This window comes from Rhinolophus hipposideros, assembly GCF_964194185.1.
Source record: "Rhinolophus hipposideros genome assembly, chromosome: X".
Classification (NCBI taxonomy): Eukaryota; Metazoa; Chordata; class Mammalia; order Chiroptera; family Rhinolophidae; genus Rhinolophus; species Rhinolophus hipposideros.
This window is the reverse complement of record NC_138046.1, coordinates 78,498,716-78,570,804: the sequence shown is the minus strand read 5'-3', so window position 1 is coordinate 78,570,804 and position 72,089 is coordinate 78,498,716. Positions and strand designations below refer to the sequence as shown.

General features: G+C 40.6%; 1 protein-coding gene across 1 annotated transcript; it reads left to right on the top strand.

The window, feature by feature from the left end:
* The first annotated feature begins 18,200 nt into the window (after window positions 1-18,200).
* Window positions 18,201-53,471, top strand: LOC308494719 (toll-like receptor 13). The gene is made up of 2 exons (XM_081042639.1): window positions 18,201-18,313; window positions 47,117-53,471. The coding sequence occupies exon 2, from the start codon at window positions 47,214-47,216 to the stop codon at window positions 50,079-50,081; it is 2,868 nt and encodes a 955-aa protein (XP_080898765.1). The 5' UTR covers window positions 18,201-18,313; window positions 47,117-47,213; the 3' UTR covers window positions 50,082-53,471.
* Window positions 53,472-72,089: the final 18,618 nt, after the last annotated feature.

Genomic DNA, 72,089 nt, shown 5'->3' with positions numbered 1-72,089 from the left:
GTGTCAAGAACAGTTTGCTTTTACTTGGGACGGGCGGCAGTGGACTTTTCAAGTCCTTCTGCAAGGATACTTGCACAGCCCCACTATCTGCCACGGGCTCGTGGCCCAGGATTTGGCACAGTGGGATCACCCGTCCTCTGTGGCCTTGTTTCATTATGTCGATGATATTCTATTAACATCAGATTCTCTGTCTGATTTAGAGCAAGCAGTTCCCTCTCTTCTCCGTCACCTGAAGTCACGCGGCTAGGCCGTGAATTAGGAAAAGGTCCAAGGCCCTGGCTTATCCGTCAAGTTTTTGGGTGTTGTGTGGTCGGGTAAGACAAAGGTTATACCCAAAGCAATTATTGATAAGATACAAGCCTTTCCCCGGCCGACCAAGGTCTCCCAACTGCAGACATATTTGGGTCTGCTAGGATATTGGCGGGCGTTTATACCCCACATGGCACAAATGGCAAGGCCCTTGTACAACATGATTAAAAAGGGGGCCTTATGGGATTGGACAGAGGCTATAGAGCAAGCCTTTGTTGCCACGAAACAGGCAGTGCAGAAGGCACAGGCTCTAAAAGTAGTGGACCCTGGCCGCCCATTTGAACCTGATGTTCACGTAACCCAAGAAGGGTACAGATGGGGCCTCTGGCAATGGCAGGAGCATCTCTGGTTGCCAGTGGGATTTTGGTCCCAATAATGGAAAGGAGCAGAGGTCCGCTACTCTCTGATAGAGAAACAGCTGGCCGCTGTGTACGCAGCCCTAGTGGCCACAGAAGCCATTACAGGGATGGCACGGGTGTTGGTTCGAACAACCTATCCTGTCCAGGGGTGGGTGCGTACGTGGATCCAGGGACCCAAAACGGGGGTGGCACAGACCGCCACCCTCGCCAAGTGGGGTGCCTACTTGAAGCAACGTAGCACCCTTAGCTCAAGCCCTTTGAGCACAGAGCTACAACAGGTCCTGGGGCCTGTGGAGCTTGTAGCCCAGGCTGAGCCAAGCGCTCTGCCTAGAGGGAAGGACTTGGAGCCCTTGCCCTACAAAGAAGGACAGTCCCCAGTACCTGAGGATGCCTGGTTTACTGATGGTTCTAGCCGAGGGGCTGCAGCTGTTTGGACGGCTATTGGTGTGCAACCCAAAACAGACACCATTTGGTTTGATACTGGGATGGGCCAGAGTAGCCAATGGGCTGAATTACGGGCTGTGTGGATGGTAATCAGCCATGAGCCTGGGCCCTTAGTTATTTGTACTGACAGCTGGGCGGTATTCTGGGGCCTAACATTGTGGCTCCCTACATGGAAACACCAAAACTGTTTGGTAAGACACTGTCCACTGTGGGGTCAAGCCATGTGGCAGGACCTCTGGGACCTAGGGCAGAGAAAGGCGGTAACCCTAATGCATGTCACAGGTCACTCCCCTTTAGTGTCCCCAGGTAATGATGAAGCAGATGCCCTAGCACGGGTCCGATGGTTAGAACAGGCTCCTGCCACTGATGTGGCCCATTGGCTGCACAGGAAATTGCAGCACGCTGGAAGCCAAACCACGTGGCAGGTGAGCAGACGCTGGGGTCTGCCTTTGAAATGGCAGGAGATAGCAGATGCCTGCTATGACTGTGCCGTCTGTGCCCAGGACAGTCCCCAAAGGCGGAGGCTCCCCTGGGAGACACAGCAGATAACGCGAGGGAGGGTGCACCTCACTCGCTGGCAAGTGGATTACATTGGATCCCTGCCTAAGGCCCGCAATGCGATATACGCATTTATAGCAGTGGACACTGCTACGGGGTTGATGTTTGCTTGGCCGTGTCCGGCTGCGGATCAGCAGCATACAGTCATCACTCTTACACGGCTGTGCGCCCTCTATGGACACCCCCAAGTCATTGAAAGTGACAGGGGTACCCATTTTACGGGGCAAGAGGTGCAGCGCTGGGCTGCCAGGATGGACGTGCAATGGTTGTTTCATGCTCCGTATAACCCACAAGCAACTGGTATGATTGAATGCTATAATGGCCTTTTAAAGCAATATCTCCGGGTGTCAAAAACCCTCCCACGATGCGTGACTGGGCCTCGCGTCTATGGGATGTCCTGAGAGTCCTGAATGAGAGACCACGGAAGGGAGGACCGGCACCAGTAGAAGCTCTGCTACATCAAACGGCCACTCCCATTCAATTACAAGTTACCCCCAGTGAGACTCTGTTAAAGCCAGGCTACGGCAGAAATGGAAACATTTTGCTGCCAGCACCCACATGCTTGAAAGCAGGGGAACGGCAGCAATGGACTTGGCCCTGGCGGGTCAAAAGCCCCCACTGTTGATGGTTGGGCCTAATAGCCCCATGGGGGGCCCGTTTGACTCATGATTTGCAAGTGACGCCAGGGATGGTGGCTGAGTGGCCGCCGCAAGTGACTGTAGTATACGGAGGTCGCGATACCGGGATCATTTTGCAGGGAACCTATGTGCTCTCACTATGGCCTATTATGGGGTCCCCTGTACTGTTGAAACTATTCAAGGGATCCCAAGCACTGCCATAGAAGTCTGGTACCACAAACCGGGAAAGGTGCCAGTGGCAGAGACCCTCCTTTCCCAGGACAAAAAGCTAGCGTGTATCCTCCCAGATGGAAGGGATTTGCCATTATTGGTTCCTAAGACTACCATTTCTTTTCGTCCATAAGTGTCAATAGTCTAATATGGCACAGGGACCCTCACGGAAGATGCTTGTTGTGTAGATTATGAGGTGAGAACCTGTAGGGGTGGAGTGTGGGGACAGAGCCCCAGAAAGCAGTTTCCAGGCTCTTGGCCTCATGTGGAGAGGTGCTGGCTCAGATAGTGGATGGCCGTCAGCTGTGGCTGGTTGGCCATCAGCTGTAGCCATTAAGCCATTGGTCACTGATATAACTGCCGCGGCTACAGAGGGGAACCGAGGAGAGTGAAGGAGGAGACTGAAGGAGAATGAGGAGAGTAAAGGAGAGTTGGTCGGTTGGCAGTAAAGCGGACATCAGGTCGCACGTCGTGTAAACCCAGCCTCCAGTGAGACCATAGTGGTATGACTTCCCTACCTATGGCTCCTTGGGTGTTCCTTTTTGGCCTCACCATGTCCTGCGTTCTTATGTGGGGAGCGGGAGCAGAGACCCCACAGGCCGCCCCGCTGGACACCCCGCACGACACTGAGTCCTCCGTGGGAGATGAGGGTGAGGTCAAGGTCATCCCTCACCCCCAGGACAGCCCTGGCGAATGACTATGGACTATGGGGAATTGCCTTCCATCCCTAATTTAATGGGCTACTTGACTGTTTGGGAACATACCATGTAGTGGAACTGGCAGATGTTTGCTTTTGTGTCTTGACTGGCCGCCATTGAGAATATGTAAGCACCTTGACTGTGAGCAGCTGTTGTTCCAGCACAGTACCCCGAGAGGCCCAGAACGAGAGTGGCAGTGCCCTGGCTGAGTCCAGGAAGTCTGGCTGTGTCCAGAGAGAGTGGCAGTGCCCTGAGAGGCCCTGGCTGTGCCCGGGGAGACAGGTGGTACCCTAACAAGTCCAGGAAGTCGGGCTGTGCCCAGAAGTACTGGTGGTGCCCTGAGAAACCCTGTCTGTGACCGGAGAGATTGGTGGTACTCTAAGAAGCCCAGGAAGTCTGGCTGTGCCCAGAAGTACTGGGGTGGTGCCCTGAGAAACCCTGGCTGTGCCTAGAGAGCCTGGCTGTGTCCAGGATATTGCATTCACCTCCAGGCTCGTCGCACAGGGCCCCTCGCGGAAGACACTTGTTGAGTAGATTGTGAGGCTAAAACCTGTAGGGGTGGAGTGTGGGGACAAAGCCCCAAAAAGCAGTTTCCAGGCTCTCGGCCTCACATAGAAAGGTGCTGGCTTGGATAGTAAATGGCCATCAACTGTAATCAGATGGCCATCGGCTGTGGCTAGTTGGCCGTCAGCTGTAACCCGTAAGCCATTGGCCACTAATATAACTGCCGTGGCTACGAAGCAAAAAAAAAAGATGGGGGCTAGCAAGAGCGGATTGCAGAGAGGCGGATGCCGCCGGTGACAATATAGTGGTATGACTCCCCTACTAATGGCTCCGTGGGTGTTCCTTTATGGCCTTACCATGTTCTGCATTCTTATGTGGGGAGCAGGAGCTGAGACCCCGCAGGCTGCACTGCACTACAGGCCCACAGGGCTAAGTGGGCAGCATGTAACACTGCTGAACCCAACACTCACATCAGAGACCTTGGAGAAAAGACAGAGGGAAGAAGGCTGAAAACGGTGGTTTAAGTCCTCACTGCCGAGCAGGGAACAGAAGCCTTAGGCACTGAGTCTGGCCGCCCCCTCCCTACCCTACCAGACCTTGCCTCACCCCCACCTGCCTGATTCTAGAAGCGGAGCAGTGGCAGTGTCAGATCAAAAGAACAGAATATTTGCTCTTCTGGGAACTGTGGAACAAAGACACGGATTCCCAGCCCAGCTGGTTCCAGGCAGGGGTGAGGGAGCTGTGGAGGCAGGACCGGCTATGGTGGTGATCACTGTCATTGCTCTGGGCGACCTCTAACAATTCACCCTGCCCTGGCCCCACCTATCTGGACGGATCCCCGCAGGAGTAATCAGAACTGGTGAAACACATGGGCTCTGAATCTGGTGCAGGAAGAGCTTTGGAACTCCAAAAGCTTTCTGCATACCCACACGGACACTGCACCCTGTGACACAGGTGATCTATTAACAGAGGAGAAGCCTGTATCCCTGGGAATCCCCCCATTGTGTGAGAAGCTGGAATAGTGCAGAGAAAACATAGCACTACCGTGTGAGAGAGAGAGAGAGAAAAAAAAAGGCTACAGTTGGAGAGAAAATAAAACTTTCTACCAACAAGTACTGGCAAACTAAGGAAAGACCTCTTCCTATCAACCTGTTGCAGAAGCCACTCCTGTAGATGTCTAGGAAGACAAATAATAAATCAGTAATGGCCATGAATGACCAAAGCAATAAGACAGCTCAGAAAGAAAGTGAAAAGTCTCCAGAAAAAGAACTTAAAGATATGGAAATATGTGACTTAAATGACAGAGAATTCAAGATTGCAGTTCTGAAAAAACTCAACGAGATGCAAGAAAACACAAAACGGCAGTTTAATGAACTCAGTAGCACAATCAAAGAACAACATGAGCATTTTAAGAAAGACATTGAAATTTATAAAAAGAACCAAATAGAATTTCTGGAGATTAAGAACTCAATAGAAGAAATTAAGAATGAAATAACCAGCTTAAGTAGTAGAGTTGACCAGATGGAGGAAAGAATCAGTAACATTGAAGATAGAAACCTGGAAATGACACGGATGGAAGAAGAAAAAGACTTGAGACATAAAAGAAATGAAACAATTCTACAAGAACTTTCTGACTCCATCAGAAAGAGCAATATAAGAATAATGGGTATACCAGAAGGAACAGAGAATATATTCAAACAAATTGTCGATGAGAAATTCCCAAACTTGTGGAAAGAACTGGATCCTCGAATCCAAGAAGCAAATAGAACACCTAATTACCTCAATCCCAACAGGCCTTCTCCAAGGCACATTTTATTGAAGCTGTCTAAAATCAATGACAAAGAAAGAATCCTCCAGGTAGCCAGGGAAAAGAAGATGGTAACCTACAAAGTAGAGCCCATTAGATTATCATCAGACTTTTCAGCAGAAACTCTACAAGCCAGGAGGTAGTGGAACGAAATATTCAAACTATTGAAAGAGAAATTATGAGCCAAGAATAATGTATCCAACAAAGATATCCTTTAGATATGAAGGAGGAATAAAGACTTTTCCAGACATACAGAAGCTGAGGGAATTTTCTAATTCACAACCTGCACTACAAGAAATACTAAAGGAGGCTATTAGACCACCATCAACATGGACAATTTGTGGCAAGCAAAACATAAAAAGGAGGAGATTAAAGGCCTGAACCGGAATATGGGAATGGAGAAAGTAAGCATGCTGAAGAAAATGGAATACTCTAAACATCAAACTTTCTTCTACATGAACTTAAGGGTAACCACTCAAAAAAAATTCTGAACTGAAATATATACTGTAATAAAGAAGAAACAGAGGGAAACATCATAGAATACCACCACACAGAAATAATAGACAACAACAAAAAAGGCAAAGAAACAACGTACACACAGCCTTACCAGAAAACTAAAGATAGAATGACAGGAAATCCTCACATATCAGTAATCACCCTAAATGTAAATGGACTGAACTCACCAATAAAAAGGCACAGAGTAGCAGATTGGATCAAAAAACTAAACCCAACCATATGCTGTCTCCAAGCGACACATCTTAGCTACAAGGACAAGCATAGACTCAAAGAGAAAGGGTGGAAATTGACACTCCAAGCAAATGGTACCCAGAGAAAATCAGGTGTAGCCAAAATTATATCAGATGAAATAGACTTCATGGTGAAAAAGATAACAAGAGACAAAGATGGACATTTCATAATGGTAAAAAGGACTATACAACAAAAAGACATAGCAATCATCGATATTTATGCCCCCAATCAGGGAGCACCGAAATATACCAAGCAACTACTAACAGAACTAAAAGGAGAGATTGACCAAAACACAATTATACTGGGGGAGTTAAATACATCATTGACAGCTATGGATGGATCATCCAAACAGAAAATAAATAAGGAAATAGCAGCCCTAAATGACACATTAGATGAAATGGACATAATTGACATATATAGAGCACTTCATCCTAAAACATCAGATTATACATTCTTTTCGAGTATACATGGAACATTCTCAAGAATAGACCATATATTGGGACATAAAATCAGCCTAGGCTATTTAAGAATATTGAAATCATACCAAGAATGTTCTCTGATCACAAGGCTTTGAAATTGGATATCAACTGCAAAAAGAAAGCAGGAAAAAAAGACAAATACTTGGAGATTATACAACATACTTTTAAAGAAGACTGGTTCAAAGAAGAAATTAGTGGAGAGGTCAAAAGATACAAAGAAACAAATGACAATGAAAATACATCCTACCAAAATTTTTGGGATGCCGTGAAAGTAGTTTTAAGAGGGAAATTTATGTCATTATAGGCCTATCTCAAGAAACAAGAAAAATCCCAAATAAATAACCTCATGCTATACTTTAAAGGACTAGAAAACGAAGAACAAGTGAAACCCAAGGTCAGCAGAAAAAAGGAAAGAAGAAATATCAGAGCAGAGCTGAATGAAATAGAGAACAAAAAGATAATGGAAAAAATTAATGTGACAAAGAGCTGGTTCTTTGAAAAGATTAACAGAATTGACAAACCCTTGGCTAGACTCACTAAGATAAAAAGAGAGAAGACACTAATTAACAAAATCAGAAATGAAACAGGGGAAGTTATCACGGACACCACAGAAATACAAAGGATCATCCAGGAATACTATGAAGGACTATATGCCACCAAATTCAATAACCTAGAAGAAATGGACAAGTTCTTAGAAACATATAGCCTTCCAAGGCTGAACCATGAAGAACTAGAAAATCTAAACAGACCGATCACCAGTAACGAAATTGAATCAGTTATCCAAAACCTTCCCAAAAGTGAAAGTCTGGGACCAGAGGGCTTCACTAGTGAATTCTACCCAACCTTCAAACAGGATCTAATACCAATTATTCTCAAACTCTTCCAGAAAATTGAAGAAGAGTCAGTACTCCCTAACTCATTTTATGAGGCCAACATTACCCTGACACCAAAACCTGGTAAGGACAACACAAAAAGAGAAAACTACATACCAATATCTCTGATGATTACAGATGTAAAAATCCTAAACAAAATTCTTGTAAATCGAAGACAACAATGCATTAAAAAGATTATTAATCAGGACCAAGTGGGGTTCATCCGCGGGACACAAGGATAGTTCAACATCCTCAAATCCATCAATGTGATACATCACATAAACAAAATAAAGGACAAAAATCATATGATTATATCAATTGATGCAGAAAAAGCATTTGACAAGATACAAAATCCATTTATGATTAAAACACTTAATAAAATAGGTATAGAAGGAAAATACCTGAACATAATTAAGGCTATATATGACAAGCCCTCAACTAATCTCATAATCAATTGTGAAAAGCTGAAGCCCTTTGCTCTACGTTCAAGAACACGACAGGGCTGTCCCCTATCACCTCTGCTTTTCAACATAGTGTTGGAAGTCCTTGCCAGGGCAATCAGGCAAGAGAAAGAAATAACAGGCATCCAAACTGTTAATGAAGAATGTAAATTATCACTGTAAATGACGTGATGCTATATATAGAAAACCCTAAAGACTCCATGAAAAACCTGTTAGAAACAATGAACGAATACAATAAAGTTGCTGGCTACAAAATCAATGTACAAAAGTCCATTGCATTCCTATATGCTAGCAATGAAATCTCAGAAAAAGAAATACAAAATCAATTCCTTTTGCAATTGCAGCAAAAGAGTAAAATACCTGGGAATAAACTTAATCAAGGATGTGAAGGACCTATATGCTGAAAACTGTAAGACATTTTGAAAGAAATTGAAGAAGACACAAAGAAGTGGAAAGACATTCCGTGCTCATGGATTGGAAGAATCAACATAGTTAAAATGGCCATATTGCCCAAAGCAATATACAGATTTAATGCAATCCCCTTCAAAATCCCAATGGCATTTTTTAAAGAAATAGAACAAAAATCATCAGATTTGTTTGGAACCACAAAAGACCCTGAATAGCCAAAGCAATCTTAAGAAAAAGAACAATACTGGAGGTATCACACTCCCTGACTTTAGCTTGTACTACAGGGCTACAATAATCAAAATAGCATGATATTGGCAAAAAAACAGACACATATACCAATGGAATAGAATTGAGAACGCAGAAATAAAACCATATAAATATGGACAGATAATTTTTGACAAAGAAGCTAATAACATAGAATGGAGGAAAGACAGCCTGTTCAATAATGGTGCTGGGAGAATTGGATAGCCACATGAAAAGAATGAAACTGGACTGCTATCTGTCACCATGTACCAAAATTGATTCAAATTGGATCAATGAGTTAACCATAAGACCTGACACAATAAACTGCATAGCAGAAAACTTAGGTACTAAACTTATGGACCTTGGGTTCAAAGAGAATTTTACTAATTTGACTCCAAATGCAATGGAAGTAAAAGCTAAAATAAACGAATGGGACTATATAAAACTTAAAATTTCTGCACAGCAAAAGAAACCATCGACAAAATAAAGAGGCAACCAACTGAATGGGAGAAGATTTTTCTAAACAGTGCCTCCGACAAGGGGCTAATATCTAAAATATACAAGGAACTCATGAAACTCAACAACAAAAATATACCACCCAGTTTAAAAATGGGCAGACGACCTGAAGAGATATTTCTCCAAAGAGGACATACAAATGGCAAATAGACATATGAAAAAATGCTCAACATCAGTAATCATCAGAGAAATGCAAAGCAAAACCACAATGAGATATCACGTCACCCCAGTCAGAATGGCTGTCATCAACAAGACAAATAGTAACAAGTGTTGGAGAGGCGGTGGAGAAAAAGGAACCCTCATATACTGTTGGTGGGATTTCAGGGTGGAACAACCATTATGGAAGGCAGTGTGGAGGTTCCTCAAAAAATTACGAATAGAATTACCATATGACCCAGCAATCCCTCTCCTGGGTATCTACCAAAAAAATCTGAAAACATTTATACATAAAGACACGTGTGCTCCAATGTTCATCTCAGCTTTGTTTACGGTGGCCAAGACATGGAAAGAACCAAAACGTCCTTCGATAGATGAATGGATAAAGAAGTTGTGGTATATATACACAATGGAATACTATTCGGCGGTAAGAAAAGATGATATAGGAACATTTGTGACAACATGGATGGGTCTTGAGAGTATGATGCTAAACGAAATAAGTCAGACAGAAAAAGCAGAGAACCATATGATTTCACTGATATGTGGTATATAAACCAAAACAACAAGAGAACAAGACAAACAAATGAGAAACAAAACTCATAGACACAGAGAATAGTTTAGTGGTTGCCAGAGGGTAAGGGGAGTGAGTGGTGGGAGATGAAGGTAAAGGGGATCAAATATATGGTGATGGAAGGAGAACTGACTCTGGGTGGTGAACACACAGTGGGATTTATAGATGATGTAATACCGAATTGTACACCTGAAATCTATGTAGTTTTACTAACAATTGTCACCCCAATAAATTTAGAAAAAAAAGATCATGAATGATAGTCCCTTAACCATCCTCTTACCAGTACAGCTTTTTACAGTCTCAAAAGCTTTCTTCCTTTCACCATTACACTTGCTCCTACAGACACCCTATGAATAAGGCAGGGATCATTTATCCCACTTTAGAAATGAGCACATAATGTGTAATGAGTGATAGGTAACGTATTTATGGTCAATACACAAAACAGCACTTAATAGTGCAGAGACAAGTGGACAGCAGGTTGCGGATCGTGTCTCCAACCCAGCCGCCAGTGAGACTATCGTCATATGACTCCCCTACCTATTGCTTCGTGGGTGTTTTTTTTTGGCTTTGCCATATCCTGTGTTCTTATGCTGGGAGCAGGACTAGAGACCTCAGAAGAGACCCTGCTTGTCACTCTGCATGACAAGAAGGCTTTTGGTACCCTCAAACTTAAGCTACAATATATAAAGAGAGGAATAAAAATGTTATTGAAGAGTGTGGTAAAGACGAGAAAAATCAATTCTTCACTTCTAGACCTACCAAACAGGTAAGAGATGACTTTCTTTTTTTTTTCTTCTAAAGATTCTTTTTTTATTGGGGAAGGGGAACAGGACTTTATTGGGGAACAGTGTGTACTTCCTGGACTTTTTTCCAAGTCAAGTTGTTGTCCTTTCAATCTTAGTTGTGGAGGGTGCCGTTCAGCTTCAAGTTGTTTTCCTTTCTGTCTTAGTTGTGGAGGGCGCAGCTCAGCTCCAGGTCCAGTTGCCGTTGCTAGTTGCAGGGGGCACAACCCCCCATCCCTTGTGGAACTCGAGGAATCGAACCGGCAACCTTGTGGTTGAGAGCCCACTGGCCCATGTGAGAATCGAACTGGCAGCCTTTGCAGTTAGGAGCACGGAGCTCCTACCACCTGAGCCATCTGGCCGGACCAAGAGGTGACTTTCTAAAGAGGCTGTCAGTTTCCTTGATCCACAAAAGGAACATAGAGGGCAATTCAAAGATATCAGCAGGTACTACGACATTCGTTACTGACAACAAGAGATATGACCTTTTGAAAGATACCGAGGCAGATATGTACAGATCTGATTTAGTGACTAAAAAGTTTTACTCCAAGAAAAGTTGTACAGTCTTCCTGATACACATTATATCCCACACCAATCCATAGCAAGTCCTGTCAGCTCTGCCTTTGAAATATATTGAGAAGCTTACAGCTTACCACCACCACTGTTCCCACTCAGGTCCAATCAATCCAACGTCATTTTCACCTGTCCTACATCAATAATCCCTAACAGGTATCCCTGCTTGCATGCTTGTCCTCTCTAATCTATTCTTAATCCAACAGCCAGAGTGATCCTTGCAGTAAGGTCATGCATTCCCCTGCTCAAAAGCCTCTAATGGATTCTTGTCTCACTTAGAAAGAAGTACTAGTACTTACAGTGGCCTACAGGGCCCTTTAAAATATAACCTGTTTCCCTACTTTTCCATCTCATTTCCTACACTTCCCCTCTCATTTCTTTCATTCCAGCCACACTGGCTTCCTTGAGTTTTCTGAAAACACCAAGCACACTGCTGCCTCAGGGCCTTTTCACTCTCAGCACTGTCTGCCTAGAATTCTCAAGAACCCTTTTTTCTGGGACAGAGCCCCAGAAAGCAGTTTCCAGGCTCTCGGCCTCACATAGAAAGGTACTGGCTCAGGTAGTAGATGGTCATCAGCTGTGACTAGTTGACCATTGGCTGTTACAGGTTAGCCATTAGCCACTGATATAACTGCCGTGGCTAAGCTAGCAAAGTGTGTGGCATGATGGTGTGGCGTCCTGGTGTGGCATGGCGGAGTGTGGATTACAGATTGCAGAGAGGCAGATTGCAGCTAGCCAGTGAGATTTGTTGGCAGAGACAAGTGGACGGCGAGTTGCGGATCGTGTGGCTCCTGCCTCCTGTGTCTCCAACCCATCCGGGAGACTATAGTGGTATGACTCCCCTACCTATGGCTCCGTGGGTGTTCCTGTTTGGCCTCACCATGTCCTGCATTCTTATGTGGGGAGCGGAAGCTGAGACCCCACCTGACACCCTGCATGACACCCTCTCCTATGCTCAGACTCTTTCACCGTATGCTCTAAGAAGAGGATACCTCCTTCAGGTCTGTACTCAAATGTTACCTTATCAGGATGCCTTTCTTGACCACCTTATATAAAATAACCCCTTGCAAGGAGACAAACTTGCATTCATTGAGGCAGAAACAAAGTAATGCCTACATAACATATTGGATTCACTTATACATGTAGCCTTAATGTTATAAAAGCAGATTTTTAAAAATTTAGGCTAGAGCTATGCATAGATATATTCTCCTAACCAGGGACTCTAAAAAGCAATATGACTGAAAAAGAGTGTGAGGTTGAAAAGAAACACACATCTGAAACACAGAGTAAAATATTATCCTGATGAAGAGAAACAATGGTAGATAGTATCTTAAGAAACTAAAATGACCGCATAGGTAATTCTCTGAACTCAATAAAAAAATAAATGAGAAAAGAAAGTCAAGAGAGACATGTAACCTGTGGTGACTATAAAAGAATGGCATAGAGGCATATAAAATGTGCCAGAAAAACGAAAGTTCAGAATTACAGTCATGTGTCGCTTAATGACAGAAATATGTTCTGAGAAATGCATTGTTAGGTGATTCTGTCATTGTACGAACATCACAGAGCGCACTTACCCAAACCTAGATGGTAGAGACTACTACACACAACAGCTATATGGTATAGCCTAACACTTCTAGGCTACAAACCTAAACCTATACAGCATGTTTTTGTACTGAATACTATAGGCAATGGTAACACAATTGTAAGTATTTATGTATCTAAACATGGAAAAGGTACACTAAAGTATGGTATGAAAGATTTAAAAAATAGTACAACTGTATAGGGCACTTAACCAAGAATGGAGCTTGCAGGACTGGAAGTTGTTCTGGGTGAGTCAGTGAGTGAGTGGTTAGTGAATGATGAGTGGTGAGTGAAGGCGCAGGTGATCACAGTACACCACTGTAGACTTTATAAACACTGTATACTTAGGCTACACTAAATTTATTAAAAAAATATTTCTTCAATAATAAATTAACCATAGCTTACTGTATCTTTTTATAAACTTTAAAAAAATCTTTAAACTTTTCAACTCCTTTGTAGTGACACTTAGCTTAAAACACAAACACATTGTACAGCTGTACAAAAATATTTTCTTTATATCCTTATTCTATAACATTTTTTTCTAGTTTAAAATTTTTTATTATTTTTAAAAATTTTTTGTTAAAAACTAAGACACACACACACACACAAACACACACACTAGCCTAGGCCTACACAGGGTCAAGACCATCACTATCACTGGTTTCCACTGCCACATCTTGTCCCACTGGAAGGTCTTCAGGAGGAATAACACACATGGAGCTGTCATCTCCTGTGATAACAATGTCTTCTTCTGGAAGACCTCCTGAAGGACCAGCCAGAGGCACTTCTTGAGAAGGTGTCATTCTTTTAAAAAAATATGTCCATGGTGGTTTGCTTGGTTTGTTTGTTTATTTCATAATAGATTTGTTTGTAAGCACATAATGCACCATGAACATTTCTCTCTATTAATGAAAACCTTTCAATGTTGTGGTCCAACTTTTCAAGCATTTTAAGGAGCTTATTGAGGGTGCAAAAGCTTTTACTAAACCCTTTACTGTGAATTTTCTTTTGGGGTTCTTCTTTTATTTCTCCTGCAATTTCCTTTTATGTTGTCTCTTCTTCAGCTATGTATTCCTATCCCAGTTCTGACAATTCCTCATCAGTCAATTCCTCAGGAACCACCCTAGAAGCCCCTCAATGTCATCCTCACTCACATCCAGGTTCAAGTTGTTTGTCATCTCAATCACAGCCTTGTTGATTTTTGCAACCTCCTCATCCTTGACAAATCATTTGGAGTCATAGACAAATCTCTTCAGTGTCTTCTTTCAGATGCCATTCGTACACATCTTGGTGACATCATCCCAAGTTCAAACAAAGTTCGTGATGAAGTCATGGATGTTATAATCCTTCTAGAATTGCATCAGTATATTCTCGGTGTCTTCCTCAATTGTAGCAATAACCTGGGCAAAAGTCCTCCTCAGGTAACAGGCCTTAAAAGCTGGTATAATTCCTTGATCTATTGGTTGGATGAAAGAGGTGGTGTTTTCAGGGAGAAACACCACTTTTACACTGGGATGAAGATTACCAATAAAAGGAAGATGTCTGGAAGCATTATCAGCAATAAGAAAAATTTTGAAAGGTATATTATTCTCCAAACAGTATTTCTCCATTTCACTGCACAGCAGTTTGGAAGAGCATCTTGGAAGAGGAGCGGGGCCATCCATGACTTCTTCTTTTTATTTTTTTAATTATTTTTATTGGGGGAATATTGGGGAACAGTGTGTTTCTCCAGGGTCCATCAGCTCCAAGACATTGTCCTTCAATCTAGTTGTGGAGGGTGCAGCCCAGCTCCAAGTCCAGTTGCCATTTTCAATCTTAGTTGCATTGTAGGGGGCACAGCTTGCCATCCCATGCAGGACTTGAACTGGCAACCTTGTTGCCAAGAACCCACGCTCTAACCAACTGAACCATCTGGCTGCCCCTCCAGAAGCTCAGTGGCATCTCGTTGCCTTCAATCTAGTTGTGGAGGGTGCAGCTCATTGGCCCATGTAGGAATCGAACTCTGATGCTCAGATCTCGCGCTCTAAACAACTGAACCATCTGGCTGCCCCATGCATGACTTCTTGTTTCTGTAGTACACTGGCAGTGTGTGCTTATCAATATGCTTGAAGGCCCTGGGGTTCTCATTGTGCCAGATCACAAAGAGTTTCAATTTGTAGCCTGCAACATGGCCCCCAAGGAAGACTCTTATTCTGTCCTTCAAAGCCTTGAATCCTGGTATTGACTTGGCCTCCTTGCGGATGAAAGTCCTTTCAGGCACCCATTTCCAGAATAGGGAAGTTTCATCCATATTGAATATTTGCTCTGGCAAGTAATTTTCCTCCACAACCAGCTTATCTAGTGTTTCTAAAAATTCTTTAGCTGCCTTCAATTCAGCACTTACAGATTCACCACTCACTTTCACATTAAATAATGAATAATAATTTTTGAATCATTTAAACCACCCAGCAGTAGCAGTAAATTCAACATCCTAATTGGGTCCAGCCTCTTTCAACATCACAAACTTTTTGCTTTGGCTGTGATCATCATGGTGCTTAGAAGAATACACTTCTGCATCTGGTCTTCAATCCAGGTCATTAGAAGTTTCTCAATGTTAGGAATTGGCCACCTCCAATTCTCCTCCTGTTCCTAGGAAAAGTTATCACAGTACCATGAACAAGTCAGTCCTAAACGTGCCTTTTTCCCTTCTCCTTCCTTCTTCCAGGTATTTCTCCAGTAGTGCAGACTTGGAAATTGGATAGCCTCGTGTAAGACTCAGGAGAGGTGGGAGGGAGTTGTGCACTGATTTAAGAAAAGTATCTGACAAAAATAAATTCCCTTTATTAATCTAAGTACATAATAAAGTATATTATCATAAATGTTCTTTCGTTGTAGCATCACACTTCATTGGCTTATAGACTCAAGTTTGATTGGAAGAGTTTGTGTAATTTAAAGAGTGTACAGATCAGCATTCTGGAATATTTGCCCACAAAAATGCACTTTCTAGCACCATTTATTTCTCCCAGAAATTATTCACATGATGAGCCAGAGTGCAGCTTTAACCTTGCCTTCCTTGCAGCTCAGTTGGGGAAACTGATCATAAATGGATACTGGAAAGAAATGTGTAAAGAAGCCATCTCTGAGTGGCAAAGAAGGGGAGGATGTCTTGATGGTAGGCTTAGAAAAGCCTTTTTATTAAGAAAGATCTCATTTCAGATCTCAAACCAGAAAGGTGAGTGAAAGGACTGCTTTAAGAGTGGTGTCACTTAGTGTGATTTTCTATTTTTTTAAAAAAATCGTGATTTTCTAAATTGTTTCAGTTAAAATAATTGTTTTTTTCTTTTTTTAAAAAAATATTTTATTGGGGAAGAGGAACAGGACTTTATTGGGGAACAGTGTGTACTTCCAGGACTTTTTCCAAGTCAAGTTGTTGTCCTTTCAATCTTAGTTGTGGAGGGCGCCATTTAGGCAACCTTGTGGTTGAGAGGACGCACTTGTGGTGGAGAGCACGCTCTCCAACCAACTGAGCCGTCTGGGAGCTCAGCAGCAGCTCAGCTCAAGGGACCATGTTCAATCTTAGTTGCAGGGGGCGCTGCCCACCATCCCGTGCAGGAGTCGAGGAGTCAAACCGGCAGCCTTGTGGTTGAGAGCCCACTGGCCCATGTGGGAATCGAACGGGCAGCCTTCGGCGTTAGGAGCATGGAGTTCCAACTGCCTGAGCCACTGGGCCGGCCCCTAAAATAAAATTTCAAAAAAGGTGTAGGCCTCAGAGCACATTCAGAATGCTCAAAAGTGCTGCCCCATGCATGACTTCACCAGAAGTGCTTGTGGTGCTTTGGGCAAGAGAGCCCCAGGATCCTGAGGAGGAGGAGGCAATAGCTCAGCCTATCAACAGAAAGTGCATAGGATCCAGAGAAGCCACGTGGGTGCCCGGGTAAACAGAGATACCATCACAGCTCTGTTCCTTACTGACTGGGTGAATCTGGCTTATTTATTTAATTATTCTGTGTCTTAATTTCATCATTTAAAAACTGGGAAAGTAATAATACTTACTTCATAGAGTTTTTCCGTGACCAGCATAAATACACGTAAAACACTTATTACAATGCCTGGCACATGATACATACTCCCTAATTTTGCAATTTATTATTATTATTATTGTTGGTTTACTAGAAAACAAGAGATGGTACATAGCATGAGTGAGAATATTGAAAGAGCCCCCCCCCCCGCCCCAAAAGAGGGCATTTCCACAAACCTCAAGGATTCTGCTATGGGGACGTCCCCTCATCCACAACAAAAAAATACTTTGTCCAGGTATATCCCACCCCCTACCCATTATGATGTTCTTGCAAAATATGTTATTCTGCTTTTATCTCTCTTTTTTTAGCTATACCTCTACTGAAACCTTGTGGTTTCAATACTTAAAAGTAAGGATCACTGAACTATCAAAGAAGGGTGTATCCCAAGTTTCTGGAGTGTGACACACATAGTAGAAAGCAATCTTGGCCCCAATACTCTAGAGATATGTGAAGGAAATAGTATTAAGGCTAAACTACCAAGATCTGGCTAGAAATCCCTCAGTTCTGCCAAGGACTGGCCCTATAAGTGGGCTTTTGTGGTGTTTCTTCTTCCCACCCTCTCATAAATATTTTGAATCAGTTCTTGATAGAGTGTGGATTTTATCTTCTCAGGATCCAATCTCTTCACAAGCTTCTCTTGCCTGTAATTAGAGATAAGAAACAAATTCTGCACCCCAAACCAAAGAAAATGTAGAACAACATGGGTAATCTCTTTAATAGGCAGACAAGTTTGTGGTAGAAAGAAGGAGTCAGAGGGGAAGGAAGCAGGATCAGACAGACTGAACACAAAGCTCAAACACAGCTGAGACCTAGATGAAGAAGAAGCACGCTAGTTCCAGGAAGAAAACAAGGGAAGAGAGGCCTCTCCTTACCGGTTCCCATGTGCAATTCCAGGCATGTTAGCTGGAATTGCTCCCAACACAGGGCTTGAACCAGCCGCGCAACCTCAGGATCTCCCAGGGAGCAAGAAATCTGGAGGAACTTGTGATGGGCAAAAGATGAAATCTCATTAAAAACCTGTTTTGCAACACATGCCAAGCAGGATTTTGGTAAGCTTGGCGATTTGGGTAAGCTTGTGAAATAAGGAAACCACCTTATTTCCCTGAAAATGAGCAAATCAGCAAAAAAAAAAAAAAAAAAAAGAAGAAGAAGAAGAAGAAAGAGTATGTGGTCAGAGGAGGAAAAACATGCTTCTTACTTTTGGTCACATGTTATAAGAGCTCAGAGCAATCATCTTGAAGTTTTGAAGCTTCCCAAGAGAGAAGTTTCTTATTTTAGAGAAAATCTGACTACAGAAAGATGAGCAACAGGAACGTGTACCAAGAACTTTTCACAGGTATGCTGGGTTGTTTTACCTTTACTTTTGATTAGCATGCCAGCAATATACACAGAATTATGGGAAAAAATCCTTTCCCAGCATGTTACTTAGGTATAGATATCATTACTAGGGTCTGAGGGATCGAGAAACTAATTTTTTTCTTGAAAGTAACTCATTCAGAAATTTCACCATAGGCAGTGGTATTACATGGAGGTGGCATAACCTTTATTATCATATCAGCCAATAAGCCTTGTTCTCTACTGCTCACACCTTTCCACCTACACCCAGTGACTTAAGCAGCTCTTAAGAATCTGGGATCTAAAGATATATCTGTGCCCCCATGTTTGTTGCACCATTATTCACAACAGCCAAGATGTAGAAACAATCTAAGTGTCTAACAATGGATGAGTGGATAAAGAAAATGTGATATATATGTACAATAGAATATTATTCAGCCATAAAATATAAGGAAATCCTGACATTTGCAATAGCATGGATGGACCTTGAGGACATTATGCTAAGTGAAATAAGTCACACAGAGACAGACAAATACTGTATGATCTTGGTTATATGTGGAATCTTTTTTTTTTTTTTTTTTTTTTTTTATTAATTAATTTATTTATTAGTTTCAGGTGTACAAAACAAGGTAATACTTAGATGTTCATCATTTATATCCCTCATACTGTGAACCCCCCTCCCCCCATCCACTATCCCTCCGACCTCACACTGAACCATCACATTATATATATAAAATTATAGTTGGCATTCTCATATCTTTCTCTTGGAGTGAAGGAGACATTCCAGAACCTGGAGTTTCAGGATATGGCTGCCTTTTGTTTATTCCACCATGGACCTCCCTGTTTACCCAACAACTTGCTAGCTAACCTGTCTCAATGAAACCCTGTTTTCTAAAAACCCTCACAAGAAGGCCCCTTTCTACAAGTTCAGAAATGCCTTTGAAGGACTGGGGGTGGGGTTGGGGGTGCTGGGGCCGGGGCGGTGAGTGGAGCAATCGGGTCATCAGCCTTGATAAAGAAGCTCAATAGTTCTTCTGAGGCATGATAACACTTGTAATGTGACAAGATTATACGTCTGTTCTCAGAGTTAAGTTTATCTACTGCTGGAAAATTGTTTGATTTGGGTGCTGACCTATGTGCATGGAGACATAGTTCCCTCAGTTACGCTTCTGCAGTAGGTAGGCCCCAGGGAAACGGTGAAGTCAAAGACTGCTGTTCAAGACTACTGTTCGCTGCTGGGCCAGCCCTGACCTTCAAGGGCCAGGAGTTGTTGAGAAATTTTACATTATGAAGCAAGTAGCTTGAGGTGTATATGTGTGTTTCACTTTCTGCTTAGAGTCGGTGACCTTGGGAGGGTTGTGAGCTGATTGTTTTTTGTAGTGATACACAGAGTAGAGATAGACTTGATAACTGAGGGTTAGGGCTAGTTCTAATTACCTCAGCAGTTATTTGGTTCAGAGGCAAACTGAGGAAGAGGCCATGGGAATTGTTTGACATCAAGGCCAAACTCAGATAGGCTACGCCAGTTGTTCACAGAGTGTGGTCCCTAATATCAACATCACCTGGAAAGTTGGGGAAAATTCAAATTCTTAGGCCCTTCTTCAGACCAAATGAATCTAAAACTCTGGGGTTGGGACCCAGCAATCAGTGTTTTAAAAAGTCTTCCAGGTGATTCTGATTCACGCTCAAACTTGAGAATTGTTGGATTAAGTACTTCTCACATCTGGCTGCACACTTGAGGCATTTGTTTAAAACACAGAATCTGGTGCAGAGCCCAGGAAGTCCGTTTTTGTTGTTCCTGTTGTTGCTGTTGTTTGTTGTTTTTTAAGGAAGTCCCTGTTTTTAATCCCTAGATGATTCTGTTGCTCAGGTAGGATTGACAATCACAAATACATTATCTCCTTATGGACAAGTTACTCAGGACTATGCTGAGATTTTTGTCGTGGGCCTTCCATCCCCTTATCTGGAGTACAGATTAGAGTTTTAGGGTTAGATGGCATTTCCTGGCTCAACGCCTGTCTCTGAGGTGAAATCAAGGCCTAGGCAGAGAGTGATGCCTGTGTTTCTTGGTAGGGAAGCTACAATGTCTCTGGCTATTAGTCTCTTCTGTCTCTGTTCCCTTTGTCTTGAAGAAGCAATCAGCTGCTTACAGTATAGAGGCCTGAAATAAGAGGCTCTGTAGAAAGAGTGAATGGGAATGGTGGTTGCTAAAATACAGCTACTGTTAGTCTCTGACTCTTCTGTTTCAAACTAGGCATTTCTAGTTCCCTTAGTTCTTTTGTCATCTCCCAATTATTATCAGCTCCACTCGACACATAATCTGTGACATTGGGCCAGGCACTTCTTTTGCTTTCATTTTTCTATTTTAGAAGTGAGACTATGCCTGTCATCACCCAAAGTGTGAAGGGGCAGGCAGGGCTGAGGATAGGACCAACGAGGAGAGACGACTCATATTTGCCAATGTATAAAATGCACAAGATAATAAAAATACCTCCGTTACACAGTGAATTTTTTTTAAAGATTTTATTGGGGAAGGGGAACAGGACTTTATTGGGGAACAGTGTGTACTTCCAGGACTTTTTTCCAAGTCAAGTTGTTGTCCTTTCAATCTTAGTTGTGGAGGGCGCAGCTCTGCTCCAGGTCCAGTTGCCATTGCTAGTTGCAGTGGGAGCAGCCCACCATCCCTTGAACTGGCAACCTTGTGGTTGAGAGCCCACTGGCCCATGTGGGAATCGAACCGGCATGGAGTTCTAACTGTTTGAGCCACCGGGCCGGCCCCACAGTGAATTTTGTTTTTTGGGGGGTGGATAGAAGTCTGAACTCATCACACTTGTTTTAAAAGTGGTTTATAGGGTCGAAAAATTTTCATTCATGCAGATACTGAATCCTGGAGTAACAGTGAGATAATGTGAATTTCTGTTTGCAGCTGAGTTGATCCATTTTTTCACATCTCCTTTTCTTGGCTTCCTGTAATACTGTTGGTATATAGAAACAGGGTAATGTTCATATACATGTGGGGGAATGCATGTTGATCACAGGCAAATATGGTTACATCAATTGAGGGTCTATGTGCTAAACATTTTACTTACATCACTATATTTAATCCTTACAGTAATCCTGTGAGATTCTTACTGCTTTTTACAGAAGACTGAGTTGACATGATCTGACTTACTGAAGGAGATGCAATGTCAAGCAGAGGCAGGATTTGAACTCAGATATGTCTGATTTGAGGGAGATTTTGTTCTTTTACAATCACCAGACTTGCTGTCGGTTCCCTGACCCTCATAGTAAAACTGTTGTTTAAGAAGCCAACCAGGCTGAAGTGAGCTCTTACTGGTGGGTTTTGATACAGGGAAAGTATATAATGTGCTCCAGATGCCTCACTGAACTAAGGCTAAAATGTAGAATTTTCTGATTGTCTGCCAAACCAGAAAGTGCATATTATGGCCAAAAGATGAAGCAGTCCTTCTTTGCTACAGCAATGCCAACACTGACCAAGAAATCAAGAAAGGAGCTAGGATGTCCCTACCACTCTCTGGTTCTGAAATAGGGTCCTAACTTCAGATTGGCAAAAGGAGATCCCTGGAGAGCCATCCAAAAGGCAAACATGATACAAGCTCACATTATCAGGGACAGTATGTACCTAGAGTTAGGAAGTCAGGTTTCCTTTGGGCTATACTTTGGTCTAGGCTTTTTAAAGCTTCAGCTCTGGACAAAGTAAAGGGGGCAGAAAAGAGCAATCATAAATATGTTAACCAAAGAAGAGGTTCAGCCTGTATTAAAGAACAAAAGGCATTTATTTGAGCAAAAAGAGTTGCAACCCGGGAGACAGATTCAAGGAGCAACATACATTGTGCTCTGGAAAGAACAAAGAAAGGTAGGGTTAATAAAGGCAAAACCCACAAAGTGTTAATTCTTTCATGCAGATGAAGGATTGCCAGCTAGGTTAACAGGGATTGGCGAGTTCCAGTATGCAAACGAGGGGGAGAGAACCGCAAGGAGGAAGTAAAGTTTATTTGTGTCCACACAGCAGTTGTTTCAGGATGAGTGTAGCAACTTAAGGGCAGCCCTGCAAAATGAGGCACAAAATGTGCATAGGCCCCACTTCCTTAATAACCTCCTGACTCTATTTTAAGGGATTCTCTTAGCAATACTTATTCTATTTTATTTTCTCCATTATCAAATATATTTATTTTATTTATTTGAAAAGCATTTGTACAATTCTTTCTCTGTGCCCTGTGCTGGTACTTGGATATATTAACACATTTAGTCTTCATGTGGTAGGTATAATTATTATCCCAGTTTTACAGGTGAACAAATTGGGACTCTGAGAAATTAAATATTTGCCCAAAGTCAGAAAGTCAGTAAGTGGCTTGAACTGGCAACCTTGGATCAGAAGGTAATCCTTGTCCATCTGGCTCCAGTCCCCTTACTCTCAGTCACTATACTGTACTGCCTCTCAAGGTTGCCAGCAGAATTCTAAAACCATAGATTCAGAGTTAGAAAGGCCATTTAAAGGACTTTTAGTCCAACCTTCCAACCAATGCAAGAATCCCCTCTACACATTCTCTGCCCTGCTTGAACATTTACAGAGCCTGGAGCTTAGGATCTCAAAGGCAGCCCATTCCAACATGGACCAACTCTGATTATTGAGAAGTTTATTTTTAAAGTGAGCTGAAGAAGAGAATCAATTCAGCTCATGTTTTCTGAGCCCATATTATGCTTAAACTGCTCTATTTGTTATATACAAAGATAAGGAAGATATGGTGCCTGTCCCTTACAGATTCTTATGACAAACATGTATACGATGGCAGAAAGTGATACATGCTATAATATAAAGATGAGCTAGCTGCAGGAGTACAGAAGAAAGTGAAACTAATTCCAAAGATGGGAGTTAAGGAAGGTATCATAGAGATGGTAATAACTCAGCTCTATATTGAAGCTTGGGTAAGATTTCAACAAGCACAGCTGAAGCAGAAATATCAAATAAGCACAAAAATGCTCTCTTATGGCCACCTTTCAGATAGCTGACAACAGCCAGGTGATGCTTTGAGCCCGCTTTCCTCATGTCCCCTCGGCTGTTTTGCCTTTCATTTAGTGTTTAAGAGCTTGGGCTCTGGGTTTGGATCACATTTCTGCTAATTGTTACCAGGGCCACATTAGGACTTTTGTGGGCCCTAGGTACTTTTACCTTGTGGGCCCCTTCCTCTGTTGAAAAAAAAAAAAAACTATGAAAAATTAGACATTACAACTGTGTTGGTATAAAGACAAATATATTGACATTATACATTAAAACATTTCTTTCAGTTTAAAAGTTCATTTTTCTTCTGATTTAAAAAGAGACAATAAAAAATAAGACAAACAAAAGGATAATAACAAAAAGACAATAAAGCATTTCTAAAGATCCCTACAAGTATTGTGGGCCAAATGGATAAATCATCTCTGTTCTTTACCTTTAAACTCTCAGAGATGCAGATTTCTCATCCATAACGTGGGAATAATGCTATAGCACCTATATCATATGGTTGTGATAAGAATTAAGTGAGATCTTGCAGGACGTATGAGTACATTAGCACACTATAAATGGCACTAATAAATGTTAGCTATACATATGTAGGATGACCATATAATTTATCATCCAAAACAGAATACTTTTGAGAGTGGAAGGAGATAATAACTGAGTGGAATGACAGCAACAGGCATAAACTGGGACATAATAGTCACCTTATATATATAAATTGCTTTCCTGATCCTTCACCATGCTAATCACCCTCCTTTAGATACCCAGCCCATTTTGTCAATGGCTCATTTGAAATACGGTGAACAGAAAGATGGTAGGTATGGTCTAACCAGAGGAACAATATTTTATTCATTTATGAACTGCTTGAACAACTCTATAACATGGTTGGCTGGTGCATTGAACAAAATCTTTAGTTCTTTATAATTTCTTTTTATTTATTTATCTTTTTTATTAGTTTCAGGTGCACAAGACAAAGTAATACTTAGACGTTTATCATTTATATCCCTCACACTGTGTGGGGATCAATTATCCCTCTGACATTGCACAGAGCCTTTATATTTCCACTGTCTCTATTCCTAATGCTGTACTCCGCTTCTTGTAAGTATATACACACAAACACACTCACATATATACAAACTTGTAGTTGACATTCATTATTGTTCAGCTTCAGCTTCAGGTGTACAGTGCAGTAATCAGGCATCTACATCATCCCTGAGGTGGTCTACCTAACGAGATAAGTGTCCATCGGATACCCTACAAAATCTTTACAACATTATTGATTACATTCCCCAAATTAATTTTCAAAACCTCGCGGCCATCTTGTGGTTACTGACTGTTTTCTAATGCCCTCACCTTCCCCCTTATCCCCACCCTCCTCCCATCTAGCAACCCTCCGTTTTTCTCTATGTCTCCAAAACAGTTTCTGATTAGTTCATTCACTTATGATTTTCTTTAGATTCTACATATAAGTGAGATCATATGGTATTTGTCTTTCTCTGTCTGACTTATTTCACTTAACATAATGTTCTCTAGGTCCATCCATGTTGTTGCAAGTGGTAAGATTTCTTTCTTCTTTATGGTTGCGTAATAATCCATTGTATAAATGTACCACAGTTTCTTAATCCAGTCATCTACCGATGGGCATTTCAGTTGTTTCCATGTCTTGGCTATTGTGTATAGTGCTGCTATAAACATAGGAGTGCATAAAGTTTTTTGAATTAGAGTTTTGGATTTCTCTGGATAGATACCTAGGAGTGGAATTGCTGATCATAAGGGAGTTCCATTTTCAGATTTTTGACATACCTCCATACTGTTTTCCATAATGGCTGCACCAATCTGCAATCCCACCAAAAGTTCCAGTATGCAAACGAGGGGGAGAGTGCACAAGGATTCCCTTTTCTCCACATCCACGCCAGAACTTGTTGTTAGTTGATTTATTGATGATAGCCATTTTGACTGGGGTGAGGTGGTATCTCATTGTGATTTTCATTTGCATTTCTCTAATGATTAGTGAGTTTGAGCATTTTTTCATATATCTGTTTGCCATCTGTATGTCCTTTTTAGAAATATGTCTCTTCATGTCCTCTGTCCATTTTTTAATTGGGTTGTTTCTTTTTTTTTGGAGTTGAGTTGAGTGAGTTTTTTTTATAAATCTGTGATATTAACCCCTTATCAGATATATCATTGGCAAATACCTTGTCCCATTCAGTAGGATCCCTTTTTGTTTTATTGATGGTTTCCTTTGTTGTGAAAAAAACTTCTCAGTTTGATGTAATCCCACATGTTTATTTTTTCTCTTACTTCCCTCCCGCGAGGGGATATATCACTGAAAATCTTACTCCGGGTAATGTCCATGAAATTTCTTCCTATATTTTCTTCTAGGAATTTTATGGTTTCAGATCTGACATTTAAGTCTTTAAGCCATTTTGAATTTATTTTTGTATATGGTATAAGGAGGTGGTCCAGCTTAATTTTTTTGCATGTGTCTGTCCAGGTTTCCCAGCACCATTTATTGAATAGACTTTCTTTACCCCACCGTACATTCTTGCTTCCATTGTCATAGATTAAATGGCCATATAGGCATGGATTTATTTCTGGACTCTCTATTCTGTTCCATTGATCTATGTGTCTGTTTTTATGCCAGTACCATGCTGTTTTGATTACTGTAGCCTTGTACTACAATTTGATATCAGGTATCGTTATACCTCCCATTTTATTCTTATTCCTCAAGATTGCTGAGGCTATCTGGGGTCTTTAATGGTCCCATATAAATTTTAGGATTATGTGTTCTATTTCTGTGAAAACGCCATTGGTAGTTTGATGGGAATTGCGTTGAATACGTATATTGCCTTAGGCAGTATGGACATTTTAACTATATTAATTCTTCCTATCCATGAACATGGTATGTGTTTCCGTCTATTTGTATCTTCTTTCATTTCTTTCTTCAGTGTCTTATAATTTTCTGAGTACAAAACTTTTACTTCTTTGGTTAAATTTATTCCCAGGTATTTTATAGTCTTTGAAGCAATTGTAAATGGGATTTTTAAAAATTTCTCCTTCTGATGTTTTATTATAATTGGTGTATTCAAATGCAACTAATTTCTGAATATTAATTTTGTATACTGCTACTTTACTAAATTCATCTATCAGCTCTAATAGTTTCTTGGTGGAGTCTTTAGGGTTCTCTCTATATAGTATCATGTCATCTGCATATAATGATAATTTTACTTCCTCCTTACCAATTTGGATGCCTTTTGTTTCTTTCCTTGTCTGATTGCTGTGGCTAGAACTTCCAGCACTATGTTGAATGGAAGTGGAGAAAGTGGGCAACCTTCCCTTGTTCCTGATCTTGAGGGGAATGGTTTTAGCTTTTCCCCATTGAGTATGATGTTTACTGTGGGTTTATCATATACGGCCTTTATTATGTTAAGATATGATCCCTCTATTCCCACTTTCTTAAGGGTTTTTATCATAAATGGCTGCTGGATTTTATCAAATGTTTTTCCTGCATCTATTGATATGATCATGTGATTTTTATTTTTCATTTTGTTAATGTGGTGTATCACATTAATTGATTTGCGGATGTTGAACCACCCTTGCATACCAGGGATGAATCCCACTTGATCATGGTGTATGATCTTTTTAATGTATTGCTGAATTCTGTTCGCTAATGTTTTGTTGAGGATAGTTGCATCCATGTTCATTAGAGATATCGGCCTGTAATTTTCTTTTTTTGTGGTGTCTTTGTCTGCTTTTGGGATCAGGGTGATAGTGGTTTCATAAAAAGTGTTTGGCAGTCTTCCCTCCTTCTGGGTTTTTTGGAAGAGCTTGAGGAGAATAGGTGATAATTCTTTTTTGAACGTTTTGTAAAATTCACCTCTAAAGGCATCTGGTCCTGGGCTTTTCTTTGTTGGGAGATTGTTGATTACTGATTCAATTTCCCTGGTGGTAATAGTCTACTCAGGTTTCCTGTTTCTTCTTGAGTTAGCCTTGGAAGGTTGTATGCCTCTAGAAAATTGACCATTTCTTCCAGATTGTCAAATTTGTTGGCATATAGTTGCTCATAGTAATTTCTTAATGTTTTGTATTTCTGCGGTGTCTGTTGTCACTTCTCCTCTTTCATTTCTGATTTTATTAATTTGGGTCCTCTCTCTCTTTATTTAATGAGTCTGGCTAAAGGTTTGTCAATTTTGTTTATCTTCTCTAAGTACTAACTCTTGGATTCATTGATCTTTTGTGTGGTTTTTCTTCTTTCTATTTCATTTATTTCCTCTCCGATCTTTATTATCTCATTCCTTGTACTCCCTTTAGGCTTATTTTGCTGTTCATTTTCCAGGTCCCTTAAGTGTGAAGATAAACTGTTGGTTAGTGATTTTCCTTGTTTCTCTAGGTAGGTCTGCAATGCTATGAATTTCCCTCTTAGGACTGCTTTCGCTGCATCCCATAGATTTTGGGTCATCTTGTTTTCATTTTTGTTTGTCTCAAGATATCTTTAGATTTCTTCTTTGATCTCCTGGTTGACCCATTCATTATTTAGTAACATATTATTCAGCCTCCATGAATTGGTGTGTTTTCCAGTGGTTTTCTAGTAGTTGATTTCTAATTTCATAGAAGACAATTTATATGATTTCAATTTTCTTAAATTTACCAAGACTTGTTTTGTGGCCTAACATGTGGTTTATCTTGGAAAATGTTCCATGTGCGCTTGAGAAGAAAGTATATTCTGCAGCTTTGGGGTGAAATGCTCTGAGAATATCTATGAAATCCAAGTGGTCCAATGTGTCAGTTAAGGCCATTGTTTCCATATTGATTTTCTGTCTGGAAGACCTGTCCCTTGTTGTCAGAGGTGTGTTGAAGTTCCCTACAATGATAGTGTTATTGTTGATCTCTGTCTTTATGTCAGTCAATATCTCTTTTATATATTTAGGTGCTCCTAGGTTGGGGGCATAGATGTTTACTAGCGTTATGTCCTCTTGTCGGATCGATCCCTTTATTAATATATAGTGCCCATCTTTGTCTTTTAATATGTTCTTCATTTTAAAGTGTATTTTGTCAGATATAAGTATTGCAACTCCAGCTTTTTTCTCATTTCCATTTGCATGAAATAGCTTACACCAACCCTTCACTTTCAGCCTGTGTGTGTCTTTTGATCTGAGGTGAGTCTCTTGTATACAGCATATAGAAGGGTCTTCCTTTCTTATCCACTCAGCCACCCTATGTCTCTTGATTGGAGCATTTAATCCATTTGCATTTAAAGTGATTATTACTATGTACATAGTTATTGCCATTTTTAAATTTGTAGTTAGATTGTTTTCATCTTTCTGTTATTTACAGAAGTCCTTTTAGTATTTCTTACAATGCTGGCTTGGTGGTAATAAATTTCTTTAGCGTATTCTTTTCTGGGAAGCTCTTAATCTCTCCATCAACCTTAAATGATAGCGTTGCTGGATAAAGCAATCTAGGTTGTAGGTCTTTGTTTTCCTTCACTTTGAGTATCTCTTGACACTACCTCCTGGCCCTCAATGTTTATGTATAAAAGTCATTTGATAGTCTTATGTGAGTTCCCTTGTTTGTAACCCTCTGTCTTTCTCTTGCTGCTTTTAGGATTCTCTTTTTGTCTTTAACCTTTGCCATTTTAACTATAATGTGTCTTGGTGTGGACCTGTTTGGGTTTATCCTGCTTGGAACTCTTTGCACTTCCTTGGGTTGTAGGTTGGTTTCCTTCATCAGGTTAGGAAGTTTTCGGACATTATTACTTCAAATGTGTTTTCTTTTTTTATTATTAAATTTATTGGGGTGACAATTGTTAGTAAATTTACATAGATTTCAGGTGTACAATTCTGTATTACATCATCTGTAAATCCCATTGTGTGTTCACCACCCAGAGGCAGTTCTCCTTCCATCACCATATATTTGATCCCCCTTACCCTCATCACCCACCCCCCACCCCCTTACCCTCTGACAACCACTAAATTATTGTCTGAGTCCATGTGTTTTTTTTTCTCATTTGTTTGTCTTGTTCTTTTGTTGTTTTTGGTTTATATACCACATATCAGTGAAATTATAGGGTTCTCTGCTTTTTCTGTCTGACTTATTTCGCTTAGCATTATACCCTCAAGATCCATCCATGTTGTCACAAATTGTCCTATATCATCTTTCCTTAACGGCGAATAGTATTCCGTTGTGTATATATGCCACAACTTCTTTATCCATTCATCTATCGAAGGACATTTTGGTTGTTTCCATGTCTTGGCCACCGTAAACAAAGCTGCAATGAACATTGGAGTACATGTGTCTCTATAGAGAAATGCTTTTATATTTTTGGGGTAGATACCCAGGAGAGCGATTGCTGGGTCATATGGTAATTCTATTCGTAATTTCTTGAGGAACCTCCACACTGCCTTCCATAGCGGCTGCACCAGTCTGCATTCCCACCAACAGTGTATGAGAGTTCCTTTTTCTCCACAGCCTCTCCAACACTTGTTACTATTTGTCGTGTTGATGAAAGCCATTCTGACTTGGGTGAGGTGATATCTCATTGTGGTTTTTATTTGCATTTCTCTGATGATTAGCGATGTTGAGCATTTTTTCATATGTCTATTTGCCATTTGTATATCCTCTTTGGAGAAATGTCTCTTTAGGTCCTCTGTCCATTTTTCAATTGGGTTGTTTGTTTTTTTGTTGTTGAGTTTCATGAGTTCCTTGTATATTTTGGATATTAGCCCCTTATCAGAGGCACTGTTTGCAAAAATCTTCTCCCATTCAGTTTGTTGCCTCATTATTTTGTAAATAGTTTCTTTTGCTGTGCAGAAGCTTTTCAGTTTCATATAGTCCCATTCGTTTATTTTAGCTTTTACTTCCATTCCCTTTGGAGTCAAATTCATAAAATTCTCTTTAAACCCAAGGTCCATAAGTTTAGTACCTATGTTTTCTTCAATGCAGTTTATTGTGTCAGGTCTTATGCTTAAGTGTTTGATCCATTTTGAATTAATTTTGGTACATGGTGACAGATAGCAGTCCAATTTCCTTCTTTTACACGTAGTTATCCAATTCTGCCAGCACCGTTTATTTAAGAGGCTCTCTTTCTTCCATTGTATGTTTTTAGCTTCTTTGTCAAAAATTATCTGTCCATATTTATATGGTTTTATTTCTGGATTCTCAATTCAATTCCATTGGTCTATGTGTCTGTTTTTCTGCCAATACCAAGCTGTTTTGATTACTGTAGCCCTGTAGTACAAACATAATCAGGGAGTGTGATACCTCCTGTATTGTTCTTTTTTTTTTTATATTGCTTTGGCTATTTGGGGTCTTTTGTGGTTCCAAACAAATCTGATGATTTGTTGTTCTATTTCTTTAAAGATGCCATTGGGATTTTGATGGGGATTGCATTAAATCTGTATATGGCTTTGGGTAATATGGCCATTTTAACTATGTTGATTCTTCCAATCCATGAGCACGGAATGTCTTTACATTTCTTTCTGTCTTCTTCAATTTCTTTCAAAAATATCTTATAGTTTTCAGCATATAAATCCTTCACATCCTTGGTTACGTTTATTCCTAGGTATTTTATTCTTTTTGCTGCAATTGCAACAGGAATTGTTTTTTGTGTTTCTTTTTCTGAGAGTTCATTGTTGGTATATAGGAAAGCAATGGACTTTTGTACGTTGATTTTGTAGCCAGCAACTTTACTGTATTCATTGATTGTTTCTAACAGCTTTTTGGTGGAGTCTTTAGGGTTTTCTATATATAGCATCATGTCATCCACAAAGAGTGACAATTTAACTTCTTCATTCCCAATTTGGATGCCTTTTATTTCTTTCTCTTGCCTGATTGCTCTGGCAAGGACTTCCAACACTATGTTGAAAAGCAGAGGTGATAGGGGACAACCTTGTCGTGTTCCTGAACGTAGAGCAAAGGGCTTCAGCTCTTCACCATTAATTATGAGATTAGCTGAGGACTTGTCGTATGTGGCCTTTATTATGTTGAGGTATTTTTTTCTATACCAATTTTATTAAGTGTTTTAATCATAAATGGATGTTGTATCTTATCAAATGCTTTTTCTGCATCAATTGATAGAATCATATGAGTTTTGTCCTTCATTTTGTTTATGTGATGTATCACATTGATGGATTTGCAAATGTTGAACCATCTTTGTGCCCTGGGGATGAAACCCACTTTGTCGTGATGAATAATCTTTTCAATGCATTGTTGTATTTGATTTGCTAGAATTTTGTATAGGATTTTTGCATGTGTATTCATCAGAGATATTGGTCTGTAGTTTTCTTTTTTTGTGTTGTCCTTACTAGGTTTTGGTATCAGGGTAATGTTGGCCTCATAAAATGAGTTAGGGAGTACTGTCTCTTCTTCAATTTTTTGGAAGAGTTTGAGCAGGTTTGGTATTAGATCCTTTTGGATGTTTGGTAGAATTCACTAGTGAAGCCATCTGGTCCAGGTCTTGTGATTTTGGGAAGGTTTTTGATGACTGATTCAATTTCGTTACTGGTGATTGGCCTTTTTAGGTTTTCCAGTTCTTCATGGTTCAGCCTTGGAAGGCTCTATGTTTCTAAGAACTTGTCCATTTCTTCTAAGTTATTGAATTTGGTGACATATAGTTCTTCATAGTATTCTTGGATAATCCTTTGTATTTCTGTGGTGTCCGTGATAACTTCCCTTTTTTCATTTCTGATTTTGTTAATTAGTGTCTTCTCTCTTTTTATCTTAGTGAGTCTAGCCAAGCTCTTTGTCACATTAATTTTTTCTATTGTCTTTTTTTCTCTATTTCATTTAGTTCTGCTCTGATTTTTGTTATCTTCTTTCTTCTGCAGACCTTGGGTTTCGCTTGTTCTTCTTTTTCTCGTTCTTTCAGGTGTAACATGAGGTTATTTATTTGGAATTTTTCTTGTTTCTTGAGATAGGCCTGTAATCATATAAATTTCCCTCTTAAAACTGCTTTCGCGGCATCCCAAAAATTTTGGTAGGATGTATTTTCATTGTCATTTGTTTCTATGTATCTTTTGATCTCTCCTGTAATTTCTTCTTTGACCCAGTTGTTCTTTAAAAGTATGTTGTTTAATGTCCATGTATTTGTGGGTTTTTTTGCTTTCTTTTTGCAATTGATATTCAATTTCAAAGCCTTGTGATCAGAGAATATGCTTGGTATGATGTCAATCTTGTTAAATTTGCTGAGGCTGATTTTATGTCCCAATATATGGTCTATCCTTGAGAATGTTCCATGTACACTAGAAAAGAATGTATAGTCTGATGTTTTAGGATGAAGTATTCTATATATGTCAATTATGTCCATTTCATCTAATGTGTCATTTAGGGCTACTATTTCGTTATCTTCTGTTTGGATGATCTATCCATTGCTGTCAATGGTGTATTTAAGTCTCCTAGTATAATTGTGTTTTGGTCAATTTCTCCCTTTAGTTCTGTTAGTAGTTGCTTGGTATATTTCGGTGCTCCCTGATTGGGGGCATAAATATTGATGACTGTTATGTCTTGTTGTTGTATAATCCCCTTTACCATTATGAAATGTCCATCTTTGTCTCTTGTTATCTTTTTCACCCTGAAGTCTGTTTCATCAGATATCTTTATGGCTACACCTGATTTTCACTGGGTACCATTTGCTGGGAGTGTCAATTTCCACCCTTTCACTTTGAGTCTATGCTTGTCCTTGTAGCTGAGATGTGTCTCTTGGAGACAGCACATGGTTGGGTTTACTTTTTTGATCCAATCTGCTACTGTGAGTTCAGTCCATTTACATTTAGGGTGATTATTGATATGTTAGGATTTCTTGTCATTCTACCTTTAGTTTTCTGGTAAGGCTGTGTGTACATTGTTTCTTTGCCTTGTTGTTATTGTCTATTATTTCTGTGTGGTGGTATTCTATGATGTTTCCCTCTGTTTCTTCTTTTATTATAGTATATATTTCAGTTCTGGATGTTTTTTGAGAGGTTACCCTTAAGTTTATGTAAAAGAAAGTTTGATGTTTAGAGTATTCCAGTTTCTTCAGCACGCTTACTTTGTCTATTCCCATATTCCAGTTGAGGCTTTTACTCTCCCCCTTTTTATGCTTTGGTTGCCACAAGTTGTCTCTGTTGATGGTTGTCTAATAGCCTCCTTTAGTATTTCTTGTAGTGCAGGTCGTGTACTAGAAAATTCCCTCAGCTTCTGGATGTCTGGAAAGGTCTTTATTCCTCCTTCATATCTAAAGGAGATCTTTGCTGGATATATTATTCTTGGCTCATAATTTCTCTCTTTCAATAGTTTGAATATTTGGTTCCCTTCCCTCCTAGCTTGTAGATTTTCTGCTGAAAAATCTGATGATAATCTAATGGGATTTCCTTTCTAAGTTACCCTCTTTTTTTCCCTGGCTGCCTTGAGGATTCTTTCTTTGTCATTGATTTTAGACAGCTTCAATACATTGTGCCTTGGTGAAGGCCTTTTGGGATTGAGGTAATTAGGTGTTCTATTTGCTTCTTGGATTCGAGGATCCAGTTCTTTCCACAAGTTTTGGAAGTTCTCATCGACGATTTGTTTGAATATATTCTCTGTTTCCTTTTCTCTTTCTTCTCCTTCTGGGATGCCCATTATTCTTATATTGCTCTTTCTGATGGAGTCAGAAAGTTCTTGTAGAGTTCTTTCATTTCTTTTAATTCTCAAGTCTCTTTCTTCTTCTATCTGTGTAAATCCAGGTTCCTATCTTCGATGTCACTGATTCTTTTCTCCATCTGGTCAACTCTACTACCTAAGCTGGATATTTTATTGTTAATTTCTTGTATTGAGTTCTTAATCTCCAGAAATTCTATTTGGTTTTTTTTCAGAATTTCAATCTTTTTTGTAAAATGTTCATGTTGTTCTTTGATTGTGTTTCTGAGTTCATTAAACTGCCTTTCTGTGTTTTCTTGCATCTCGTTCAGTTTTTTTCAGAATTCTCTGTCATTTAAGTCACATATTTCCATATCTCTAAGTTCCTTTTCTGGAGACTTTTCACTTTCTTTCTGAGCTTTCTTGTTGTCTTGGTTATTCATGGCAATCACTGATTTACTATTTCTCTTCCTAGACATCTACAGGAGTGACTTCTGCAACAGGTTGATAGGTATGCGAAGAGCTTTTGAAGTTCCAAAGCTCTTTCTTCACCAGATTCAGAGCCTGTATGTTTCAGCAGTTCTGTTTACTGTTGCAGGGATCCGCCCAGATAGGTGCGGCCAGGGGCGGTGTGAGTTGTGAGAGGTGGCCCAGAGCAATGGTGGCGACCACCACCACAGCCAGTCCTGCTTCTACAGCTCCCTCCCCTTTGCCGGAACTGGTTGAGCTGCAAATCTGTGTGTGCAGTCCACAGTTCTCAGAGCAGTAAATATTCTGTCCTTTGATCTGACACTGCTACTTTATCGCTTCTAGCACCGGGCAGGTAGGGGCGGTGCGAGGTCTGGGAGGGTAGGCAGGGGGCGTCTAGTCTCCGTGCCTAAGGTTTCCGTTCTCCGCTTGGCAGTGAGGGCTTAAACCCCCGATTTCAGCCCTCTTCCCTCAGTCTTTGCTCCGTGACGTCTCTGCCGTGAGCGTTGGGTTCAGCAGTGTTATATGCTGACCCCTCAGCCCTGTGGGCCGTAAGCAGGGCCCTAGCAGTCCGAGTCCTTCCCTGTCCCACAACTGCAGTAGTTCCGGGAGCAGCGAGCTCCGAGCACTGAGCTAGGTCTGCGTCCTGCACCTGCGCGGCTCCGTCTCCACACTTCTCCTATCCCTCCTCTCCGGCTCACGCGATTCACCCACCTGGAGGTGAATTCAGTAGTGGGCCTCTTCGTCTTGCCTGTCTGCTGTGCAGGGAGTCCTTTGTGGAGTTATTGTTGTCCGATTCATTGTAAATTCCAGGGTAGCGCTACAGAGGCTCACCTCACGCCGCCATTTTTTCTCCAACAACCTCAAATGTGTTTTCAATCCCTTGCTTCCTCTCTTCACCTTCCGGTATTCCTATCATGCGCATGTTTTTGCGTTTGATGTTATACCAGTGGTCTCTTAAACCATCTTCGGTGTTTTTTATTGTTTTTTCTTTCTGTTGTTCTGTGTGTGTGATCTCTGCTAACTTGTTTTCTAACTCGCTGATTCGATCCTCTCCTTTATCTAACCTGCTGGTAATTTCTTCAAGTGAGTTCTTAATTTCGGTAATTGTGTTCTTTAGTTCTAACTGGTTCTTATGATTTCTACATCCTTCTTTATGTCATCTCTAAACTCCTTAAACGTTCTTATTACCAGTGTTCTGAACTCTGTCTCTGATAGGTTGGTTACGTCTGTTTCATTTGGTTCCATTTCTGGTGGTTACTTCTGTTCTTTTATTTGGGACATGTTTCTTTGTTTCTTCATTCTGGCTGACTCTCTGTGTTTGCTCTGATGTGTTAGGTAGATCCCTTAGAGTTCTGAGTTCTTGCTGGGTTATCTAATGTAGTATATTTTCTTTATATTTGACCTGCACTACTTCCTTTTTCTCCTCTGTGTGTGCTCCACAGGTAACTCTTGTGTTGTGTATATTGTCCTGTTAAAAAAGATCTTTAATTGCTTTTAAATTGAGAGTAGGTGGGGTTAAGTCAGCCTAGTCAGTCCTAGGCCTGCTAGTTGTGAGACTTGGCTCTGCCCACTGCAGGGTGTTCTGTTGCATGAGGTGTTAAGGTCTAGAATCGACCACCCCTCAATTGGACAGAGGACACGCGATAATGCAAGTCACACAGCGAGGTTTATTTCCAGCTAGCTGGGGTCCGAGTATCTGCCCGACGCAGCAGGTTTCAACAAGGACCTCGAGCACTCAAAGCCAAGGGTTTATATAGCCTCTTTAAGGCATCCAGTAATTTTCCATAGCTTCAAGGAGTATACATATCATGGGCTTGTATCACATTCTGGGGATTTGACAAGATAAGCTGGTTTGTACCCCACCCAATCGGCAGTTAACAAGATAAGCTCTTTTCAAACAGGACATCTGGTCTACACCCTGTTAAGGTCATCCAGAAAATGGCTTCCTTTCTTATGCTAACCTACTCTTACAGAGGGTTGACCACTTAAATGTTGTTTGGCTTCTATGGGCTCTTGTGCCTGTAGAGAATTCCCTCTGGATATGTGACTTGTAGGTCAAACATGGTAGTACTCTGGTTTGGTCTGGAGTTGGCCTCTGGGTGTATTGAATCTTGTGCCTCTTAAGCTGGGCCCTGGTAGGGCAATTTCAGAACAAAGCAAATCACCAAGGACAACAACAACAACAACAACAACAACAACGAAGAAAAAAATCAAATACATTCACGTGTAAAAAAACCCGACAACCTCCACTCAACACAGGTAAAGATATCAAAGGTATAAAGACAAAACAAAACAGAATAAAAGCAGCTCCAGTCTTGGCTTAAGCCCACCAAGTAATCGTCATGTTGTCCTATGCTGTACCAAAGAGTCCTCTGTGTATTGTGCAGGCAGAGCCGGTCACCTGATGCCTAGAGTGACTTTGGGACTGCAGATTTAGATGTGTGGGGCTGAGGGGTCTGGATGGTAGTTTCTACAAAGTCAGTGCAGTTTCTGCCCTTGCCTGCACATATGCACACTGAGAGTAGCACCACCAGCCCTGTGCCCAGTTCTCTTGAGTATTAGGTCACTTCTTCCTGTGTGTGTGTGTGTGTGTGTGTGTGTGTGTGTGTGTGTGGCGGGTGGGTGATTTCTGAGCTGCTGAAAGCCCTGAGCTGCGTCTGCTGCCTACTGCTGATCCCTGGGTGTGCCTCTGCAGTTGTAATTGCCCTGCCCTAGGCAGGCCAGAAAGGGTGGGGGCTGGGGATAAAGGGATCTTCTCTCTCCCAGCCCAGCCGTGTCACACTCTTCTTACAGGCCAGAAAAGGTGGTGGCTGGGGGTGGAGGAGTCTCTTCTCTCCTAGTCCAGCAAAAATCACACTCTTTCCAGCCTCTTCCCTGGGTGAGAGCTGCATGCCGGTCTTCCCAGAGTCTGAGCACTAAGGCGCCTCTGTAGTGTGACACTACTTCTCAGTTCAGGGTCCAGTTTAAGTGTCTGGAAGGCCGGGGATAAGATTGGAAGGGGGGGAGCAGGTATGGAGTTTGTGTCCTTTGTCAGAACTAGGGTTCAGCTGGAGGTGTCAGCTGAGGTTATTGCCTCAAATGCTGGATATGTTGCCTCCTTGGTGGTAGAGATCAGCTGTGGGATGCAGGGAAAGAACCCACCTCCTGGCTTTTGTGGTCTCTGTTCCGTCCTGGGATCCCCTGCATCTCTGCATCTGCGGATGCCGGCCACATTTCCTCCACCACAGATGCGGGCTGCGTTTCCACAGCCGCAGATGTGGGCTGTGTCTCCACAGCCTTGGATGCAGGCTGTGTCTCCACTCCACTCACTTCCCTCTTTCCCTGGTCGCCCAGTTTTCCTACCTTCAAGTAATCCTTGCACAAGTCTCTTAGCTTTTCTGCATGATGAGCAGAGAGTCCTTTGATAGGTTATAGATGTCCCGTTTGTGATAAGATCCCGAGGAGAACTCAAAGAATGCCCCCCGCTGCCGCCATTCCTATGACGTCTCTCCTATAATTTCTTAAAGATTACCAACAGTATATATTTTCAAAATTATATCTATTAAGTCTTTTAATACCTTAGAATGTTACTTATCTGGGCTCAGAGACTTCAACTCCTATAAAATTTTGTTTGTTTATTCCTGTATTAGAGCATTTACATCCATGTAGCATAACTTCCTTGTGTATAAGTATGTGAATCCACCTCTCTGTCAATTATTGTTCAAGGGCAGGGACCATGACCTATACATCTTGTTGATATGAGCATCACCTAGCACAGTATCTGAAACAAAGTAGGTACTCAACAAATATTGTAGGAAACAAATTCACATATGAATGCATGAATTTAAAACAACTATATATTCTCTTATCAATACCTCAACTATCTTGGCCTTCACCACCCTGTTAGCCATATTTGTTCTGTCCCCTCCAAATTGGAAATGTTGATAGTTGTTTTAACTTGGAAGCTATGAATAAAATATAGTTGAGTAGTCTGGGTTTCTCTTTGTTATCTTATGTGCATTATCTTATATCTAGGGTGGCCAGATGTTGCAGTCTGCTGCAGCTCTATTCATGCTTTTTATGTTTGCTGCCCCTTTCACTCTCAAAAGTGTCGTGATTTGGTTGATAAATTATGTATGGTCATTCATCTTATGACAACTTCCTTTTCCTTTTTCTTTAGAACATAACCTTAGAAGTCCTTCTTGTTGTCTCTAGTATGTCTTATTTTTATAGACATGTACATTTTTACATTTGTCCTAGGTAATGTGTGTTACAGTTTCTGTTCCAGAAAAGCCAAATAAAAAGGGATAGGTTTAAACTGCAGAGTGTAAAGCTTGGAAGATCAGGATTTGGAGGAACCATTAAACAAATACTTGTATAAACTACTGAGTGGATTGTGGACTCTCCTGTGGAGACTGTGACAAACAGGCTCAGCATTCTTTTGTTTCGTACTAGGCATAGGCCTGCTTTAAGGTCTTGATGACCTTTGGAAGTCTGTCCCAGCCCTGAGATTCTCTACTTTTTAAGGCTAGATTAGCAATAAAGGTCTTTGGGTTACATTTGGGGCTAGGATCAATGGATCCCAGGATAGATAAAGCCACAGGGCAAGAAAATCTCTGTTAGGAAAGGAGAAGGTAGATGGTAGTCTAGGTACCTCTTAGTGGAATTTTCGGATCCATCATTCTCAAGCTGGGGTTTGCAACCGCATCTACAGAAGTCAAGGGCAGTGGAAGACTATGCCCTATTCTGCTCGAGTCACACTTCTATTCTTCACTTTGCCACCTAAGAGTTGCTGGTCTAGCTCCTGGGATGGAAAAAGCCAGAGTGTCCAAAGCCCCTGGTGCTCTAAAAGCTCCCTAGTAACTGGGAACTAAGTAAATGACAGTTTTCAGAATAAGCCTGTTGCATAACTTTGTTATTTAAGGTCAGGCCTTTCCAGTATTAGTGAAGTACTGCTCCCCTGCCCAACCCTCATGACACCCCCACCTTCATTTCCAACCCCACGCAGCACTATTTTTTGTTGTGCAAGTAAAATTCTGCCTTGGTGAACTACACAGTAGCTTCCAGTTCCCCTCTTGGGTTTTGCTAAAATAGCTCAGGAATTTAAACATGGTTCAAATCCCCTGGCAGGGTCAAGAGGATCTCTGTAGCTACCTCAGCAATACAGAACATTTCTTTCCCTGCCCCTCTCCACTTGGTTCCATGGCCTCTCAGTTCAGTCGTGCTTTCCTCCAGGAGCACAAGGAACTCCAGCTGGTGCGTAACATACCAGGAGGTTGTGGGCTGACCAGGAGCCTGATGGCTCAGTGCCCAGCAACAAACTTTTGGCCTGACTATCCAATATCTGTTTGGTAGATATTGGGCCACTGATTGAATTCTAGGTTGCAGATGAGGAAACTGAGGCTGATAACTTGAGCATAGCTGGTAAGTGACAGAGCTGGGACATAAAGCCAGGTTTTGCAGACTTCAAAGCTGAGCCTGCTTCAGGTCTAGTTAGCCCAAGAATGTCCCATCCCTTTTCCTTACTTTCCAGGAATGGATGGTTTGAAAAGATCAGGTGCTCCCTGTAGGATTTTTCACTGGGTTTTAGAGAATGCAAAGGCTTCACGCTTCTTTGAGTTCAGGCAATGTGCAATCCATCAATAATCCTGCCTGTTGAGAGATGCAATGGTGAACGACTTATATCAGGCCTGTGTAACCTGTTAAAATTTAGGTCCCCTTGTGGTACAGTCTTGGTGCAGAATCAAAACACAAATCCAACTTCAAAAGATTTTTCTTAAAGCGAAACTTTTCTGTTGATTTTCTTAAAGGGGCAATGCAGGGTTTTACATAGCATGTCAAACAGTAATGCTTGATAAAATTCCTCTTCTCTTGTCCATCTCCTTAAAAAATCCACAGCCACAATTCAAATCTCTCTCTTCCCCCCACCCCACCTCCCAGCCATTCTTACTCTTTCTTTCTCACTCCATGATGCTCTCTCTACTTCTTCCTTCTCAACACACCTAAAATTTTGTTCTCTTTGCCTTCAGAGTTCTGGGACAGTGTAACCCCCTGGGCCATCTAATCTGGTTTCTTGCTCTGGATGTTTTTCTCCTGCAGGGAGGACCCCCACCCTCATGCCCAATTCTGGTGAATTCTAAATTCTGGTCTCCTTCTTGTTAAATCTGGATGCTGTAACACCTATTGGAAAAATATTAAAACAAAAATTTTTAATCTATTTTTCAGTGAAGAATTTGCTATTCAGGCAGTCCACGGCATATAACATTTTGGGGGAAGATGTTCTAGGTTGAAGTGATGTAGATCAAACTTTATTTTCTTATTAAAACAGGTTTAGAAATAAGGGGTTACATTTTAAACTGAATGCTTGATGCCAATTTTTTTTCATTAAAATGACCATAAATGTCATATTTAATCAAATGCTAAATCGTATGCTTGTAGACTACATTTTATATTTATGGTAAAAATACATTCTGAATTTTTAAAGTTAGTTCCAATGAAAAATGTTCTAATCCTAAGACAAATGTATACTAACATGTTTTGATTTTTTGGCTCAGGAAATATGGATGGCATAGATTATTTTTTTCTAAAATGTATATAAATTAAGTAGAGCAACACAGTAACACAATCATAAAATTGTATTAAATAGGACATAGTCTGCTATAAAAAAATTCTTATTTCTTCACAGTCCATGCCTGATTTTGGATACTATAACCTGAAAAGTTTGGCTCTGTGCAGTCCCAGCCATTTTAAAGGCTCTGCATCATATTGTTTTGACAGGCCTAAAATCACGCTGCCATAAACAGCACTGTTTGGGTCTTTGCACAGATTCCTCCCTATTCAGTCTTTTGACCATCTCCTGTCTCCTCTCACCTGCCCGGCATGCTAAGCCTAGTTCCACACCTGCTCTAGAAGCCCTTCATTTTGACCTTCTTTAAGAACTTCTCTCTTCTCTGGCATACAGTTTTCAGCTTCCTGCTCTGGCATTGCCTCTGAATGCTCCTTTGATTGCAGTCACAACAGCAGCTTCCACTAGCTCTGTCCCCATGAAAATTTTAGCAATAAAGCTTGTTCCTTTCTCTCCTTTGTCAGGGCAGGACATTTGGATGTTTGGACAAGTTTGGATGTTTATACTTTTCCTTCACTTAAAATGTCCTGTAACAAACAGGGATAGATTTTAGGGGTCCTGTTGGTATCCCTTGTCATCTATGAGAGCAGAAAACACATGAGTCTGACAGTGTTGTCTTATTCTACCCAGTTTCCCCCTTCTACACGACACTTATGCAAGACATATTTACTTATACTACTACTTCTTCTTCCTCTTCTGCTCATCTTCCTTTCTCCTTCTCCTTCTTCTTATATTTACTTTTACAATGAAATCTCTCATCCTTAGATCCATTTTCTTCTTCTTGCCTAACAAGGTCAAAACGCCTTAAAGCATTGGCCTCCTAGTAATAAATCAATCTACTCATCTCAGTCATTATGCCAAGGGGCTGCCTTAAAATTAAAATTGAAGCTTTTATTAGAGCATTGCTTTTTAATTTTTTCTGTCATGGACATGAATATAAAGTGTAACCATAAACTTATGACACCTCCTTTTCTGGAATATTCTAGAATGTATACACCAAATTAGCATTCTTTTTTTAAAAATAAAATTTATTGGGGAATATTGGGGAACAGTTTCTCCAGGGCACATCAGCTCCAGGTCATTGTCCTTCAATCTAGTTGTGGAGGTTGCAGCTCAGCTCCAAGTCCAGTTGCCGTTTTCAATCTTTAGTTGCAGGGGGCACAGCCCACCACCCCATGCTGGTTCACCAGCAACCCTGTTGTTCAGAGCTCATGCTCTAACCAGCTGAGCCACCTGGCCACCTCACAAATTAGCATTCTTTAAAGTAATCACCAAGATACAGTAAGATAAGCATCCCTATGAAGTAATCATTGCTACAAATGTTTGGGGGCTCCTCTTTTGGAATTGAGGTGTGACAGAATGTAATGGAAAGAACAGGAGGTTCTAAAATGATCTAGCTTTTGGTATGAATCACTAATCTGTCACATATTAATTGTGCAATATTCATGCAAGTTCTGCTCTCTGAGTTTCCAGTTCCCCATATAAAAAATGAGGTTAAGACTACTTGTCTTGCTGAGTTTCGTAGTGAGTCAGTGATGCCTGTGAAAGTTCCAGGCATATGCTAAGTGCTTGATATTTTCATGTTTCCATACTTAGAGCCAGTTTATCATTTGTGCAAGAAAGTCATTGTCTCTGTACACTCTCCCTTAGTTGATGGCTCTGTTTCCCCTTCCATCTTCTGTGTTCTGGTCAAACTCAATTACATACTTCCTTAAAAGAATCAAGAGTAGGAGGAAACTTTTCTGAATATATAGCAAAACCTACAGCAAACAAAATAATTGATGGAGAATCTATAGATGCCATTCCATTAACAAAAAAATCTACCATCACTATGATTTAATATAATATTGGATGTTGTGACCAATATTATAAGACCAACATAAAGGAAAGACATAAGAAATGTATGAATTTGAAAGAGATATATACATTCCATTACTTGCAGAGGATATAATCATTAGCAGACAAACCTAATAGAATAAACAGTCACATTTTCAAAACTAATAAGAGAGTTCAGAAAGTTTTCTATATTTATGATCAATAATAACACAACAAATTCAAAACTTACGGCACTCTTGCTATACCTAATTGGAAAATTGAATAGGAAAAAATAAGATATCCCTTAAAACAATAAGCTCTAAACATTTCTAGGAAGCAACCTAACACAGAAAGCACAAAATTTTACAGAGAATATTTAAAAACTCTAAAAATATAAAGAAAGTTTTGACTTTCTTTATAAATGAAGATATACCATGTCCATATTTGGTGTGATTTGACATGATAATTGTACCAGTCCACCTCACATTAACTTCCAAATTCAGTCCTAAATCAAATCCCAGCAAGATTTGGGGGGAAAGTTGGTAGACTTACTTCCATTTATAATGGAAAAAACTTTCATGAATTGCTAATCACTTTGAAAATCAACTTGAGAAAGAGTGGCAAAGACAAAGGATTCACCTTATTAGATATTAAGATATACTTTAAAGCCATAGTAATAAAATGGCATGGTACCTTTGTAGGAACTGATAAGTAAACAAAGCAGCAGAAAGAGAGCTCTGAAATACATTCAAGTATAGTAGTACCTTGGTTTTCAAACGTCTCCATTGACGAACATTTCAATTTACGAACGCCGTAAACCTGGGAGTAAATGCTTCGATTTTCGAACATGCCTTGGAAGTCGAACGTGTCATGTGGCTTCCTCTGAGTTTAAGATCTTGAGGCCTAGCTGTCGGCTGTTTCGAATGTTTCAGAACTCAAACTGTCTTGCAGAATGGATTACGTTTGAAAACTGAGGTACCACTGTATATGTGGTAATTTGATATAGGATGAAGGTGCCCCTCAAAGTATTAGAAAGGCAACAGATTTTGTTTTTAGTTTATAGTGAGCTACTTTGCTAGTTGAAGAATATAGCTGGATCAATAGACAAAGGTAGAATTTAGACAGATTAGACATAAGTGGGAGAGGTAAAGTTAAATGGACAGCATCTAATGTAATGTAAGGAGGGAAACAATTTTTTAAAACAGAAATCTAAAAGCAGGAAAAAAATGGCTTTTACTATATTATGATAAAAAATTCTTGGTGAACAAAAACTATTGGGTTGGCCCGGTGGCTCAGATGGTTGGAGCGCCATGCTCCTAATGCCCAGGTCGCTGGTTCAATTCTCACATGGGCCAGTGAGCTGTGCCCTCTACAGCTAAGACTGTGAACAACGGCTCTCCCTGGAGCTGGGCTGCCAGGAGCAGCCAGCAGCCAGCGTGAGCAGCTGTGGACTGCTGTGTGCTGCCGCCGTGGGCTGCGTGTGCTGCTATGAACAGCTGGCAGCCAGCATGAGCGGCTGGCAGCTGGCGTGAGGTGCCGTGAGATGCTGTGAGCGTCTGGCCCATGATTGGCAACTGATTACTGGCTCAGCGGGGGGTAGAGGGAGGGCAAACTCATAATACCAGCATGGGTCAGGGAGCTGTGTCCTACACAACTAGACTGACAAAGAATGGCTAGAACTGGAGTGTGTGGGGGGAGGCAGAAAAAGGGGGGAAAAATAAGGAATATCACAGACAATGTTAAATGATAAATGACAGATAAATAATATTTAAATCATGACACCAACACGGGATTAATATCTAGGATATAAAAAAATGACAACTAATTATCAAAAAAACAACAACAAGAAACCCAGTAGAAAAATGGAGGAAGGATATAAATAAGCAGGTGACTGAAAGAAAAGTCAAGATGGCTACCAAATATACGGAAAGAGTCTCAAAATCACAAATATTCAAAAATATGTCAATAAAAAACAATGAGATATCACTTTAATACCACAAGAATTGCAAAAATTATAAAAATGTGTAATAAAAAGGGTCAGTTGGGGAAGGGGGGATCACAGTGTGAGGGATATAAATGATGAACGTCTAAGTATTACTTTGTCTTGTACACCTGAAACTAATTTAAAAAAAAAGGGTTAGTGATGTAAGCAGATGGGCCCTTTTGTATTTTATTCTTGAGAGTCTTAATATTACAGACTTCAGTAAGTGGCTTACTTTACTTATAAAAGCTTTTTAAAGTCATATTTTTTTTGTAATTTATTCTTATTGGGGAATATTGGGGAACAGTGTGTTTTTCCAGGACCCATCAGCTCCAAGTCAAGCCGTTGTTTTCACTCTAGTTGTGGAGGGCACAGCTCACTGCCCATGTGGGAATTGAACTGGCAACCTTGGTGTTATGAGCACTGTGCTCTAACCAACTGAGCCAACCCACGGCCTCTATATTTTGTGATTCTATTCATTGTAGTTCTGTGGTGATCGTCAATGTACCAATCCAAAAATATTCCCATTTTATTATATATATAATATAATATATATTATATATATATATATACCTAATATATGTATATTTTATTATACATATACCATATATATATATATATATATTCACAAAACAAGCACCCATTATAGAAATATATATTATAGAATATAGAAATATATATTCAGTTTCTATAATGGGTGCTTGTTTTGTGATTCTTAGAATTACACATAGTGCTAGAAAATATCACATATATTTTTGTGTACATGTGAAAATATATACAAAGGAAAGAAAACAACCCAATGCAACTATGCTATTTCCTTTCTTGTTCTGTGACTACCAGTATGCTTGAGACAAGAGCTAGAAGATCCACACAAAGATGGTGTGCTGCTGTTGGCTTGGAGTTAAGGTGAAAAGGACGAATAACCCTTTATTGAGCTCCAGAGTGTACCAGGTACCAAGCTGGGCACTTTAAGTTGTCTCATTGAATCTGTACAGCATTATGAGGGATTAGATATTATTATCCCATTGTATGGATAAGGAAAGAGGTTCAGAGGTGTTAAATAAATTAAACAAGATTAGAACCCTGGTCTGTTTGGACTGGTGCTTTTTCACATTGCCATGAGTGACTGTGGGAACAGGTTTAAACTGACAGACAAAACTGGAGAAAACTTGGTTAGCACATATCAGAAAGTAGACTGACAGAGCTAAGTTTACTGTGCTTGTATTTTTTCTGCTTACCAGGAATGCCTATGCTGATAACGGGTTTAATTGCCTGAGAGATATAAATGCAAATTGTGGTGAAATAAGTGGTTTTGTAGCAAGGACTCTGTCTTTTCTGTATTTATTCATATTAAGAGAGAAGTGACCAGGGTGGCAGGTTAGCTCAGTTGGTTAGAGTGCAGTGCTCTGAATAACAAGGTTGCTGGTTCGAAACCCACATGGGCCACTATGAGCTGTGCCCTCCACAACTAGATTGAAACAGCTACTTGACTTGGAGCTGATGGGTCCTGGAAAAACACACTTAAATAAATAAAAGTTTAAAAAAATAAAAGAGGGGACCTGTAAACCTTGGTGGGGTTTGTGTGTGTGTGTGTGTGTGTGTGTGTGTGTTTTGTGTTTTTTTATTGTTGTTGTTTTGTTGTTGTTGTTGTTGTTTTTGCCTACCATGGATGATTCTTTTAACTGGACTAAGATCTACAGACCCAAAAATGCATCTCCACTGGTGAAATTTCAGGTATCAGCCCAAACAGCAAAGGAGGTATTTTATTATGCAGAGGTGAGAGGAGGGATGGGGAACTTCTTAATTCTCTAACTTAAATCAAATATGCAATTGTCTTTTCTGCCTCCATGTGCTAACAATTTTGATTAGAGGACAAATAACACTGGTCTTTGCTGATACACATAGAGATTGCTTTAGAAATGGATATGTTTTGGAAGTGAACATTGGGGCAATTTATTTATTTATTTATTTATTTATTTATTTATTTATTTATTTTAGTTTTATTTTACTTTATTTTTACATCCCTCACACCATGAACCCCCCTCCCCCCATCCACCACCACCCCGACCTCACACCGAGCCATCACATTATACACATAAAATTATAGTTGGCATTCATTAATGTCCAGCCTCTGGTGTACAATGCCATGACCAGGCATCCACAGCATCCCTGAGGTGGTCTCCCAAACAGGAAACATGTCCATCGGACACCCAACAAAATCATTGGGGCAATTTTTATTTATTTTAGTTTTCTTGAAGCAGCTATGAAGTATTTATTAAGAGAGAGAAATTCAAACTAAATAACTTTCTCTTTTTCTTTGCAGCAGAATCACACAGAAGGATCATTTCTTCAAAAATGAGCATCACATATGCACAGGGATTTTTTTTCTAATAGTAATTCTGAGGCCTGTAGTGAACAAGATGAGCTTAGAGAACCTCTTGCCTCCTCAGCAGCTCCGGCTCATTGTAATTGGGCTTTCTCTGCTGTCTTTGGCAGAGACATATGGGTTCAGTAAATGTACACAGTATGAATTGGACATTCACCATGTGTTCTGCATTCGGAAGAAGATCACCAACTTGACAGATGCCATTTGTGACATCCCTGGATACACTACTCATCTCAACCTGACACAAAACAAAATTCAGATCCTTCCTCCTTATTCCTTCACTAATTTGTCTGCTCTGGTGGACTTGCGACTGGAGTGGAATTTCATTTGGAAAATTGAGGAGAGGGCCTTTTGGGGACTTGAAAATCTGACCTATTTGAACTTAGTAGAAAATAAGATTCAAAGTGTGAACAACTTCTTTGAGGGTCTGTCCAACTTGGAGACCTTGCTCCTGAGCCATAATCAAATTACCCATATTCACAAAAATGCCTTTTTCCCTCTTGTCAAATTGAAACATTTAAGCTTATCTAGAAACTCCATTACCAATTTTTCTAATATTCTTGAAGCTGTCCAGCATCTTCATCACCTGGAATACCTTGATCTTACTAACAATAGCATCGTTTCCTTGGACCACAGCCCCAGGTCATTCGTCTCCCTGACTCAGCTGAGCCTGCAGGGGAACAAGTTGAAGGAATTAAATTTCTCTGCTTTGTCACTGCCTAATCTGACCACTCTGGATGTCTCTCAGAATAGCGATGGAATCATCCAGACTAGAGTCATTCAGAATGTGGCTCTGGAAACTCTGCCCCAACTGAGGAGATTGAATTTGAGTGGAACATTGGTGAAAATAGAGATGCTTCCAGCCAAACATCTACAGAATCTAAGGGAAATGGACCTTAGTAACCGAGAGTTTAGAGGTGGTCATCTAAATTTGAACACAGTATGTCACCTCCTCAGAAACTTGCCCTTATTAGAGGTTTTGGTTTTTAGGAAAAAAGGCACTGATGCAGGGGGCATAAAGCACCTTGCCAACTGTACCAAGCTTTTGTCTCTTGACCTGAGCCAAAACAATAATCTGGTTCAGCTCAATGACAGTGAATTTGATGCTATGCCCAGCCTCCAAAGGCTGAATTTAAATAAGTGCCAACTTTCCTTTGTCAGCAACAGGACCTGGAGTACCCTCCAAAACTTGACAGCCCTAGACCTCAGACAGAACAAGTTTAACAGATTTCCAGATTTTGCATTTTCACCCTTGAGGCACCTACAATCTCTCTTTCTCTCTCGAAATCCCATCACAGAACTCAATAATATGTCCTTCTATGGGCTGTATTCATTGAAGGAACTCAACTTGGCTGGGTGCTGGATAGTGAAAATTGACAGATACTCCTTTGCTCAACTTCCAAATTTAGAGAGTTTAGACCTTGGACGCAATAATATTCGAACTCTAAAGACCAGAACTTTTCAGTTTCTAAAGAAACTCCGAGTTCTGATTCTCTCCAACAACCGCCTGAATGTTATAGAGAAGAATGCATTTTCTGGCCTTACTTACCTCTGTAAACTTGACCTGGCATACAATATCTTGTCAAGTTTTCGAGCAGGTCTTTTTCTGGGCCTTGAAAATCTAGAAGTTTTGAATCTCAGTTTTAACAAAATTACGTATGAAACCACTAGGACCTTGAAATGTCCTCCATTTATGAACCTCAAGTCTTTGAAACAACTCAACTTAGAAGGACAAATACATGGGATTCAGGTTGTTCCAACCAACTTCTTCCAAGGGCTGAATGGCTTGCAGGAGCTACTTTTAGGGAAAAATTCCATGGTATTCTTGGACCATCTCCAATTTGACTCCTTGACTAATCTCACAAAGTTGGATATCTCAGGAACAAAATCTGGAGACCGAAGTCTCTATTTAAATATTTCATTATTCCAAAAACTCAAAGGACTAAAAATGCTGCGTCTGGAAAACAACAACATAGAGTCACTGACTCCTGGCATGTTTTCTGGCTTAGAAAGTCTTCAGGTCTTCTCTTTAAGATTCAACAACCTAAAAGTCGTTAATCAAAGTCATCTGGAGAATCTGAAGTCTCTGATGTACTTTGATCTCTATGGGAACAAACTTCAGTGCAACTGTGACAATGTGTGGCTCAAGAACTGGTCAATAAATACAGCAAATGTGCATATTCCTTACCTCCGGAGCTATCCTTGTCAGCAGCCAAATACCCAGAGTTTGTTGATAGATTTTGATGATGCTATGTGCAATTTTGACCTGGGAAAGGTTTACTTCTTCTGTTCCTTCAGTCTGGTCCTCACAACCATGGTCTTCTCTTGGTTCAGTGCCAAGATGATTTCATCTTTACGGTATGGGCTCTACATATTTCGAGCCTGGTACATGGCCAAATGGCATAAGACAGAGAAGGAGTTCATCTATGATGCCTTTGTCTCTTTCACTGCCACTGATGAGCAGTGGGTATATGAAGAGCTTGTTCCAGCCCTAGAAGAATGTGGCCAGCCCACCTTTAAGCTCTGTCTTCACCACCGGGACTTTGAACCAGGTACAGATATCTTTGAAAACATTCAGAATGCCATCAACAGCAGCCGGAAAACTTTGTGTGTGGTCAGTAACCACTACCTGCACAGTGAATGGTGCCAGCTTGAAGTACAGCTGGCCAGCATCAAGATGTTCTATGAGCATGAAGATGTTATCATCTTGATCTTCCTGGAAGAGATCCCAAACTATAAGTTATCCAGTTACCACCGACTCAGGAAACTTGTGAATAGGCAGACATTTATCACCTGGCCAGACAGTGCCCATGAGAGGCCACTCTTCTGGGCTCGTATTAGAAATGCATTGGGCAACAAATCTGTGGAGAGAGACAATACACAACTAATTGTGGTCCAATGACTGGAAGTCTTTTTGACCTCAAATTCAGTGTTGCCAAAGATGTGTATAAGATAAGAGTGTGACTGAACTTAACTGCTGTGCAGGGAAAAGGACATGAGCTGCTTATGACCATAAGACCCAGGATCATTTGGTTAATATCCATCAGGCAATTGGAAGAGTGAAGGGGGCTGCTTGAGGAAGCTTCAGGAATGGTGTCCGTATTATTAGCAGATTATATATCTAGAAAGTATACCTGTTTTATTAAGGGGAAAACTTGGCAGATAAGTCATCTGAAAAGTCTGGGGATTAGGAGAGCCTTCATATGCACTTGAGAACATTGCTCAGCTTGTTTCTCCAAATCAGTTCCTGTCAAGATAGATTGGACTGTACTCTTCCTAAGAACCTGTAACAACAGAAATACCACATACAGGACTCAATAAAAACAAAACAAAACAAAACAAAAGTTAGGATTCTGGTATATTCTCCTTTAGGGCATAAGATTCTGAAGTTCAGCTTTTTCCTCTAAATCAGAGTCCAAGAGTTAAGAGAATTCTAATTTGGATCCATCAATTTACTTAATGGGAAGCTGTCTTGATGAACTAGCAGTGCAGTGATGGCTGAAGAAATTATCACCTGGCTGTGATAAAACAGATTACACAGACAGAGAATTTTTTGGTAGGGGTATAGACTCCAGTGGCTTCATGCTTCATGCTTCATGCTTCAGGCACCAGACACACACCAATGTCCTGTAGCAGGCAATGCCTATTGGAAGCAAGACCCCACATAAGGGCCATGGCTCTTGTTTTAGGAAAAGTTGCTATAAATTCATGCAAAAAGGAATTTCCTACAGGAAAAGTGCTACACATTCCTGGAGCAAGAGGGACCATAGGGAGCCAAACAAGATCAGCTTATAGTGGTAGTAGCAGGGGACCAACACCTCTTTTCTGATTGTCTCTCCGCAAGGACTTGGTTTTTTGTTGCTGGCTTCCTTCTCCAGTCTTCCCTTTATCCCTAAGACTTCGGGAAGAATTTCAATAGTTTGAATATTTGGTTCCATTCCATCCTGGCTTGTAGAGTTTATGCTGAAAAATCTGATGATAATCTAATGGGCTTTCCTTTGTAGGTTACCGTCTTCTTTTCCCTGGCTGCCTTGAGGATTCTTTCTTTCGCGTTGATTTTAGACAGCTTCAATACAATGTGCCTTGGAGAAGGCCTGTTGGGATTGAGGTAATTAGGTGTTCTATTTGCTTCTTGGATTCGAGGATCCAGTTCTTTCCACAAGTTTGGGAAGTTCTCATCAACTATTTGTTTGAATATATTCTCTGTTCCCTTCTCTCTTTCTTCTCCTTCTGGTATGCCCATTATTCTTATATTGCTCTTTCTGATAGAGTCAGAAAGTTCTTGTAGAGTTCTTTCATTTCTTTTAAGTCTCAAGTCTCTTTCTTCTTCCATCTGTGTAATTTCCAGGTTTCTATCTTCGATATCACTGATTCTTTCCTCCATCTGGTCAACTCTACTACCTAAGCTGGTTATTTCATTCTTAATTTCTTCTATTGAGTTCTTAATCTCCAGAAATTCCATTTGGTTCTTCTTTTAAAATTTCAATCTCTTTCGTAAAATGCTCATGTTGTTCTTTGATTGCGTTTCTGAGTTCATTAAATTGCCTTTCTGTGTTTTCTTGCATCTCATCAAGTTTTTTCTGAACTGCAATCTTGAATTCTCTGTCATTTAAGTCACATATTTCCATATCTTTAAGTCCCTTTTCTGGAGTCTTTTCACTTTCTTTCTGAGCTGTCTTGTTGCCTTGGTTATTCATGGCAATTACTGATTTATTATTTCTCTTCCTAGACATCTACAAGAGTGGCTTCCGCAACAGGTTGATAGAAAGAGGTCTTTCTTTTGTTTTCCAATACTTGTTGGTAGAATGTTTTATTTTCTCTCCGACTGCAGCCTTTTTTTCCTCTCTCACACAGTAGTGCTATGTTTTCTCTGCACTATTCCAGCTCCTCACACAATGGGGGGATTCCCTGGGAGACGGGCCTCTCCTCTGTTAACGGTTCACCTGTTTCGTAGGGCACCACGTCCCTGTAGGGATGCGGAGAGCTTTTGAAGTTCCAAAGCTCTTTCTGCTCCAGATTCAGAGCCCGTTTGTTTCACCAGTTCTGTTTACTCCTGCAGGCATCTGCCCAGATAGGTGGGGCCAGGGGTGGGGTGAATTGTGAGAGGTGGCCCAGAGCAATGGTGGCGCCCACCACCACAGCCGGTCCCACTTCCACAGCTCCGTCCCCTTTGCCGGAACTAGTTGGGCTGCGAATCTGTGTCTGTGGTCCACAGTTCTCAGAACAGCAAATATTCTGTTCTTTTGATCTGACACTGCTACTGTTTTGCTTCTAGTACTGGGCAGGTGGGGGCGGGGCGAGCTCTGGGAGGGTAGGGAGGGGGCAGCTAGTCTCAGTGCCTAAGGCTTCCATTCTCTGCTCGGCAGTGAGGGCTTAAACCACTGTTTTCAGCCTTCCTCCCTCAGTCTTTTCTCCGAGGTCTCTGCCGTGAGTGCTGGGTTCAGCCGTGTTATATGCTGTCCCCTCAGCCCTGTGGGCCATAAGTGGAGCCCTAGCAGTCCGAGTTCTTCCCTCTCCCATAGCTGTGGAAGTTCTGGGATGCAGTGAGCTCGGAGCACTGAGCCAGGTCTGCGTCCTGCGCCTGCCCGCGCGGCTCCATCTCCACGCTTCTCCCTTCCCTCCTCACCCGCTCGCGTGATTCGCCCACTTGGAGGTGAATTCAGTAGTGGGCCTCTTCGTCTTGCCTGTCTGCTGTGCAGGGAGTCCTTTGTGGAGTTATTGTTGTTCGATTAGTTGTAAATTCCAGGGGAGCTTTACAGAGGCTCACCTCACGCCGCCATTTTGATGACGTCTCATCTTCTGGAAGAATTTGTTGAGGAAAAGATGCTGAGGGGCAGAATTTTTAGCAGCAGGGGTAGCTAAATGTTTACTTCAGTGGACTCTAGCCAGGCCTCTTTGTAACATAAATGCAGAAAGGTCACGATATTTTGAATAGCATTTTTGTAAAACCATTAGCAAAAAATCCAAGGGCATTTGTGTGGCAAAGTATGAGTCATTAGCTGGATGTTTATGGCTTAAATGTTACATTGTACTAAATAGTACTTAAATATTATAGCAGGAAATAATTGGCAAAAAAAATATCGCATTACTAAACTTTCTTTAAGTCAATGATATCTGATATTGAGGCCCTGTTCTGCTAGACTGGTGGAAAATTCAGTATCAAGTCATTATGGTTTTGTCACCCTCACCAACTAACCCCTTGTAATCTTGCATAAAGAAAAAGGTAGGCAGAGAACTTATTTACAAAAGAAGTGTTCAGAAGTGAAAAATAAAACTGACTTTTTGCATCCTCAAAAAAAAAAAAAAAGTTGGGGCAGTTTCTCCAGTCTTTGGTTTCCACTTCCACTTGTATGTCCATTGTCCAAGGTGGATCCCTGGAGTCTGAGGGCTCTTCTGCATCTGGACTATGTTTGGCATTTAATTGTTGCTGAAATTGGACACAGCCATTCCCTCCTGGAGGTGGAGTGGGTCTTGGAAACAGCAGACCTCTGTTCTTTTCCTGGTCTTGAAACTGGGCCCTAACACTGAATCCAGACCCTAATCATTTTTTTCTAGTTTTTTAAATTTTTTATTGGGGTGACAATTGTTAGTGAAATTACATAGATTTCTGGTGTACAATTCTGTATTACATCATCTATAAATCACATTGTGTGTTCACCACCCAGAGTCAGTTCTCCATTCTTGTTTTAGTTTTAAGTGTCTTTCAGGAGTTAACAGCATGCCTCCTCACAGTGCTCCAGAGACCACCAGACCAAGCCAGATCAGACTGGCCCCAGAGCATTAAGCAGACACAATCAGCAGCTAAATAACCCTAAGGTGACTTTGAGAGCACAGCAGAACCAAAATTCATGGATCTCAGGTAGCACACATGCTACTTTTACCTCCCAGAGCCCACTAAGATGTGAACAGTTCGTCAATAAGGAAGATTCGGTGCAGGGACCAAATTTGGACACACATAAGGTTGACAAAACAAACTGCCAGACAAATTTCTTTGTTTTTTCACCCCCTCCATATCCCAAACCTTGGATGGATTAGTTCCAAGACTACCCAATTAGATCCCTTGAATTAGAATTAATAAATATGTATAACCTCTCTTTACCTTCACCTCTTAAAAGTGATCCCAAACCTTTGTTCAGGGAGACTAATTTGAGCTTAGTCTCTGGTCTCCTCATTTGTCTGGCCTGATGAATAAATCTCTTTATCTCTGCGAAAACCTGTCATCTCAGTCTTTTGGTTGCTCTGTGTGTGGCAGGGCATTGAACTCACTGCCTTTGTTCCGTAACAGTCAGGTAATCTTCACCTCTCTGGCTGCTTCAGCCACACCTCTATGTTCTGCTCCCCAACCCCCACATGACTCACTTTTAGTTAGGAATTTTTATGTTTGGACCTTCCTACATGGTTACTTTTGGTCTCTGAGTTTGTAAGGCCTGACATGTCTGGTTTAGTATATGGCCCCCTTTTCATCCACAAGTGTGTAATGTGAGGGACGCAATACCATGAAATGGGTGATGGTTGTAGCCTAGTAGGAAAGTACACAGAGGTACATAAGTGTGTAGTCCTCTTTGGCAGGAAAAGTGGATCATTAATAACCTGAACTGCTTTGGTTTTTGAAATGATTGAGGCACTGATGCTGGAACAGAGACTAAATTATATACACATATTCTAGAAAACCAGATGAACATCAGTGTTCATCTGTGTACTCAAGACTGGCTACATGCATTGCAGGGCTCAGTGTAAAATGAAAATGCACGGTCACTTGTCCAAAAATTATTCATAATTTCAAGATAGAGGTGTGTCGCCACGCAGCAGCCTAACTGTTTGTTTCCTTGTATTTGCCCCCAAAGAAAGGAGAGTCTGTAAGATGGATCCTTTCAGGGACTTTGCTAAACCTTTGTGTTTGCACCTTATGCCTCCCTGTTTGGTCCCAGAAAGATGGCTGGTCAGCCAATGACGGGTACGACTTTCCACATGGAAAGCAACCTAAGACAGGCGAAGCTGAGCAAGGACCAACAGGAGAACCCACAGGGTTCATAGAGGTGGGCACAGCCCCCCACCTTCCTCAGGCTAAGGGAAGTCTCTGAATCTGTGGCTGTATTCCCTCTCAAAACCTGCAAGGGAGGTGATTCGATGATGTGCTCTCCATCTATTCATATGCATATAGGTTTTGTCCCTTGGGGAAGTTGAGACTTATGGTCCAGCTGCCTGCAGGCAAGGGTGATTGGCTTGAATCAGTATCCTATTATGATGTATGGAATTCACAGATCTTGAGATTGACAAGCTTTATCTCTTTTACTTCCCCAGTAACTAATAAAAGCTGATGCTAGGCCCAATTAGGTGCCACAGCCCAGACCTTGAGGCTGCCGGTCCCTTGGCCCTGCTTGCACTCTATTCATGGCTAATGTCTTTTCTTAACCCTGCGCCGCCCTCCTCGCTCCCCACAACCCTCGTTGTGCTGGATGCAGAGCAGTAAACCAGGCAGAGGGAGTGTGGCACCTTGTGTGACTGCTCTGGTCACAAGCCCATGAAGCTAACCCTTCTTGTGACCATCAGCCAGAAGAATAGGCTTTGTCCCTCACAACTTATCTCCAAATAGGAAAACAGTGGGTACTTTGCAGGGAACATACAATTCATGAATCGGACAACATCCCATCTAGCAACTACAAGGGAATGCAGTGGGATAGTAGAAAACGGAAGGATTTTACAGAAGAAGGTTGGGACAAGGGAGCTATTAGCAAAAGAAAGGGAAAGATTATTTTAAGGCCAGAATTTCTTCTTTTGGAGGAGAAGGGAAAGGCAAGGGTTTATCATTGCAGATTTCCTCTTCTTCTTTTGTGTTGTTAAGGTCGAGAATCGACCACCCCTCAATTGGACAGAGGACACACGCGATAATGCAAGTCACACAGCGAGGTTTATTTCCAGCTAGCTGGGGTCCGAGTATCTGCCCGACGCAGCGGGTTTCAACAAGGACCCCGAGCACTCAAAGCCAAGGGTTTATATAGCATCTTTAAAGCATCCAGTAATTCTCCATAGCTTCAAAGAGTATACATATCATGGGCTTGTACCACATTCTGGGGATTTGACAAGATAAGCTGGCTTGTACCCCACCCAGTCGGCAGTTAACAAGATAAGCTCTTTTCAAACAGGACATCTGGTCCACACCCTGTTAAGGTCATCCAGAAAATGGCTTCCTTTCTTATGCTAACCTACTCTTACAGTGTGTGGGGGAAATGGAAACGGCCCATGTGACAGAACACCTTACTGGTACTTGACCAGAAAGTTTCAGACTGGGTGATTAAGATTACATTTCTGGGGGGCGGCTGGATGGATCAGTTGGTTAGAGCGAGAGCTCTTAATAACAAGGTTGCCAGTTCGATTCCCACATGGTCCAGTGAACTCCATCCTCCACAACTAGATTGAAAACAATGACTTGAGCTTAGAGCTAAGTCGCCAGTAGATGGCTGGTTGGCTCAGTGTTTGGAGTGCGGTGTTCATAACACCAAGGTTGCGGTTTGATTCCCACATGGTCCCATGAGAAGAAACGGCTTGAGTTTGGAGCTGAGCTGCAGGTAGGTGGCCGGTTGGCTCAATGGCTTGAGTGTGGTGCCCATACCACCAGGGTCACCAGTTTGAGTCCCACATGGGCCAGCGAGCTGCTCCCTCCACAACTAGATTGAAAACAATGACTTGACTTGCAGCTGACGAGTCCTGAAAAAACACACTGTTCCCCAATATTTAATAATAATAATAACAGTAATAATAATAATAATAAAGATTACATTTCTGGTGAAGGCTGAAACTGCAAGTAGGTCAGGTATTAAGTCTAAGTTTAAATTAAGTCTAGGTTTGGTATCATGGGCTTTAGCCCAAGTGATGCCATTTTGTGCCTGTGGTTTTCACTTTAACTCATGTACAAATGTTTACTCAGCTGGGATACAAGGAAATTCATTTCCTAGACCAAATCACTAGAACTAAAGTCATTTTTAATGAAGCCATTGGGGCTGTAATTATTTTAAAAACAGATTTGGAAATGACTGTTAAATAGTTAATTTCTCTATCAAGCAACCTGAAGTAACAAGAGATTTAAATTGCAGCTGAAAATAATTAGGATGAGAAAAAGAGAAAGACTCCACCAAAAAGCTATTAGAAACAATCAACGAATACAGTAATGTGGCTGGCTACAAAATCAACGTACAAAAGTCCATTGCATTCTTATATACTAACAAGGAAATCTCAGAAAAAGAAATAAAATAAACATTTCCTTTTGCAATTGCAGCAAAAAGTATAAAATACCTAGGAATAAACTTAACCAAGGATGTGAAAGACCTATATGCTGAAAACTACAAGACATTTTTTTAAATTGGGAAAGCGGAACAGGACTTTATTGGGGAACAAAGTGTACTTCCAGAAATTTATTTTCCAAGTCAAGTTGTTCTTTCAATCTTAGTTGCGGAGAGTGCCGTTCAGCTTCAAGTTATTGTCCTTTCAGTCTTAGTTGTGGAGGGCGTAGCACAGCTCCAGGTCCAGTTGCCGTTACAAGTTGTAGGGGGCGTGGCCCACCATCCCCTGCGGGAGTCGAACTGTCAACCCTGTGGTTGAGAGGATGCACTCCAACAAACTGAGCCATCCGGGAGGCAGCTCAGCTAACGGTGCCATGTTCAATCTTAGTTTCAGGGAGCAGAGCCCACCATCCTTTGCGGGACTTGAGGAATTGAACTGGCAACCTTGTGGTTGAGAGCCCACTGACCCATGTGGGAATCAAACCAGCAGTCTTTGGAATTAGGAGCATGGAGCTCTAACTGCCTGAGCCCCTGGGCCAGCCCCTACAAGACAGTTTTAAAAGAAATTGAAGAAGACACAAAGAAATAGAAAGACATTCCGTGCTCATGGATTGGAAGAATCAACATAGTTAAAATGGCCATATTACCCAAAGCAATATACAAATTTAATGCAATCCCCATTAAAACCCCAATGTCATTTTTTAAAGAAATAGAACAAAAAAATCATCAGATTTGTTTGGAACAACAAAAGACCCCAAATAGCCAAAGCAATCCTAAGAAAAAATAACAATGCTGGAGGTATCACATTCCCTGACTTTAGCTTCTACTACAGGGCTACAATAATCAAAACAGCATGGTATTGGCATAAAAACAGACACATAGACCAGTGGAATGGAACTGAGAACTCAGAAATAAAACCACATATATATGGACAGATAATTTTTGACAAAGAAGCTAAAAACATACAATGGAGAAAAGACAGCCTCTTCAATACATGGTGCTGGGAGAATTGGAAAGCCACGTGCAAAAGAATGAAACTGGACTGCTATCTGTCACCATGTACCAAAATTAATTCAAAATGAATCAAAGACTTAAGCATAAGACCTGACACAATAAACTGCATAGAAAAAAACATAGGTACTAAATGGATCTTGGGTTCAAAGAATGTTTTATGAATTTGACTCCAAAGGCAAGGGAAGTAAAAGCTAAAATGAATGAATGGGACTATATCAAACTTAAAAGCTTCTGCACAGCAAAAGAAACCATCGACAAAATTAAGAGGCAACCAATTGAATGGGAGATTTTTGCAAGCAGTGCCTCGACAAGGGACTAATATCCACAATATACAAGGAACACATGCAACTCAACAACAACAAAAAACAACAACACAATTGAAAAATGGGCAGAGGACTTGAAGAGACATTTCTCCAAAGAGGACATACAAACGGCAAACACATGATAAAATGCTCAACATCAATAATCATCAGAGAAATGCAAATAAAAACCACAATGAGCTATCACGTCACCCCAGTTAGAATGGCTATCATCAAGACAAATAGTAACAAGTGTTGGAGAGGCTGTGGATAAAAAGGAACCCTTATACACTGTTGGTGTGAATGCAGCCTGGTGCAGCCGTTATGGAAGGCAGTGTGGAGGTTCCTCAAAAATTTACAAACAGAATTACCGTATGACCCAGCAATCCCACTCCTGGGTATCTACCCCAAAAATATGAAAACATTTATCCATAAAGACACATGTGCTCTAATGTTCATTGCAGCTTTGTTTATGGTGGCCAGGACATAAAAACAAATAAAATGTCCTTTGATAGATGAATGGATAAAGAAGTTGTGTTATATATACACAATGGAATACTATTCGGCGGTAAGAAAAGAAATAGGTACATTTGTTACAACATGGATGGATCTTGAGAATATAATGCTAAGCGAAATAAGTCAGACAGAAAAAGCAGAGAACCGTATGATTTCTTTTTTTAAAAATTTATTTATTGGGGTGACAATTGTTAATGAAATTACATAATTTCAGGTGTACAATTCTGTATTACATCATCTATCAATCCCATTGTGTGTTCACCACCCAGAGTCAGTTCTCCTTCCGTCACCATATATTTGATCCCCCTTACCCTCATCTCCCTCCCCCCACCCCCTCCCCTCTGGTAACTACTAAACTATTGTCTGTGTCTATGAGTTTTTGAGAACCGTATGATTTCCATGATATGTGGTATATAAACCAAACACAACAAAAGAATAAGACAAAGAAATGAGAAACACCCAATTGAAAAATGGACAGAGGACCTGAAGAGACATTTCTCCAAAGAGGATATACAAATGGCAAATAGACATATGAAAAAATGCTCAACATCGCTAATCATTAGAGAAATGCAAATGAAAACCACAATGAGATATCACCTCACCCCAGTCAGAATGGCTTTCATCAACAAGACAAATAGTAACAAGTGTTGGAGAGGCTGTGGAGAAAAAGGAACTCTCATACACTGTTGGTGGGAATGCAGACTGGTGCAGCCGCTATGGAAGGCAGTGTGGAGGTTCCTCAAGAAATTACGAATAGAATTACCATATGACCCAGCAATCGCTCTCCTGGGTATCTACCCCAAAAATATAAAAGCATTTCTCTATAGAGACACGTGTACTCCAATGTTCATTGCAGCTTTGTTTACAGTGGCCAAGACATGGAAACAACCAAAATGTCCTTCGATAGATGAATGGATAAAGAAGTTGTGGTACATATACATAATGGAATACTATTGGGCGTTAAGGAAAGATGATATAGGAGCATTTGTGACAACATGGATGGATCTTGAGAGTATAATGCTAAGTGAAATAAGTCAGACAGAAAAAGCAGAGAACCCTATGATTTCACTGATATGTGGTATATAAACCAAAAAGAACAAGACAAACAAATGAGAAACAAAAACTCATAGACACAGACAATAATTTAGTGGTTACCAGAGGGTAAGGGGGTGGGGGATGGGTGATGAGGGTAAAGGGGATCAAATATAGGGTGATGGAAGGAGAACTGACTCTGAGTGGTGAACACACAATGGGATTTATAGACGATGTAATACAGAATTGTACACCTGAAATCTATGTAAATTTACTAACAATTGTCACCCCAATAAATTTAATTTAAAAAAAAAGAAATGAGAAACAAAAACTCATAGACACAGACAATAGATAGTGGTTACCAGAGGGTATGGGGTGTGGGGTGGGAGATGAGGGTAAGGGGGATCAAATATATGGTGATGGAAGGAGAACTGACTCTGGGTGGTGAACACACAATGTGACTTATAGGTGATGTAATACAGAATTGTACACCTGAAATCTATGTAACTTGACTAACAATTGTCACCCCAATGAACTTTAATTAAAAAAAAGATCAGAGCAGAAATAAATGAAATAGAGACCAAAAAAAAGAAATACAAAAATCCAATGAAACCAAGAGGTGATTTTTTAAAAAAGATAAACAAAATCGACAAACCCTCAGCCATACTCACCAAGAAAAAGAGATAGAAGGTCCAAATTAGTAAAATCAGAAATGAAACAGGAGAATGACAACAGATATCACAGAAATAGAAAAAATTTTAAGAAAACACTACGAGCAACTATATGGCAACAAATTAGACAATCTTGATGAAACGGATAAATTTCTAGAAGCATACAATCTTCCAAGACTGAATCAAGAAGAAACATAAACTTTGAACAGACCGACTACTACCAAAGAAATTGAATCATTAATCAACAAGCTCCCAACAAACAAAAGTCCTACACCAGATGGCTTCACAGGTGAATTTTACAAAACATTTAAAAAATAATTCACACCTATTCTCCTCAAACTACTCCAAAAAATCCAGAAGGAGGGAAGGCTCCCAAGCACATTTTACAAGGCCACTATTACTGTGATCCCAAAATCAGACAAAGACATTACAAAAAAGAAAATTACAGTCTGATATCCCTAAAGAACATAGGTGCAAAAATCCTCAACAAAATACTAGCAAACTGGAATCAGCGATCCACAATCAAGTGGGATTCATTCCTGGTATGCAAGGTTGTTTCAATATCCACAAATCAATTAACATGATACACCACGTGAACAAAATGAAAAATAAAAACCATATGATCATATCAATAGATGCAGGAAGAGCATTTGACAAAACCCAGCAGTGATTTATGATAAAAACTCTTAGCAAAGTGGGAATAGAGGGATCATATCTCAATATAATAATGGCCATATATGATAAACCCACAGCTAACATCATACTCAACAGGGAAAGGCTAAAATCTTTCCCCTTAAGATCAGGAACAAGACAAAGCTGCACACTTTCACCACTTTTATTCAACATAGTCCTGGAAGTTCTAGCCACAGCAGTCAGACAAGAAAAAGAAATAAAAGACATCCAAATTCGAAACAAGAAAGTAAAATTGTCATTATATGCAGATGACATGATACTATATATAGAGAACCCCAAAGACTCCACCAAAAAACTATTAGAACTGATAAATGAATTTAGTAAAGTAGTAGACTATAGAATTAATATTCAGAAATCAGTTGCCTTTGTGTTCACCAATAATAAACTATCAGAAGGAGAAATCAAGTAAGCAATCCCATTTACAATTGCTTCAAAAACAACAAAATACTTAGGAATAAATTTAACCAAAGAAGTTATAAGAAAATTATAAGACACTGAAAAGAGAAATCAAAGAAGATACAAATAAGTGGAAACACATACCATGTTCATGGATCAGAAGAATTAATACAGTTAAAATTTCAATACTTCCTGAGAAAATACATAGATTGAACGCAATTCCTATCAAACTACCAATGAAATTTTTCTCAGAAATAGAACATATAATCCGAAAATTTATATGGAACCATAAAAGACCCCGAATACCCATGGGAATCTTGAGAAATAAGAACAAGTGGGAGGTATCATGCTACCCGACATCAAATCATACTACAAGTCTATAGTAATCAAAACCGCATGGTACTGGCATAAAAACAGACACAGAGGGCCGGCTGGTGGCTGAGGTGGTTGGAGCTCTGTGCTCCTAATGCCGAAGGCTGCCGGTTCATTTCCCACATGGGCCAGTGGGCTCTCAACCACAAGGTTGCCTGTTCAATTCCTCTACTCCATCAAGGGATGTTGGGCTGCACCCCCTGCAAGTAAGATTGAACTCGGCACCCTGAGCTGAGCTGCTGCTGAGCTTCCGGATGACTCAGTTGGTTCGAGCATGTCCTCTCAACCACAAAGTTGTGGGCTGGACTCCTGTAAGGGATGGGGGGCTGAGCCCCCTGCAACTAACAATGGCAACTGGACCTGGAGCTCTCCACAACTAAGATTGAAAGGAAAACAGCTTTACTTGGAAAAAGTCCTGGAAGTACACAGTGTTCCCCAATAAAGTCCTGTTCCCCTTCCCCAATAATAACAATAATAATAATAATAATAAAATCTTAAAAAAACACACACCAAAAAACAAAAAACAAAAACAGACACATAGATCAATGGAACAGAACAGAGAGCCCAGAAATAAATCCATTCCTATATGGTCATTTAATCTATGACAATAGCAGCAAGAATTTACATGGGGGTAAAGACAATCTATTTAATAAATGATGCTGGGAAAACCGGAGTTGCACATGCAAAAAAATGAAACTGGACCAACTCCTTATGCCATATATGAGAACAAATCCAAAATGGTTTAAAGGCTTAAATGTAAGACCTGAAAACATAAAACTCCTAGAAGAAAACATAGGGAGTAAATTTGTAGACATTATCCTGAACAACATTTTTACTGGTATATGCCCTTAGGCAAGGGAAGTAAAAGAAAAAATAAATATATGGGATTACATTAATTTAATTAATATATAATTAATATCGATATTGATTAATATATAATTATAATATAATACATAATTGTATATTATATAATATGTAATTAATTAATATATGATATTAATATATATAAATAGTCACAGGATATGGAATACAGTGTAGAGAATAGAGTAAATGGAATTGTAATAGATACATACATGTCAGAGGGGCAATAGATTGGGGGAGGGGGTGAAATCACTTTGTGAGGGGTGAAATGTCTAACTATTACATTGTTTTGTATACCTGAAATTAATAAAAAATAATAATAGGATTACTGATTCTATTTAAAAGGCAGAGCCTAAATTATTCCTTGCCACTCACAGTGTGTTCCACAGACCGAAAGCTTGGGCATCACCAGGGAGCTTGTTAGAAATGCAGACTTTCAGACCAGGCCCCAGACCTGCTCAACCAGAATCTGTATGTTAACAGGATCCCCAAGAAATTTTTATGCACATGAAAGATTAAGGAAGCTCTGGGAAGGTTCTCCTATCTTCAAATATTAACTCCTCTTAGGTGACACAGTGATCTAAATTTAATCATTAAATAATCTTTGAATTTGTCTTCTTGTGAGATTTCTTAAAAGAACAGTAACAATAACATAATTCTACATGTGTGTAGTTGATTACCATGTCCAAAGCACTTTCATACCTGCGATCTCACTTGATATTTTAATGATGAGTACCCCATGAAATCAATGCACCCTGATCATTCTACCAATAAATATAAAGTTAGGTCAGTACTGTATTGCTTTTGCCTAAAGGCCATTAAAAACTCCAAGATTATTATGGTGATAATCATTTTGCAATATGTAAGTATATCAAATCAACATTAAACTGTATACAATGTTATATCTCAATAAAGCTGGGCAAAAATTTTTAAGAAGAACATATAGGTACAGTGAAATCTAAATAGGTTATAAAGTGTAAACTGTACATAAAATATAAGGGTTTTGAGATAAAAGATAATATAGGAAGGATGTATTTCTAAGCATGAAAACATAGAATGGTACATAGAATCCCAGAAGGAATCTTCATCATTGGGAGATTTAATTATTATGCCTAAAATAACATTCATTCTAATTATTGAGATAAAGAAAGGAGGCTCTGGAAGCTACATATGTATTCGTTTAAAACAGTAGGCTACTTAACTTGAGTGAGTTATAATTAGCCTAAGAAAATGCAGATACACAATGCAAAAATGAATAGTGTAGAGGATCTATTAACTCAAGAACTATAAAAACAGGTTCATAGCTGAGTCTGTACACTGACTGCTATAAAGCTTTTTCTGAATATCAAGAAGGTGATATTGCCCAATAATGTCATTTACTACAATCATCTGATTTTACCATACAGTACCTCCAGGAGAAATGTAAGCCTATTGCATCCTAAAGCATTTAGGAGGAACTGGGATAAAGCTATTGTGGATTATAGTAGCTTTAAGTCCAGTCCTAACAGCTTTGTCATTTTCAAATAAAGTTCTCAATGGAATCTTTCTAAATGGAAAATCATTAAATAAAGTGACATGGACAGGTGTTTTAACTGGGGGACATGTATCCCAAGGTGAGAGATGTTAACAGTCATTTAGTGAAAAGCTACAATTTTTAGGCTCACACAGGTGCTGTGTGGGCTACAAACATAGTGTTGTGCGGGAAGACCTGTGGGGCCTCCAGTCCTGCTCCCCGCATAAGAACGCAAGACATGGTGAGGCCAAAAAGGAACACCCACAGAGCCATAGATAAGGGAGTCATACCACTATAGTGTCACTGGAGGCTGGATCCACACAACCTGCAACCTGCTGTCCACTTCTCTGCTTGCCAACCAACCAACCCCACTTGCTAGCTGCAACCCGGCATGCTAACTACAATCCGCTCTTGCTAGCTCAGCCACCACCTTCTTGCTAGCCCCCATTTTCCACTAGCGTAGCCACGGCAGTTATATTAGTGGCCAATGGCTTACTGGTCACAGCTGACAGCCAAGTAGCCACAGCTGATGGCCATCCAATCAGTTGATGGCCATTTACTACCCGAGTGAGCACCTTTCCACGTGAGGGCGTGAGCCTGGAAACTGCACTCCTGGCTCTGTCCCCACACATAGCTAAGGTATGGTCGTCGTCTTAATGGAGTTAGGAGAAGATAATATATTTATGTAAAAGGATAATTAAAATGCTAGGCAATGTGCAAATAAAGTGTCAAATGAGTGTTACAAGCAATAAATGCTAAATTAACTAGAGAAGGGAAAGATAGAAGTCAAGTATTAGGTTGGTGCAAAAGTAATTGCGGTTTTTGCTATTATTTTTAACTTTTTAAACCGCAATTACTTTTGCACCAACCTAATAGCATTAATGTATGGCAATTAATACCAGCTGATCAAGTTTTGAAGCTTGGCTCGACCTCTTAGTAACTGTAATCCTGTTTTTCGACCTCTCCAAACCTCAGTTTTCCATTCTGTAAAATCAGCATAATTATAATAGCTTTTTCTAGGCTGTTTTAAGGATTAAATGGAATAGTGTGTAGAAGGGCTTAGCAGAATGCCTGGGCCATAGATAAAGATGTTAGCTAAGAAATTCACCTTCTCATGATTGAAGGACCTGGGGAGGAAAGAGCAATGGGTATCTGAAGATAGGCTTACTGAAGAGAAGCAGGTAGAAATATAGAGACCACCAGCTTTGTCCACTTCACTACAGTAGTACCTCGGTTTTCAAACGTCTCCGTTGACGAACATTTCGGTTTATGAACGCCGTAAACCCAGAAGTAAATGATTTGGTTTTTGAACATGCCTTGGAAGTCGAACATGTCATCCGGCTTCCGCTGAGTACAAGATCCCAAGGCTTAGCTGTTGGCTATTTTCCAACGTTTCAGAACTTGAAGGGTCTTCCGGAACGGCTTATGTTCGAAAACCGAGGTACCACTGTATTTGCTAAAGGCCATCCCTAAAAGGAGACCTGGGTTGTTTCCTCCAAAAGTTACAGTTTTGACAGTACCTCAAGCTTTGTAGAGTACTAAAAAACAGATTTTCATTTCATTTCACCATTCCCTGACAATCCCAACCTAATTTCTATCATCTAAACTACCTGTGGATGTCTGAGGCCCATGCCTGCAGCTTTTTAGGGCCACAAACATTTGGGGTTAGTGGGTTGGAATGATGAAAGCAAAGTTGATACCGAAGGGAAGAGGGAGAAAATAGCAGAACCGGTTTCTATGTGATTCCCTGCACAGCACTGCCACCTTCTGGTTATTCAATAAATCACAATATCTCCCCCATCCCCAGGTCCTGTTCTGATGTGCAGCCTAGTGTTAACCGAGAACAGAGGTGACAGGTTGTATTCGTTTTCCGTGGCTCTGTAACAAATTACCATAAAAATGGTGGCTTAAAACAACAGAAACTAATTATCTCACAGTTCTGGAGACTAGAAATCCAAAATCAAGGTGTGGGTAGGTTCATGATTTCTCCAGAAGATCCAGGGGAAAATCGGTTTCTTGCCTTTTCCAGGTTCTGGTGGCTGCTGGCCACCATTCCTGAGCTTGTTGTAGCATCTGTCCAATCTCTGCCTCTTCACATGCCCCAGTTCTCTTTTGTTTGTCTGATCTTCCTCTGCTTCTCTCTTATAGGGACATTCGTAATGACATTTAGGGCCTATTTTGAACATCAAGGATTTTCTCCTTCTCTGAAGATGCTTGTTATGCAGGGACTCATGCGCGGTCTCTGGTCCCACTCCCCACATAAGAACGCAGGACATGGTGAGGCCAAAAAGGAACACCCATGGAGCCATAGATAGGGAAGTCATATCACTATACTCTCGCTGTCGCTGGGTTGGAGACACAGGAAGCAGGAGCCACACTGTCTGCAACTTGCTGTCCATTTCTCTGCAAAATGCAACCCGCACTCTGCTGTGCTAACTGCCGTCCGTGCTTGCCAGCCACCATCTTCTTGCTAGCCCCCATTTTTCTGCTAGCATAGCCACAACAGTTATATTAGTGGCCAATGGCTCACTGGGTACAGCTGACGGCCAAGTAGCCACAGCTGATGGCCATCCAATCACAGTTGATGGCCATTTACTACCTGAGCCAGCACGTTTCCATGTGAGGCAATGAGCCTGGAAACTGCACTCCTGCACTCCACAATGCTTAATTGAAATGACATCTGCAAAGACTCTTCCGAATAGGGTATCAGTCACAGTTTCCAGGGATTTGATATGGCTATCTTTTGGGGACCATTTTTTGGCCTAACGCTCACAGGTATTATTGTCTTTTAATTCCTTATTGGTAATTAATATGTAGATCAATTTGCTGGCTATAGTAGGCTGAGAGAATAGAATGTAGGATGTTGAGTTTTGAATTTGCATGTGGGGATGGGCTAGGGAGTGAATGCTCTAGAACGTCAACTTTTCTGGGGAAGGCAGACTTGGGTGGGGCAGTGCCATGAGACATCCTGGGTGGAGACAAAGCAGTGCAGACGACTCTGGGCACATGGGGATGGAGGAGAGAGTATAGAAAGGAAAAGAAAGGGCTGATGAGCCAACACTAAACTTTTGTTTGTTTTAAATAACTTGAATGTAAGTGGTCCTCACCCTCCAAACGCTTTGTGTAAATAAGGAAATGAGCACTCTCAAACATTGCTGGTAAGACTGGTAGAGGTGGTAAAATCTTTTTGGAGAGCAATTCTACATATGTATCATATACTTCTATCCAGTAATTCTACTACTAAGAATCTATTTTAGTGAACTAATAAGAACACAAGCAGTTTTATGCACAAAGACGTTCCGTACATTCTTCTTTTTTTTTCGCTCTGAGATTTCTTTTTTTCTTTTCTTTCTTTATTTTATTTATTTTTATTAGTTTCAGGTGCACAAGACAAAGTAATACTTAGACATTTATCTTTTATATCCCTCACATTGCGTGAACCCTCCTCCCCCCATCCACTACCCCTATGACATCGCACAGAGCCATTACATTTCCACTGTCTCTATTCCTAATGCTGTACTCCACTTCTTGTAAGTACATACATATACACACATATACATATATGTATGTATATATATATATATATATACATATACATACAAACTTGTAGTTGACATTCATTATTTTTTTTTAATTTATTGGGGTGACAATTGTTAATGAAATTACATAATTTCAGGTGTACAATTCTGTATTACATCATCTATAAATCCCATTGTGTGTTCACCACCCAGAGTCAGTTCTCCTTACATCACCATATATTTGATCTCCCTTATCCTCATCTCCCACGCCCCACCGCACTTACCCACTGGTAACCACTAAACTATTGCCTGTGTCTATGAGTTTTTGTTTCTAATTTGTTTGTCTTGTTCTCTTACTTTTGGTTTATGTACCACATATCAGTGAAATCATATGGTTCTCTGATTTTTCTGTCTGACTTATTTCGCTTAGCATCATACTCTCACGATCTATCCATGTTGTTACAAATGTTCCTATGTCATCTTTTCTTACTGCCAAATAGTATTCCATTGTGTATATATACCACAACTTCTTTATCCATTCATCTATTGAAGGGCATTTTGGTTGTTTCCATGTCTTGGCCACTGTAAACAAAGCTGCAATGAATATTGGAGCACACTTGTCTTTATGTATAAATGTTTTCAGACTTTTTGGGTAAACACCCAGGAGAGGGATTGCTGGGTCATATGGTAATTCTATTCGTAATTTTTTGAGGAACCTCCACACTGCCTTCCATAACGGCTGTACCAGGCTGCAACAGTGTATAAGGGTTCCTTTTTCTCCACAGCCTCTCCAACACTTATTACTATTTACTTGTTGATGGTAGCCATTCTGACTGGAATGAGGTGATATCTCATTGTGGTTTTAATTTGCATTTTTCTGATGATTATTGACGTTGAGCATTTTTTCATATATCTATTTGCCATTTTTATGTCCTCTTTTGAGAAATGTCTCTTCAGGTCCTCTGCTCATTTTTCAATTGGGTTGTTTGTTTTTTTGTTGTTGAGTTTCATGAGTTTCTTGTATATTTTGATATTAGCCTGCTATCGGAGGCTCTTTGAAACTATGTTTTCTTCTATGTAGTTTATTGTATCAGGTCTTCTGCTTAAGTCTTTGATCCATTTTGAATTAATTTTGGTACATGGTGACAGATAGCAGTCCAGTTTCACTCTTTTGCACGTGGCTATCCAATACTCCCAGCACAATTTATTGAAGAGGCTGTCTTTCCTCCACTGAATGTTTTTTGCTTCTTTGTCAAAAATTATCTGTCCATATTTATGTGGTTTTATTTCTGGGTTCTCACTTCTATTCCATTGGTCTATGTGTCTCTTTTTCTGCGAATACCGTGCGGTTCCAATTATTGTAGTCCAGTAGTACAAGTTAAAGTCAGGAAGTGTGATACCTCCAGTATTGTTCTTTTCTCTTAAGATTGCTCTGGCTATTTGGGGTCTTTTGTGATTCCAAACAAATCTGACGATTTTTTGTTCTATTCCTTTAAAAAAAGCCACTGGGGGAGGGTCATCAAAATGGTGGTGTGAGGTGAGCCTCTGTAAAGCTCCCCTGGAATTTACAACTAATCGAACAACAATAACTCCACAAAGGACTCCCTGCACAGCAGAGAGGCAAGACCAAGAGGCCCACTACTGAAATCACCTAAAAGTGGGTGAATCACACGAGCGGGGGAGGAGGGAAGGAGAAGTGCAGAGACGGAACTCCGGGGGCGCAGGACGCACACTTACCTCAGTGCTCCGAGATCGCTGAATCTCGCAACTATCGCAGCTGCGGGAGAGGGAAGAACTCGGACTGCTAGGGCTCTGCTTATGGCCCACAGGGCTCAGGGGGCAGCATATAACATGGCTGAACCCTTCGCTCATGGCAGAGACCTAAGAGCAAAGCCTGAGGGTAGAAAGCTGAAAATAGTGGGTTAAGCCCTCATTGCCGAGCAGAGAACGGAAGCCTTAGGCACTGAGAATAGCCGCCACCGCCGACCCTCCCAGAGCTTGCCCTGCCCTCACGTTCCCGGTGCTAGAAGCAGAACAGTAACAGTGTCAGAACAAAAGAACAGAATATTTGCTGTTCTGAGAACTGTGGACCGCAGACACAGATTCGTAGCCCAAGTAGTTCCGGCAAAGGAGAGGGAGCTGTGGAAGCGGGATCCACTATGTGGTGGTCGCCGCCATTGCTCTGGGCCACCTCTCACAACTCACCCTGCCCCTGGCCCAACCTATCTGGGAGGATCACTGCAGGAGTAAACAGAACTGCTGAAACATACGGGCTCTGAATCTGGTGCAGAAAGTGCTTTGGAACTTCAACGGCTCTCTCACATACCCACATGGACACTACGCCCTGTGACCCAGGCGAACTATTAACAGAGGAGAAGCCTGTCTCCCAGTAAATCCCCCCATTGTGTGAGAAGCTTGAATACTGCAGAGAAAACAGCACTATTGTGTGAGAGAGAAAAAAAAGGCTGGAGTCGGAGAGCAAATAAAATATTCTACCGACAAGTACTGGAAAACAAAAGAAAGACCTCTTCCTATCAACCTGTTGCAGAAGCCACTCCTGTAGATGTCTAGGAAGAAAAATAATAAATCAGTAATTGCCATGAATAAGCAAGGCAACAAGACAGCTCAGAAAGAAAGTGAAAAGTCTCCAGAAAAGGAACTTAAAGATATGGAAATATGTGACTTAATTGACAGAGAATTCAAGATTGCACTTGTCAAAAAACTCAACGAGATGCAAGAAAACACAGAAAGGCAGTTTAATGAACTCAGAAACTCAATCAAAGAACAACATGAGCATTTTACGAAAGAGACTGACATTTTAAAAAGGAAACAAATAGAATTTCTGGAGATTAAGAACACAATAGAAGAAATCAAGAATGAAATAACGAGCTTAGGTAGTAGAGTTGACCAGATAGAGCAAAGGGTCAGTGACATCGAAGATAGAAACCTGGAAATTACAGAGATGGAAGAAGAAAGAGACTTGAGATACAAAAGAAATAAAACAACTGTATAAGAACCTTCTGACTCCATCAGAAAGAGAAATATAAGAATGATGGGTACACCAGAAGGAGAAAAAAGAGAGAAGGGAACAGAGAATATATTCAAACAAATTGTTGATGAGAACTTCCCAAACTTGTGGACAGAACTGGATCCTCGAATCCAAGAAGCAAATAGAACACCTAATTACCTCAATCCCAACAGGCCTTCTCCAAGGCACATTGTACTGAAGCTGTCTAAAATCAACGACAAAGAAAGAATCCTCAAGGCAGCCAAGGAAAAGAAAATGGTAACCTACAAAGGAAAACCGATTAGATTATCATCAGATTTTTCAGCAGAAACTCTACAAGCAAGGAGGGAGTGGAACCAGATATTCAAACTATTGAAAGAGAAATTATGAGCCAAGATTAATATATACAGCAAATATATCCTTTAGATATAAAGGAGGAATAAAGACCTTTCCAGACATACAGAAGCTGAGGGAATTTTCCAATACTCGACTTGCACTACAAGAAATACTAAAGGAGGCTATTCGACCACCATCAACAGGGACATTTTGTGGCAGGCAAAATATAGAAAGGGGGAGAGTAAAGGCCTGAATCGGAATATGGGAATACAGAAAGTAAGCGTGCTGAAGAAAATGGAATACTCTAAATAACAAACTTTCTTTACATAAACTTAAGGGTAACGATTCAAAAATAATCCAGAACTGAAATACATACTGTAATAAGAGGAAACAGAGGGAAACATC

Coding starts and splice junctions, on each gene's coding strand:
- LOC308494719 (XM_081042639.1), top strand. CDS start 47,214: ATGAGCTTAGAGAACCTCTTGCCTCCTCAGCAGCTCCGGCTCATTGTA.